Below are 72,089 nucleotides of genomic sequence, written 5' to 3'. Positions count from 1 at the left end.
CTATAATTAGGATATCAATTGCTATGGTTGAACACTAGCATGATGTTTGTGTTGTGGTATAAATGCGTAGAAACATAATTATGGGATTGTTATATTATAGAGATCATAAATCTAGATATTGCATATTAGTTCTAGCTCTTCTTGGATTGAGTCTAAAGTTGACATACAGTCATAAAGCCATTATTAGCAAATCTATCCATTTCTAGTAAAGACAATTGAGAAAGTCATTTTGATATTGAGAGTTTCTTATTTGTTTACCTATTGATCATTATTAAGCCATAATATTTAGGTCTATTTATCTCTCTTGCAAAACCTCTGTAAGTGTCCTAGATTGTCCCTACTACTCACTCTTCAATGAAATAGTGGAGTTCTAAAGATTTGTTGCACAAGATGGTGTTGAACGTATCAACAAGGCTAGCATGGAAGGCATGTTCAAGCTTCCACTTGTACAACTTACAACAAATGATTTGTTGATAGAACAAATTCTTGAAATAGGGATACAATCGAAAGACAAGTAAGTACATACAAACCTCCTCAGTTGAAAGTAAAATCTGTGTATAAAAAGAGTACATTGAATCCCAATCCATAAACACAATAGAGATATCGATGGAGACTTAATTGGATGTAGCATGTCGCACCAAAGTTGTTAGAGTATGCTAAGCTAGTACATAATGTTTCCTAAAGCCACATTAGTATTTTACCCAGATCATTATCTACGAAAACTAACTATAGTAATCCTTTTGAGGATTCATTTCATGGTGCTAGATCTTCATTTAGTTCCACTTCTTGTTGGAGAAAAGAATAGTTATTTCTTGAGGTAGATGAATATCCCATCAACAAAGGACAAGACCCTTTCTATAATATAACAAATTATACTCCAACAAAAGATCATGGGGGTTTCACTAGAGATATTGAATAAGAGATAGACTTCTACTGTTGCATTAAAAGCATTGGCATGTTCTCCATTTATTGATGTAAACTCTCTGTGATGCCACCACAACCAACAAAGGTGTAAAAAGTTGTTTGCAATGCATGGATTTTTAGGATTGTCCTTTGAGAAAACAAAATTAAAGTGTGGAAGTAGGATCTGCCAGCTCCTGAGGGAATCTTGATGAAAAATAACTGTAAAATATTTGGGCGAGCTTATATGCAAAAACTCATGCTTCCTGATGGGTTTATGTACAGAAATAAGCACGAATTAAGTGGTAAAGGGGCTTCTGGAAACAAGAGGGATAGAGAGGCAGTGGAAGTGAAAACTTCTGGTGTTGTGTCTGCTCCATCTCAGAATGGGAATGGCGAAGGTGTTGTAAGAGGAGCTGAGAAGGGTGTTGGAAGAAGCGGGGGTGTTTACATTTCCCCATTTAAGCTGGTTCAAATGATGAAAGGTGTGGAAGACAAGAGCAGTGTGGAATACCAGCGCATGACATGGGATGCCCTTTGGAAGAGTATCAATGGGTTAGTAAACAAGGTAAACGCATCTAACATCAAGAACATCATTCTAGAGTTGTTTGCAGAGAATCTCATCCGTGGGAGGGGTCTATTTTGTAGGTCTTGTATGAAATCCCAAATGGAATCCCTTGGATTTACAGATGTTTTTGCTACGTTGGTTGATGTGGTAAATATAAATTTTCCTGAAGTTGGCAATCTACTTTTGCGAAGAATTATTTTGCAGCTTAAGAGGGCGTACAAACACAATGACAAGCACATGTTGATAGCAGCAGCCAAATTCATAGCTCATTTAGTGAATCAACAAGTTGCACATGAGATCATTGCCTTGGAACTTCTCACCCTTTTACTAGAGAACCCCACAGATGACAGTGTAGAGGTTGTTGTTGGGTTCATGAAAGAATGTGGTTCTTTGTTGCAAGACCTTTCACCCAAAGGTCTCTATGGGATTTTTGAAAGATTTAGAGGTATTCTCCATGAGGGGGAAATTGACAAACGAGTACAGTTTTTAATCGAAGGCCTTTTAGCATTTTGCAAAGCTAAGTTCGAGGGTCATCCAGTTGTGCGTCCAGATCAGTTAACACATGAAGTTTTCCTAGAAGATGAACTTGATCAAGAAGCTAGTTTGGATGTTTTCAAGCCAAATCCTGATTTCTTAGAGCATGAGGCAACCTATGAAAAACTGAAGAAAGATATCCTTGGAGATGCTTCTTCAGATGAAGCAGAAGGGCAGAATGATTCAGGTGATGATGATGATGATGATGATGATGATGATGATGATGATGATGATGATGATGATGATGATGATGATGATGATGACGATGATGATGATGATGATGATGATGATGATGATGATGATGATGATGATGATGATGATGATGATGATGATGATGATGATGATGATGATGATGATGATGATGATGATGATGATGATGATGATGATGATGATGATGATGATGATGATGATGATGATGATGATGATGATGATGATGATGATGATGATGATGACGATGACGATGATGATGATGATGACGATGATGACGATGATGACGATGATGGTGATGGTGATGGTGATGATGATGATGATGATGATGATGATGATGATGATGATGATGATGATGATGATGATGATGATGATGATGATGATGATGATGATGATGATGATGATGATGAGGATGATGATGAGGATGATGATGAGGATGATGATGATGATGATGATGATGATGATGATGATGATGATGATGATGATGATGATGATGATGATGATGCACTGAGCATATAGGATGAGACAAAGACAAACTTGGTCAATTTAAGACGTACAATTTACTTGACAATCATGTCAAGTGTTGATTTTCAGGAAGCTGGTCATAAGCTACTAAAGATCAAGCTTGAACCTGGTCAAGAGAGAACATACCTTCGTTATTATGGTCTTCTTGGGCAAATATTTTGTATGATCAATAAAATTTATGAGGAATTTTTTGATAAGTGTTTTGTACAACAATATTCTATGATACACAGACTGGAAACAAATAAACTACGTAATGTTGCAAAGTTTTTTGCCCACTTACTTGGCACAGATACTCTTCCATGGTATTGTCTTGCTTATATATGTGAGACAGAGGAAGATACTACTTCCTCTTCCTGTATTTTTATAAAGATTCTCTTGCAGGAGCTGGCAGAGTAGCTTGGTATATTATTGCTTAATGAAAGGTTGAACGATCCAACAATGCAGGAGTCTTTTGATTCAATTTCTCCAAAGGACAATACCAAAAATTCATGGTTTTCTATCAATTTATTTACTTCTATTGGTCTTGGTGGTATCACTAAGAGTTTACGTGAGTATTTGAAGAATATGCCAAGGCTTGTAATGAAGCAGCAAAAGTCTATTCCTGAGTCAGATGAATCTACCTCTAATGACGATTCTTCTAGTTCATTAGGTTCGTCAGATTCTAATACATCAGACTCAAATTCTCAGAGTGAAACTGACAGTGAGAGCAGTAAGGAGTCACCAAGAAAGAAAAATAATTCAAAGCATGACAATGAGTATGAAAAAACAAGAAGAAAGAAAAGAGCGAGGGCATCTGACTCGGAGGATGGAAGTGATAGTGAAAAAATCAGAAGGAAAAAGAAAAGGAATTAAAAATCTTTCTAGTCAGTTATTCAAGGCTCCAGTACACACCATTTTCTTGGACTGTGACAAACAAAAGAATCACTCCCAAGTGCTTTGGTTTTAAAACAAATGATTATAAGATGCTACAATGTTGTCTTATGTATTTTAATAGCCACGGGTTTTAGAGTTTTGTACTTGATAGGTAATGGATAAACAGTGTTAGGAGGAGAAAATATTGAAGGCCAAGTGCAGATTGTGATAATACTAGATCAATGAATCCTGTTATTTATTGAGTATTTCTTGTTTTCCATGTTGTGTGATGTACCATAAGCAAACTAGAAATCTAAATTCAATAAGATGATTTGTTCAATGATGATAATTTCTATTTTCTTGCCTGTGAAGAAAGACCATGTCAGATAATATCAACGAACAACAAAATAAGGAGACAATTGCTAGATTGTGGTCTAAATTGAAAAGAAAAAGTGATGAAAAATGTTATTGTCCGTGCAAAATTTGTAAGGGATTAAAGACTAGAAGACTTCTAATCAAAACATCGAAGAAACATTGTAGGTTGCATGGTCACATTGAAGGTGGACATGATTATCATCCATTGGTAAGTTTCTCATTATATTGTTTTGACAATTTATATACATAATAAATCACATGATGATGAGATCATGATCCCGGATTATTTATGTTTATCAATTTTATATAGCTCGAGCACCCCGGAGCACATGGTATGGATCAACACAACCCTGAGAATATGGTTTTCAAAGTGGATGAACATGGAGGTGTGAATATCGAAGCTGAAGATAATGATCCCATGGAAGATGACGATCATGAGCCAGAAAACACAATTGAAGATGATGGTACAAATACATTGATCCATGACTCATTTAGTACTTGCACAGCTGATCATGATGATAAAGATGACCTTGATGTTGTTCATGATGTCCCTCTACTTGAGAAGGCATCTGAAGCCCTTTACGAAGGCTCGTAGGCAACTCTTCTCTCTGTTGTATTATTGTTGGTGAACTTGAAGGTTATGAGTGGTTTATCCAACATAACAATGTCACGTATGTTAAGGTATGTCAAATATGTCATAATAAATTGTGAATCATGTTGTACCATTAATATTCTTTATTATAACAAATTATATTTTTTCGTTGTAGATTGATAGGTGAGTTTTTGTTACCACCATCAAATATTCTACCTCACTCATATCGAACAGATCAAATAACAAAAAGGGTTCCTCGCAAGGTTCTTCGCTATATTCCCATTATTCCACGTATGCAACGATTATTCAAGTGCACTAGCTTGGCATAATTTATGGATTACCATGCACGCAATAGAAGTCGAGATGGCATTATTCGAATGCCTGTGGATGGTTCAGCATTTATGGACATAGAGGAAAAGTAGCCACACTTTAAAGAAGAACCTCGTAATCTCAGGCTTTCATTGGCAACGGACGGTGTCAATCCACCTTCCTAAGGGAATAAAAAGTTATCCCTGACAATTTAGTAGGCTACGAGCAGTTACAAATTGTTCATTTGTTTGATAGTATGCATATTGGAAAGAATATAACAGAGATAGTATGGAGAATATTGGATGGAAGGCGTGACAAAGAAAAAATTGTCAAAATATGTAGTGACATTCAGGATTCCAATCATGCAATGATAAATGTCATTCAATCAAATAGCCATGGAGACCAGATTAATATAAGTGAGATTCCTTGGTTATTAACGGACCAGCAAAGCAATGCTATAAAACAAGTCATACGAAAAATTTGATTTCCCACAGGATTTGCTGCGAACATAAACAATCTCATATCAAAGAAAAGTGAATTTGGGCCAGGGATGAAAATGCATGATTGGCATACCTTCATTAAGGTAATTCATGTTCTTGTGTTTTTAGTATGTATTTAAGTACTACGCGTACGTGTACTTTTCATTATGTTACAAAAAAATGAAAAGATAATTTTATAATTGTTGCAGTACGTTCTACCTCTATCTCTCCAAGACGACTTCGACAATAATGTCAAGCAAGTCATATATGATATTGGAAAATACATGAGGTAAGTAGTGATATTTTTTTAGTTCGTTGTATAGATATTATATTTGCGATTTGTTTTATTTCTTATGTAATATATTTTTTTACGTCTTGAATACCTTGTAGGTGGTTGTCATGTAAAGAAATCCATAAAGATGATATAAAATATTGGAAGAGAAAAATTCCTCATTTAATGTGTTGAATGCAAAAGTGTCTACCTCCATCTTTTTTCAATGCACAAGAACACTACCTCATACACCAAGTTGAGGAGATTGAATTGTGTGGACCTGTACACACTAGGTCAATGTGAATGGTTGAGAGGCACTTGAAATTTTTGAAGGCTTTGGTTTGACAAAGAGCACATCCTGAGGGTTCTATGGTGGAGGGATATATGGTATACCAGACTATGGTGTACATTTTTGAATATCTTCCTAAGTTTACAGCAAAGATCCACATGGATCGCATTTGGGATCCCAACACCATTAACAAATTTGAAGGGGAGTACTTGACGGGGAAAGGTAGATTGAGGAAAGTGAGAGGTAATTATAAGATGTTATTGTAGTTAATTAATTCTTAATCTTCAAAATAAATCGATTGTAAGACGTCTATTTATTTTTTGTACAGTTGGTCAAGAGTGGGATGCACTACATTTGTATATTGCAAACAATCTTGATTGGATGACGGTATGGATTGAACGTTGTCAAAATTTTGGACGCACGTTAACATGGGAAGGTGTGGCTTCATTGGTTAAAGAAGCACGTCGTAATGGAGATTCCAATGTTACGCAAAGGGAAATTGATTTAGCATATGGTTAAAGAGATAAACAAGTACATATAAATTTATTAATCACCCATATGTTTATCAACTCACAATGCAATAAATTTTACATGTTTGACATATCGCAGGTCAAACACCACAACGCTATGTGCTGCAATGGTCATAAATTTCGCATAAAAAAGTTGGATGACACAAAGAAAACTTGTGATTCTGGCATCACTGCAGTCTTTGAGGTGACAAATATTTCATCGAGAAATGACATTCATCCTCAATAGTCCCAAAATCAATACTATGGCATTTTGGATGATATACTTGAGTGTGACTTTAATTCCTTCAAATTAGTTTTGTTCGTTGTCAAATGGTACAAGCTACGATTGAATAAAAAAGATCCTAATAGAACTATTATTGAACATGATAATGGTTTTATAATGCTAAATACAAGGTCATTTGAACTAGTTGGGGATGAGCCCTATGTTCTTCCAAGCCAATGTGAGCAAGTATTTTACTCAAAGGTTCCATATAAACCGGGTTGGTCATTTGTTGTTAGACATGATCCAAGAGGAAGGCCGATAAAGTATAATGTGATGGAAGAAGAAGATACTGAAGAAGAAGATGCCGAAGAAGTAGAAGATGAAGTGGATGATGATCATGATCGACAATTTCTCAATGACGATGAAGAAGAACAAGAAGAAGAAGAAGAAGATGATGATGATGATGATGATGGTGACGGTGATGGTGATGGTGACGGTGACGGTGATGGTGATGGTGATGGTGATGGTGATGGTGATTATGGTGAAGATGATGATGATGATGATGATGACGACGACGATGACGACGAGGATGATGATGATGATGATGATGATGATGATGATGATGATGATGATGATGATGATGATGATGATGATGATGATGATGATGATGATGATGATGATGATGATGATGATGATGATGATGATGATGGCGATGATGACCTTGATGTTCATGATATGCACCTTTTAATATGGAGATGGAGATAGGGAGAGTGACTATTTATGTGACAATTTTTAAACTGTGTTTATTTATGGAAATTGGATTTTTATTAGCTATGTGATGGATGTTGATTTAAAATACATATGTGATGGATCACATGTTTATGATGATGCATGTGACATTTTTTGAACTTTGTGTTTATTTATAGAATGTGGATTGTTTATTACCTATGTGATGGATGGTGATTTATGATACATATGTGATGGATTACATGTTTATGATGACACATGATATGTGATGCTAATTGTGATGCTCAATTACATATATGATGACACATCATGTGATGCTTCTGATGCTTATGATATGTATTTATTTATTGTTTATCAACTTACAAATGTAGTAATGCTTATGATGCTCAATTGATGGTGTTGATTTCAGGTATAGTCCTTGTGTGATGTCGTCACCCTTGGTGGGAACAGGTCGTTGACTACAGACATTGTCAACCATTTAGTTGAGGATCCTGCATAGTGTACATAAAGTAAAGGTAAGAAATTAAAAAATTTACAATGATTTTGATGACAACATCTTTTTATTATTTAATACTCTTTTTGTCTACAAAGTTCATGTTGTTCATGTTGTGTACTATGTAATTTTGCTAACGTTTTTTATATTTTTTATGTCACAGGCCGACATGGATCCATCACATATCACAGACAGAGATGTAGCTTGCAACACTTCTACCGAGCAAGTAAACCTCATTGTAATTGTATAAATTAGATAGAAGCAAACTGTTACATTATTATGTTCTTTTTTTTAGTGATTTATACTAATTTTGTAATTGTTAATGATATTCTTGACACAGACGGATGTTCGGAGAAAGGGAAAGGTAGTTGTAGTACCTGAGCACCTTTCTAGGGATGTGGAATCATTAGGGTTAAGAAATGATGACTCTGAAGATCCCACAGACCTTGTGAAATTCTTTAAAATGCCTCTTATAAAAATTAGAAAAGAGATTGTTGCTTTGGCAGCCATGCATCCTACCACTGATGAGATACGACAGAGGGTGGGATTATTGTTTAAGACAACAAAAAACTTGCAAGTAAGCAGTAATGAAAGCTTTAATTATAACAAAAGTTCAATAATGGTTTATATTTTATTCTCTTTTATGTCATTAACTAAAATATGTGCGTATTGTTTTTACATCAATTTATCCGCCCTCATGAAAGTCATTCCCACGATCAGGGTGTTGCAGGATCTTCAGGTGATGACGATTTTCTTGTATTATCACTTGCTTGGCTTATCACTCTAAGTACCCAAAACACATCATACTTGATACTGTCAATTTTCAAAATAAAGGTCCATCCTTGTTTACAATTCTTGCACTTTTCATATCTTTAATGTTTGATATATTTAATGTATTATTCTTTAGGTGTTGTCAATGTTACTATACAAATGTCACCGCCGCCTCATCAGAGGTTACCCTCACCTGTATTATCGACTACAATATCGGCAACATGTAGCATGCAGACATCCTCTAGTGCATGTCATATTGGCCCGCCCACTATTGGTAGATCTCTCTTTTGCTCTATCTTTTGTCATGTGTTTATTTCCCTTCAAGCATTCTTTCTTGAATTCCAATGCCATTTCATAGTGGATTCATTTTTTGCAGGAGGAGATACACATGAGGATGTGCCAGAGGCAACTACTGCTAATAACATATCATCATTTCCTGGATCTTCTCGTATTGCTAGTATGGGAACGTTGCAGGCCACATTGGTGGTGAGCGACAAAGAAATGCTTCCCTTAAAGATACAAAAGGTTCCAAGTACTTTAAAATTATTATTATATATACTCTAATTGTAATTTACTTTATGATCACTCATTTTGGACTAATGATCCCATGAATTTTTTGCAGGCAATGATATTTTCTATAAACATCTTAGTGACATTACATTGCATATATTTGGGCCCACCATATGTAAAAGGTGGTACATCATATGTGAACTAACCCTAATCCACTTTTGATTTCATATCATTGCTAGAATAGCTTTCCTTTGATCCATTTCTTGAAGTGTAATAAATGTAGCTTCGGTTCATTTCTGAATCTAACGGGTTTGTTTTTGCTTTAAAAGGTGCAATGACCAAGAAAAAAGGTTAAAAGATGAATTGACAAACCAAATGGTTGAGTGGTTTGGAAATGACACCTTTGACAAAACCAAGCTCCTTGAAAAAGCTGGCACATATCTAAAGTATGTGAGGGACCAATACAGGACCCATTTGGAGAGGAACCTAAAGTATGAGCGTCCCCCCATGATTCCACAGAGGGAGTGGAAGGACCTGATTTTGGATGCCAAGGAGAGAATTGAAAGGAAAAAAGGAAATACACCACTAGATGCCAGAAGAAGGTACGGGATACTATTAAGAATATAATTATGTACTAATTAATTACTCTTTATATTTATATAATCTAACATATTTCAAACTTTTTATAGACTGAGTGACACGTCAAAGGAAACCAAGGCAAGGCAAGAAAAGCACGGGCAACACAAACTCAGCTCTGGTGGTTACATGAAACTTGCTGCATGAATTGTAAGTATCTCATGTAAACAAAATATTGCATCAAAATATTGATAAATTGCAAACGTTTTTTTTTATCAAACAATGCAAGCAAAATTCATGGTACCAAGAAAAAATGCAGGGCTCTGAATTCAATAAAGCGCCCACAGAAGATGACAAGAGAATTGCCTACCAGCAAGGCTATTCAGTCGCGGTTGATCGGCTATGAGAATTGAGTGGGCATACACAATGTTCGGGTGCATCTGTCACACAGGTAAATATGCTAAATGGAAGTTGTTTCAAATTGAATACTTTACCAATAATCTAATTGATGTTGAGTTCCAACATAAAGTGACTATAATTGTTTTAAATAAGAAAGCAATGATAACAATGTGCATGTCATTGGAATGCAGTCTGCTAATTGTGAAACACCACCTGCACATGAAGGTCCGGATGTGCATCCTAGTAGTGGAGGTATTCATTTACTATTCAAATTTATTTATTTAGCTATTAATATAATTAAACATATTAATTTTTAATTAGAGTAGTAATTAATGTAACCTTTTTTGTTAATATTTTAGAGTATGTAGTCGGTGGTGAGCAAGTGGAGCATGATCTGGGTACACAACCTCAAGAACGTGATGTTCCCCACTCAAGTAAAGAAGACCATTGTTATTGTGTTAAACAAATATAATTGCAATTGGTGTTCAGCATTAATGTAACCTTTAGTATTTCAACTCCATATGATCTAGAGGGTGTTTAGCATGTTGAGGTTGAGGCTACACAAAATGATGTGGCCCCATCAAGTAAAGAGCACAACAATTATGTTCTCTAAATTAATGAAATACTTGTAAAAATAATTTATTTTTTTTGAATTTAACCCATTTCTTTGTTATTGCAGAGGAGCCCCCTTCGCTTCAGTGTCCTCGTCCTCAGTATAGGACTAGGCATACATTGAGATCATGAGCAGTTGGCGGAACATCTGCGAAGGGGGGAAATGATGAAGAAACCGATGTTCCACTTAGTCTTTTCATATCTTAAAAGAAAAAACAAAGAAAGAAATGATTGTAATCTAACTTATTTGATAATGACTGATTTTATGTGTTAGTGAATGTAATTATGTGCTAATTAATGGTTATGGATGATATGTGTTAATTAATATTGATGAATGTTGCGTGTTAATTAATGTTAATCAATGTTATGTGTTAATGAACGTTATGTGATATTAATGAATGAATGCTATATTTTATTAATGGTAGAAAGAATTAATGAATGAATGTTATAAGATGTTAACGGGGAATTTAGAGTGATGTTAGGGGGGAGGGGCCAAATGAGCTTCCACCTTCACGTGGTTGGCCCTGTTAAGTAGAGAATATTAAACTATTCTTGAAACCAAGTGAAGCTCAACAAGGTAACACACTTTTCAATATTTCATTATGTTGCACAGTTAATCTATTGAATAATGTATATTGAATCTTAATTGCAGGGTCCAATAGAGCCAACATGAACAACAACACCACAAGTTGCTGGGTATAATGAACTCCCATATTGTCTTGTCTGTACATGAACAATATGAGTTGCTTCTAGTGTTGATATCCAAGGTAGGACTGCAAAAGTTATGAATATGCCTCATCCTTGTAAGTTATTTTATTACTTGTAAGTAATGAATATACCTCATCCTTGTAAGTTTTTTTATTACTTGTAAGTCATGAATATTGCTCTTTAGTTGATTAAAATTAAATGAAAATCTTTAATGAATACACAAAACTATATACATATGCAGGCGCACCATGGTTGAGATGGTCCAACTCCCTAGTCTCACTCTACAACTAAGCTCATGCCATATCTAAATCAAAGACATCTCAAATACATGGTCGGTGGAAAGCTGCAAAATGCCATTTTCATACATAAGCAAGACATACACAATTGGGCACAATCACCAAGAGAACGGTAAAAAGTGTGTTTGAGATTGTATCATGGATGCTTTTAAGGATTGTATCATGGATGCAAAAAATCTCTTCATTAATCCTTGACTCATGATTGCTATAATACTTCTTTAGACTTATCATGTCATTTGTTGCACTTATTCACTATTTTGGACTGAGTTTCAACTATGAATTTGCCTTGACTTATGATTGTACCTAGCTTTGTCCTATCTTTGTAAGCTTCCTCTTTGAATTGTGGTTGTAGCTTTGATAATACCTTTTTAATGTTGCACTATTTGTAAGGAGGACAACTCCTAATGCATGTTGCAAATTGTGTTCTAGTGACTGAGACTAACCTAATGCATCTCATAATGGCATAAATTGCCAAGATGGAGATATAGCAAATGAGTTCAAGATTGTTGTTGTAGAAATTATTCGATTTCTGTGCTTGAAATTTATGTATATACACTATTTATAGTCTACTCTATATTTCCTACTCAGCTACTCCTATTGCTTTAAAATGAAATGTGAACTGATGAATTGTATTCTATAGATGACCAGTGCCTTTCTTTGTTGTTTGGGCTATAGAGTCTTTATATTTCTTTAGGCCTTATTGTGTAAACTTATGAGACAATTTTTAAACCCACCACCTCTCGATGAGTCTATCAGTTACTGTTTCTTATGAGCTCTACTTCAATGTCTATATTGTAAACTACTTGAATGAATTTAACCCTAGCTTTTAAGAGACCATCCAAGGAAGAAATACCAGGAACAATTACAATTCGCTAGTAAATCTTTTTGATCCAAATCTACAATATGAAACACAGAATTTCACTGGAAGAACACGAATAACCTTATCTCCTTTAGATAATATCATAAGCAACTGCCTGTAGGAAATGCAATAATCCACAACATAAACATAAAGGAAAATGACTGATTCTATTATGTATATTTGCCAAAATAGTACAATGGTAAGCCTGAGGCTATAATCTATTCCTTCTCTAATTCTCTTTCATGTTACAAAAGCTCCCCCCTTTATATGAGAGTATACATTATTACCAAGCGTTGTGGCTTTTCGGCATATAACCGGTAACCAACATTTTTTGTTTAACAAATTGGAAGATAAACAAATTGAGTATTGTCGTCTCCTCGCCAATACCTATCTAGTATCCATCGGTCCCTTTTTATGTCGAAGAAACCCTGGGCTTCGGTGACTTCCTTTAGTTTTCCATCGAAATGCTTTTTCCATCGATATCACTATGCTCCTTTGATGAATGGGTTTGTTGTCTCACTGAAGCCCCTTTATCCTCTCTTTGTCATCTTCCACCAATAAAGTTGTATCGATGAAACCATGTGTATCGGAGACATGCCTTTTAGTCTCCTCGAAACTCATATTCTCATTGAAATCTTTTTTTTGTCCGTCGGGTTTCATGTCAAAGAGACTTTGGACTTCAGTGACTTCTTTTGTCCTCCCATCGAAACTCATATCGTTATCGATATCATTCATCGATGTAGTTTTCTTCTGTTTTATCGATATCACTTTTTCGATGAGAATGCTTCTTTCGGTGAATCTTCTTTATCTTGCATCGATGATATTGTTTCTTCGAAAGCCTTTTCTCATCAGTGGGGGCTAGCTCTGCTTTCTTCGATACCTTTTGTTGGTGGGACCATCTCTTTCAGTGAGTCTTTTTGCACTGATAGTGTTATATCCTCGAAGACCTTTTCTTGTCAATGAGAACCATCTCCACTTTCCTCAATATCTTTTATCGATGGAGTTACTATCTTCAATGAGTCCTTTCTGAAGTTGATCGGCGTTTGCTTTCTTCGATGCCCCTTTTATATCGATGAGACATCGCTGGGTCTCATCGATACTATTTGAATCTTAGATACTTCGATAGAATGCTTTTAGACTTGTTCGATAACTTATGGGTTATTACGGTATCAATGAAAATGATGATTTCTTCCAAAGAGAGATGGCTTCTATGATTTAATTTCTCAAATCAAGATATTTTACTTAATTTAGATTTGATGCTCAACAGAATGACTGCACTATCACCAATCTATCTTGAAGATTTGACTACTCTTTAGATTATGATTATGACTATCATGATATTTCATGAGACTGCTCTCTCCCCATATGAAACCCTTTGTTCCCACAAATCAATGCTTTGAACTTGACTACAACTTTATAGTGATCATTGTCTTTGTATAGTAAGCTTGCTACTTTCTCAACTTTTGATATATTGGAGGCTCCTAGGATGGTTTCTATCTTATAGTCACAATACCTTGCTATAATTTGTATCTTTTCTATGTTTATTTGTTTTCCACTCTTAACTCATAGTTCAACCAAATATGGTTCATCTTGGAATCAATGCACATCAGTTATAATCAGATTATAACCAGTCTCCATGGTTGCAAGACCTGAAGAAGGATTCTTATCATCAATTAGATGCATACTTTTGGGAATATAGAAAGACAAAAAAATATATTAGAACCGTATTTTTTGTTGAGTCATAATATGATGTGTTAATTTAGCTAAATAAGGGAACCAATGTTGTATTAGGTTTAATTCCATGATGATATTTGAAGCTTGTTAGAGATAGGGGATTTGTAGCAGTTGGCTTGTTAGGTTATGTCACAATCCCATGAAGGTCCTTGTAAACCATTAATGTCAGTAGACATGAGACTGTTATGTAACGAATTGGATCAGCTAAACCTAGAAGTTTTGTAACCAATGAATCAACTGACTCAAGTGTATGTTAATTATCTTATGTTGGTCATTTATGACCGTTATTCTTAGTAGACATTAAGCAGTTCGCTAGATAGTTGGTTAGTAAACCAGTGAGTTAGTTGGCTCAAGTGTATGCTATTTATCATATGATGGTCGTTAATAACCATTATTGTTAGTACACATTAAGCAAATGGCTTGTTTAGATGGTTGGTAACTAGTGAGTTTGTTGAGCTCAAGAATTGGATGTACAAGTCGAGCAAGGGAGGTGAACACTAACAATGCATTGGTGCTTGCAATGTTAAAACCTTGGCCAAGATGGTGATGCTTTATCTAAGTGATGAAACTAGCCATTTGAATTCCTTTCTCATATTGATTAGCTTAATAATATTTGTTCAATTTTTTTTATTGTTAAAAGATTACCTTCCTTTTAGATAAATTAGTTAGATTCTTATTATGTTGCAGAACATTTAGTTAGTTTTCTCCTTCAACTGAAGTAGTTATGTTTTATTTTGAAATTCTCAATTTTTTATCTTAATATAGATCACAATTTATTTTCTTTAAGTATAGAATTAATGGAATATTACATATGGTATCAGAGCAACCAAGTTCGACATTGAACCTCAAGCTTTCCACCTATAAACAAAACCATATACATATACAGGCGCACCATGGTTGAGATAATATGCAGGCGCACTATATACAAAACTATATTCGCAAGTAAATCTTTTATTCAAATCCACAATATGAAACACAGAGTTTTACTGGAAGAACACAAATAACCTTATCTCCTTTAGATAATATCACAAGCAACTGCCTATAGAAAGATGCACTAATCCACAGCATATACACAAAGGAAAGACGACTGATTATATTATGTATGTTCGCAAAATGGTACAATAGTAAGCCTGAGGCTATATTCTAATTCTTCTCTAATGATTCTTATTGTTACAAAAGTTCCCCCATTTATATGAGGGTATACATTGTCACCAAGCATCATGGCTTTTCAGCACATAACTATTAATTAGCACTTTTGTTAACAAATTGGAAGATAAACAAGTTCAGCATTCCTATGTGTTGAATGTACTTATCATCTTTATACATTAGAACGTTATTGTTTAGTGTCCTCATGTTGCTTTCTATCTGGAAATGATTGGATAGAATATGGTTAACACAAAGTGACAATTCTTTGTCCCGATCCAACTCTGCTACTGCCTGATTCTTCTCATCAATGAACTCTTGTTTCCACTGTTCGAACGATACTAACTCACCATTACTGTAAAAAGAGGGCACCCTAGGGATATTCCCATCGTCCAGCCTCTAAAGCTCTTTCCTTAATTGATTTGCCAATTCATCATGGGACTTCAAGTAAGCCTCGACTTCAATTTTCTCACCTAGATTAATCAAACTATTGTCATTCATCATGTCTTCCAACTAAGACTTGAGCCTTTCATGCTCTTTCAAAGCTCTGACTGTTCCAGTGTATGTTTTCCAATAGATTTCTGCAACTTGCATCATACTTCTGAACCTATGTTCAATGATCTCCAGAATCAACTTATCCATATTTTGTTGTACCTTTTCTACTTGTCGAGATGTCTTTTCGGCTTTGTTCCTCCAATACATAGCATCTGTCAAGGCATCCATGGCATCTCTATCAACACCATATGTCATCCCTATTTGACTGGTACCTATATCAATCTGAAGCAATCTTGCTTGCAGCCTCTGTTTTTCTTCATCGGTTTTCTCATATAGGCTTTTGTATGTAGAATTTTATTGGACCAGAAACTCTATCTAATCTTGGTTCAATTTAGCGACATCCAATTTAGTTTGGCGGTTGTTCTAGGGTCAGTCTTTCCAACCTGCTGCACCATCAAATGTCCAAAAGCTTCTTCTGTATCAACCAATATAGATCTTTTATCTTTGGGATAGATAGCCCACTATAGAAGAGCCTTCTGATCTGGATCATATCCTGATCCTCTAAAGAGTTTATCAATCTCTTTTGGCATCATTTTCTTACTTGGGTCCTGTTTCTTGAGGAATCCATCAAACAACAAGGAAGAGTTCATGTCCCATCCAAAGTATAATAGCACACCAGCTTCCTTAAGCAACTGTCTTCCCTTCTCAGGTGTCATTTCTCTCATCACAAGATCCATCTCCTCTTGTAACTTTTGAAGCTGCTTCTCTTCTTCACTATTTCTCATGTTATTCCTAATTTGAGATCTTTTATGTTGATAGAGGAATGCGGTGAACTCCTTGGAAGCAATGAAGTCACTATCAGCAATGAAATCCTCATGCTCTAGGAATCTGATGTCAGCCACTTCTCAGACATTCAGTTGTCCTATTGCCAAGTCTATCGGTGTATCATCTACATAACCAGGGGGGTAATCCTCTCGAGGAGTGAATGGAACGATGCCAGATGTGGAAGCAGGAGACATATGAGCCAAAGGCTCTATATTCCTAATAGTATCAATATAATCCCTAAAAACATGAGGCAGGACTCCCTCAAGTATTTCCAATTCATGCTCCATAAGTTTGTTGGCCAACTCCAAGGGGTCTTCAATCTTTTGTAGCACGTTCTTGTCCATTTTCCTTCTAAAAATCTTCCATTTATAAGCCTGCACTACTTTCTCAAACTTTATTCGCTTCACTCTGGCCTCTTCTCTGCCAATGTTCTTAATGAGGTCATCCGGTAGGTAAGATTTATGCTCTCCAGCCTTCAGCTTTTGTGATGACCGGGCTATCCTTATGTATCCTTCAAGATCAAAATTGGGCCTTGGATCCCCCATAGCCATGCCATAATAATCCAATTTTGTCTGCAGCAGGCCATAACTCTTTGAACTTTTCACAATAAAATCTGAAAATACTAACAACCCAGGTACAATTGATTGTTTCCCATGGCTTGTTAGATGTTTTGTACTCACTATTGATAGTTGCCTCACAATTTCCAGACAAGCCACTCTGTTAGGGACTGTAAGTGGTAGTATGTATGGTCTCCCTTCGAACCCATATACCCTAACTTGTGTGCAGTCTGAAAAAAAATACCAATCTCCCCAATTGTGTTCAATTGAGGGATCTTCAGCGAAATCTTTTGGTCTTAGGAATCTTTGAACCTCTGGTGCAAGGGCAAGATCACACGGGCATCCCAACAGTCTATATAATGGCTTGACAAAGAACTCCTCAAAATGCCAATATTGATTATTCACATACCTCTGGTCCCATGAAGAAACCCATAGTTGCACTAGTTTTCTCATCCCAACATTGTCATATGTCCTGACACATAACTCTTCTGGCCATAACCCTTCATCTTGGCCCACATACAATAGCATATGCATAAGTAAGGAATAATGCTTGAAATGAACATTGATGACATCCCCCTTTAACTTTTCTAACCCATGATTCAAAACCTCAACCAAATAAGCAGAAAAATCAAAGAAGCGGGGGTCCTTAGACTGCAAATTGGCACAAATGACCATGGCTGCAATATCCATCAAAGGATGGACTTTTATCCCTAGCACTTGGACAACACAATAATAGGTATACTTGAAATATGGATGGAAAGAGTTGACATCATAGGGAGCTTTGTCATCCTGACCTAGTGGCACTAAGGACCCTGCATTCCTAGGTCTATGTATAGGGAGTCTCCACATTTTGTAAATGTGCTCTAGGTTAAAATATTCACTTGTTAACTTCTTGAGGTCAATCAATTCTTCAAATCCCCAATCCAACTCAAACATGGTGTCAATAACCTCCTTTCTGATTGCAAGAATTGGCTCACCCATGTAGTTATATATGGTCCTAGTTTTAGGGTCATAATTGTTTTCCAATGCCTTCATGAGCTCCACATTCACGAATACATTAGCCACAACTAACCTTCCTAAGTTCAATCGCCATAAATTGTTGATAGGTTGAGGGGAAACTCTTATGTTGTACCCATATATGAATAATTCATACCCTCTCAATTTTGTCCATATGTCTCCAAGATCCTCAAACCGGTCCTCCAGGCCTTCCTCATCAGCTCTAATCTTCTTGGACCTCAAACTGGATGATGGGCACTGGTCAATCAGGTCCTAAGCCAAAGAACGCCCTTCCCTTTTCTGTCTTTTAGGTTTTTCTTCTGCAGTGATAGGTTCTTTTCCCTTTCTGGTCTTATTAGTTTTAGATGATGATTCCATTTGAATTTTAAAAAAGAGGTATGTGTGCAAACAACTTACTTGGAATTACTGAGCTTTATCTGTGAATTTGCCCAATTCCTTCTTTCAGTTTGTCGCCTGTGAATTCCTTAATGCTATGTCCTTTGATGTTGATCCACTACTTATGGCGTATTTAATCAGTTAGTAATGGCCGTTTTGGACAATGGTCACTCGGGCACATGTTCAAATTTAATGGCGATGTGACCTTTCATGGGATTTGTTTCTAATTTTTGTGGCAATCAATAATCATTTCAATGAGGATATGTCTTTCGATCATTTGTTTCTTTAGTCCATCGATCTCTTTGTTTCTATCGACAATACTTTTGTTTCGAATATTACTTCGATCAAGTATTTTTTCCCTTCATCAAAATACTGTATTCGGTCAGTATGGTTGTCTCCTCATTGAAACATATCTGATATCCATCGGGTCTTATGTCGAAGAAACCTTGGGCTTCGATGTCCTCCTTTATTGTTCCATCGAAATACTTCTTTCATCGATATCACTATGCCCCGTCGATGAATGAGTCTATTATCTCACCAAAGCTTTTCTTTATTTTCCCTTATTGTTCTTCACCGATAAAGTTACATCAGCAAAACCACGCATATCGAGAACATGCCTTTTAACCTCCTCGAAACCTATATCCTCATCGATATCTTTTATCGATGTATCTTCCTTTTGTCTGATTGATATTATTCTTTCGATGAAAACGCTCCTTTCGGTGGGTCCTTTTTATGTTGCATCAATAGTATTATTTCCTCAAGAACTTTTCCCGTCGATGAAGACCCTCTCTGCTTTCTTCGATGTCTTTTGTCGATGAAGTTATTATCTTCGGTGAGTCTTTTATGGAATTCATCAGTGTTTCCTTCCTTTGATAGCTCTTTTATATCGATGAGACATCGCTAGGTCTCATCGATACCTTTTATCGATGTAGCTTCCTTTTGTCTAATCGATATTATTCTTTCGATGAAAACGCTCCTTTCCGTGGGTCCTTTTTATGTTGCACCGATAGTATTATTTCCTCGAGAACTTTTCCCATTCATGAAGAGCCTCTCTGCTTTCTTCGATATCTTTTGTCGATGAAGTTATTATCTTCGGTGAGTCCTTTCTACAATTCATCAGTGTTTCCTTCCTTCGATGGCTCTTTTATATTGATGAGACATCATTGGGTCTCATCGATATATTTTATCGATGTAGCTTCCTTTTGTCTTATCGATATTATTCTTTCGATGAAAACGCATAATCGATGATAATAATTTTTTTTTTTTGATAAAAATTATCATCGTCAGAATTACGACAAATACCAAGCTTTCGACCGACGACTTCTTTGACCGTTGGTAGAGTCCATTAGTTTTCAAATTTCCAACGAGCATGGCATTGTCGACCAATCCGACGTCGAGTTTTCGATGGTGGATTTCGTCGACACTCCAACGAAAATTCGTCACAAATCCGACAAACTGCCGTCGAAAATCAGCTCCAAATGTACTAGTCAATGATTCTCCTAATTGCAATACAGGTTTTAGTCCATTCTATGTTGTTTATGGTATGCATCCAAGGGGGGTGTTCGAATTGAGAGATTTTGGTGGTTTTGAAAGGTGTAGTGCAGTAACTAAAGATTTTTCTTCTCATACATGATCTCCATGAAGAGGTAAAGAGGAATATTGAATCTAGAAATCCGCAATATAAATATGTTGATAAAAAGAAAAGGGACTTCATTTTCTGGTAGGAGACCTTGTCTTGGCCCATCTAAGGAAGAAAAGGTTTCCTATTGATTCCTACAACAAACTTCAGATGAAGAAAGTGGTTCCTTGTAAGGTTCTCAGAAAATTCTTTGCCAATGCATATGAAATAGCTCTACCTGTAGATTTGGGCATCTCTCCTATCTTTAATGTGGAAGATCTATATCCATATAGGGTGATGTACAAGAAGATGGCATTGAGACAGAGATAACATTCAATCTAGAACTGCAAGGAACTCCTTCCACTCCATCCATAATAGAATGCATTATTGATACACAAAAAGAAGTCGACAGTTGTTTGTCTGGTGGATGTAACCCACATTGGGTCAACAACATTAAATCTCTTTGTTATTGTGAATTTTTATTTTGTATTAAATTTAATATTATTTATTGCTCTATTCTTCCTTAAAACCCTAACAACTGGTATCAAAGCGGTGTATTTTAGTCATTTGGCAGGGGTTTTCAAATTCGAGTGGGAGCAATGGTAGAAGGCAAGCTTAAGTTTGAGAAGTTCAACGGCCAAAACTATCAACTATAGAAGATACAAATGGAATATTGTCTATATTAGAAGGATATTTATTTATTGTTGGGTGGAGTGGCAAAGAAGTCACCAACTATGACAAATCCACAATGGGAAGTTCTCGATATTAAGGCACTAGGAACAATACGGTTGTAACTAGCATTGTCAATGGCTTTCAATATAATAAAAGAAACAACAGTGGGTCTGATGTCAAAATTAGACGAATGGTATAAGAAACCCTCAACCTCTAAGAAGGTAGTTCTTATGAAACGTTTATTTAATGTGAATATGTCAAAAGGTGGGTCTATTGTTGCTCATTTGAATGAATTTAGCACAGTCATTAGTTAGCTATTTTTTGTAAAAGTAACTTTTTAAGATGAGGTTAGGGCTCTCTTGATTTTTTTCTTATTGCCAGAAAGCTAGAATAGCTTGGTCATGGCTATAAGTAATTATATCTCTAGTTCAAACACTTTAAAGTTTTATGATGTTGTTGCTGTTATCCTTAGTGAGGAAATGCGACTAGGAAGAATAGGTGAGACATCAGGTAATGCTTTGTCTGTTGAGAATAGCCAAAGATAGGGGAAAAGAGCAAAGAGTTCAACAAATTGTGAGAAATCTAGAAAAGGTAGATCCAAATCTAGGGCAAGGTTGGAGTGCTAATATTATGGGAAGAAAGGACATCTAAAGAAATATTGTTGGACTCGAAAGGGAAAACAAGGGGATGGACAACAAGAAAATAATAAGGAAGCAAATCTAGCAAGTGATGTGTCACAAGATGCTTTGATTCTTTCCTTAGATAATGTTATTGATTCTTGGTTGTTAAATTTAGGAGCTTCTTTTCATGCCACAACCCATATTGTCTACACTATGTTCAAGATGATTTTGGACGGGTTTATCTAGGTGATGAGGAACCATGCAAAATTGTTGAAAAAGTAACGTACAAACAAAATTACCAAATGAAAATTAGTTGTTGTTGAAAGAGGTGAGACATGTTCCTGATTTGAGAAGAAATATAATTTCAGCAGGACAACTGGGAAGTGAAGGTTGCATAGTTACATTTATAGACAATTCATGGAAGGTTACTAAAGGCTCATTGATAATAGAAAAAGGGGAAAAGGTGGGTACATTGTATTTATGTACTAAAAATTTTGATTGTTCTATTTTCCTAGATTCCACAAGAATAGATAAAAATTTATGACACAATAGACTTGGGCACATGAGTTAGAAGGGGAAGAAGATTCTACATTTTAGGGATTTAGAGCCAAGTTTGAAGCAAGTTGTTTTCATGAATATTGTGTTTATGGAAAGAAGAAAGACAGTTAGATGCCTTAGACCTGGAAGGGAAAAGAAGAGTGAAAACTTAGAGCTTGTACATTCATATGTATGGAGACCACCTCGAGTATCGTCTCTTAGTGGTTTTTATTATTATGTGACTTTTATTGATGATGCAACTAGAAATATTTGGGTTTATTTCATTCCCATAAAATCCGGTGTATTTGATACTTTTAAGAAATAGAAGGCTTTGGTTGAGAATGAGATAAGAAATAAGTTCAAGTGTCTTGGATCAGATAATGGAGGTGAATACTATAGAAAAGAGTCTGATAGTTATTGTTCATACCATGGGATTTGTGGATAGAAGACGGTTTTAGGAACACTACAAGAAAATGGTGTGTCTAAAAAGATGAACAAAACAATCATGGAGTGTGCAAGAAGTATGAGATTGCATGTAGGATGGCAATTATAGTTTTGGGTAAATGTTGTGGATATTGTTTACTTAAAAAAATAGAGGGCCTTCAAGTTCCATAGATGGTGGTATTCCAAAGGAATTATGGGCAGGTAAAAAGGAAAACTACTCATTTCTGAAAACTTTTGGTTGTGAAGCAATTGTCCATACTGACATAGAAAATAGAACAAAGCTTGAGACAAAATCCAAGAAGTGTACTTTTATTGGATATGAAGTTAATGATTTTGGTTATAATTTATGGGACTATAAAAATCACAAAATCATTAGGAGTAGAGATATCATACTCAATGTGAATGTCATGTATAAAGTTCAGTTACAAGGAAATAAATAAGAAAAGAAAAACATAGAAGACACGGTGCTTGATGAGATCCCAAAAAATATACTACCATCAGTGTCAAAAAATATTGAACAATCAGAATAATAAGAGGTACCTCAAGCACCTGTAATAAGATCTACCATGATAAGTAGACCCCCTGAATGATACTCCATGCCATTATATTATGTGTTATTGATTGATTTTGGTGAACCAGAAAGTTATGTCGAAGAAATGCAGGTTGAAACCAGAAAGATGTGGGAGCAAGGAATGAAAGAGGAGATGGACTCTTTGATACAAAACAAGACTTGGGATTGAGTTGAATTGTTTGAATGTAAAAGAGAATTTCCAAACAAGTGGGTTTACAAGCTAAAGGAAGAACATGGAGGCAAAAAAGATCTAAGGCCAGACTTATGGTAAAACGTTTTGCATAGAAAAAAGGTATTGATTTTGATGAAATGCTTTCTCTTGTTTTTAAGATGACTTTACTCCAAACTATTCTAATTATTGTGGCTATAGATTACTTGCATCTTGAACATTTATGTAAATATAGCCTCTCTCCATGGAGATTTGGAGCAAGAGCCTTATATGCAACAACCATAGGGAAATGAGGTTAAAGGTAAGGAGGACTTACTATGCAGGTTAAGGAAAAACTTGTATGGCATAAAGTAAGCACCTCAGCAATGGTATTTGAAATTTGATAATTTTATGGTTGAATAGGTTACAAAAAATGTTGTTCTATTCATTGTGTTTATTTTAAGAGATTGGATAATGGTAGATATATCATCTTATTATTATGTGTTGATGGCATGCTTCTTGTCGGATCAAATATGTAGCATATAAATGAGGTTAAGCATAAATTAGCAAAGTCATTTTCTATTAAGGATGTGGATGAAGAAAAAAAATCCTTGGTATGAGAATAACTAATAGGAAAAAGAATACATTAACATTGTCTCAAAGTGATTACATAGAAAAAGTGTTAAAAATATTTCAAAAGCATAATGCAAAACTAGTTAGTACACCTTTACCCAGTTATTTTGAATTGACTAAGGAGATGTGTCCCAAGACATAAGAATAAATAGACTACATTTCCAAGGTTCCATACTCTTTATCAGTTGGCAGCTTGATGTATGTCATGGTGTGTACAAGGCGAGATACTACACATGCAATGGGAGTTGTGAGTAGGTATATGAAAAATCCTGGAATAGACCATTGGAATGTAGTAAAGTGAATTCTCAGGTATTTAAGAGGTACTACTACGCAGTCATTATGTTTTAGAGGTTCTAATTCCACTCTATAGGGCTATGTTGATTCAGATCTAGTAGGAGATATTGATAACAAGAGGAGCACAACATTGTATGTGTTTACTGTAGGTGGAATAATAGTTAGTTGGATTTCACATTTGCAAAAGGTTGTTGTTGTTGGCATTTTTTATGATTATGTTGTGATTGTCATTGATGGACACACACTTGCTATGAGATCACTTTTTGAATATATGAGTTATGCTCAACCGGTATTTGTTCCAAACCAGTATTATGTTGTAGTCTTTAGACTATCGGTGTTTTGCAAAAAGTGTTTACCGATCTCAAGCGGCATGAAGACCTCAAGCGGTTCGAGGATCTCAAGCAAAACGAAGCGAAGGAACTAAAGCGGCAGTTATCATTTTCCCAGTCTTCATTTTTGTCAACCGGTAATCTGTTTAATAATTGAACCGGTATTACTCTGAGTTACCAACCGGTAATCAGTAAAGTTGTATAAACCAGTAATACTGTGTGATGAGTTACTAACCGGTATATTTTTGTGATGAGTTACCATCCACCAACACTTTGACGGTGATTTTGTGTCGTGTTACCAAATGTGTCTAGATACACTAAACCTAGGAACTTGTAATGTAATCCTATTGGACTGACATGAAATCAGATTCCTTTTAAGGACATCATGTCTAGGGTTTTAGTTGTTGTTAGGGTTTAAAGTGATTACTGAGATTGTTGTATAAGTGATCACTGAAGAAAAATAGGTATGTGTGAAGGAATAGTGTGAGAAGTGTCTAAAGACTGAAGTAATACTAAAATGCATTAATAATGAGCTATCAAGGATCTAACCAAGCATATTGTGCTAGTATTTAGATCACTCACTTGTTGATTACTCACATCTTCAACAAGTATTGAAACCCTTAACCGGGTAGGCTTGGCAGAGCCTCTGTAAATCCTCTAACAAGGTGGTTCACAACTGTGGATCTAAAATCCTCTCACAAGGTAGTCTTTGATCAGACTTGTCTCCTAACAGAGATTGAGGTTCCTAACAAGATCTGTTCTGGTAAAGAACATTGTATGACCTTAACCAGTCTGGTTACTATTCTGCAGATAGTTACTTGTGAGTTTCATCTCACCATGGTTTTTCCCATTTGGGTTTCCACGTCAAAATCTCTTGTGTTATGGTGATTGTGCTTCTGTGGGTGAATGCCTTATTTGCTATTTGGTTTGCATGTGTGTTAACTGGTTTGTTTGTAAAATTGTTTTATCAGTTTACTGCTAGACTGTTTAAGTGTTTGAGTACAGTATTGATGAATACTAATTCACCCCCCCCCTCTTAGTATACATCAATTGGTATCAGTGCCAACCTTTCTATAAGTCTAACCACTTGGAAAGAGATATGGGGGAATACATTGTGAGGGAACTTACTCATTAGCTCACTCGGACTGAGCAAGCCTATGATGAACTTAAAGTCAAATATAAGGCCTCTCAGGCAAAAAGAAGAGAGCATGTTGAAAAACTGATGGAGCTAACTGAAAATAGTTCTTTTGATGAAGTGGACATGGAAGCCCTAGTTCAAGAAGTGGAAAAACTGAATGAATCCAATACCAACCTGAGAAAGGAGTTGGAAGGACTGACTATCCGAATATGTCAAGAGCTTGAGAACCGAAGGAAAACTGAAGATTTGGTAAAAGACAAAGATCATGAGATCTCCAATCTGAAGCAAGAAATCAGTTCACTTACCGCTCATCTTCAAGAAAGTCAAGTGGAAAAAGAAGAAATGCAAGGCGAACTAAACTTGGCTATCTCTAAGAATGTAATCTTGAAGGAATCCAATGCTACTATTTCCAAAGAACTCACTGAGTCAAAGGAAATACTTGCCAAATTCAATAAGAGGACTGTTAAGCTAGAGCAAAAGCTTGAATCAGATAAACCAGTAAAGAATACTAATGGACTTGGTTTCTTTGAATATGAGGAAGGTGAGACCTTTGGAACAAAAGATGGAGCATCAAAGAAGCAACCGACACCAAAGGATAAAGGTAAGAAAAAGTTCAAACCTGTTTGCTTTAATTGTCTCAAGGAAGGACACGCTGCCAATGTATGTAGAAGTAAGGCTTACAATAATTTTCCTCATTTTCTAAACGATAAGCCTAGACCCAATAGATTCAATGGTAATTGTTATGCATGCAACAAGTTTGGGCATAGAGCATTTGAATGCAAGTCTATCATGCACAACACTGGAAGGTATCCTCAAAGGAGTCAAGGAGTTTTTCCTAAACCCTCTAGGAACCGGAATCCAAACCGGTTTAATACCTATAATCACTAGTCAGGTAGCGGTGGCTATCAAGCGGCAACCGGATGGAGAGCAACCTGTTTGATTTGTCATGGTAGTGGTCACACTGCTACAACATGCAAAAGGAAGACTGGGAACATGAATAATGGACCTTGGAGAGCACCTAGAATGATTTGCTATCATTGCAACAAATCGGGTCATACAAGAAGATTCTACAAGATGAGAAAGAATATATCGAATGATATACCGGTCACTCCAAAAGGAAAGATTGATGTTGAAACTGTTCAAGCGGATATGAAGAAAGCATGGAAAAAGAAGTCAGAAGAAGTGATTCAAGAAGAACCGGTTTCTGCACCTAGTGTGGAAGTCACTGAACCAGCAAACTAAGCATTAGAAAAGCTTAGGGGGAGCAAACAGTGAAATATTTTGAACTCCCGGTTTACACCGATAAAGGACCCTAACCGGTATGTGATACCTGTCAATTGGCAAAAGACTAGAAATGGTAAAAGGCAAATTAGGGTTTGCGCCCTAATAGTGGAGCATTTACTATGGTAGGTGGAGAATCTATTTAAAAGGAATTTTCAAGTCATTTTTCACTTATCATTTTTTGAGCGAAGAAGTTTTCAAGTGCAGAGTGACAAAAGGCGATTTGCACTACGATTAAAAGGATTTTCAAAACCTTGAAGAAGAATCTGAAGCAGATATCAGTCGGTCAAGTGTAGAACACAAAGCGGTATTTCAGCAACCGAAGGAGTGTGTGGCAAAGTGGAATTTGCAAGCCCTAAATTTTGATTTACGAAGGTATTTTTTGAATTTCTCTGTTTATCATGGCCTCCGCATCACACTCTAGCTCTAGTGCACCGGTTGATTCACTAGATTTCATCCAACAGAAGGCAAAATATAATTCCCTATCCCAAGTACCCATCGGTGTCATAGTCGAGGAAGGCATTTTCAATTATATTGATTGTAAAATTAAAGACCTAGGATCTCTAATGATCCACTCTCAGTTAAGCTTATTCTGCAGGAAGGATAAGAAGATCAAACCAGAATTCAACGTCTTGGAAAAGAAGAAGCTTCACAATGCGGTCTATTTCCTTGAAGAGTTTACAGATGATCACATTCGCATCATTCTGAGCAGAGTGCATGGTGACAAAATGTATTTAGAGCAGACGCATGACATCACATCGGAAGCGATTCATGTCATCACCAGTTTATGTAACGTCGGTGAAGTGCCAGCCCTAAGGAAGATCAGCAAGACCGAAATGACCAAGCTCACCGGTTCTGTGAGAAACCAATGGGGAATGACCATCAATCCCATCAAGGATGATCTGGTCAAGTATGCCTGCATGGTAATAGGTTACTGGACATTCTATGCTATCAGGATCAACTCTGTCTCTGCTGCAGCGGTAAATGCAGCTTACAGGATGATCAAAGAAGATGCATCATTTCATTTATGCACCTGTATGCAAAGGCAACTTCTGGTGAACCTGAAGTCGATTAAACAGGACAATGCCTTGAGATTTAAGTTTGGACAACTGTTGGTTGGGTTGTTCTTCTACTTCCAAGGTTACTTCCTAGGAGTTGGAGATATTCAGTGGTCTGTCGACCAACCGGTTACAAAGCAAATCAAGTAAAGCCTTCAAGCGGTTGGAACCGATTATCCAGAAGTTCTGAACAAATACTTTGATGAGTTCAGATGCAAAATGAGCCAAAGGGTGAGAATATCGGGTGATATTGTCAAGAAATATGAAGATGACATCTGCTTCACCATCAAAGTTGATGAGTGCATAATGGAGGCGGTTGAGCCTAGACAGGAAGAAGTGGAACCCATGGGATATGAGGTAATGTATGACATGTTGGATGGGTATGCCTCTACTCTACTCACCTCGCCCCTTGACCCAAAGGCAAAAAGAACCGACACCTATTTGGAAAGGGTTACACTGGTTGAAGAACCTTCAGTAAAGAAGGGAAAGGCAGTGCCTTCAGTATCGGCACCGATTACTACAGCAAGTCCCAAAGTGACCAAGCAATCACCAGCAAAGAAGAAACCGGAAGCTGCACCTGCCAAAGCATTTGAAAGAAACTGAAAGGCAAAAGGCAACACACCAGACTCAGAGGACATTGTGTCTGAAGAACAGCCTAAGAAGACTAGGCAAACAAGGAAAAAGACAAAGACAACCAGCAATGAACCGGCAACATCTGTACCAGTAAATATTGATATTTCCTCCTACAAACCTTTCACACATTGTCAAAGAACTATTAAGAATATTAGAAGAAAAGTGCTTGGTGATTTGAAAGAGTGCTTTTATAATTTTAATGATGATGAGAAGGAAGAGGTTGAACAGGAAGTCATTAAATATTTATGTATTAATGACCAATGGCCATCAGAAATTAAATCTGAGATACCTGATTCTTTATATAATTCTTTAGATAACAAATGGCGCATTGCCATAGAGAAGGAACAGGAAATAAGAGAGGAATTATTTGCACAATACTTTCCTGATGTGCCTAATTCTGAACTTTATATAGTTGTGGAAAAATATAAGGGCCTCTTCTTCATGAGAAGAAGGAGACTCATGTTGCTAGAAGGAAAAGTCCCGGAAGTGGTAAAAGATACCCACTCCCTTGCTCAATCCGCTCTAAAGTTGCATCAAGTGGCTGAAGCCAATAGGAAAGCTGAGCAAGAACTGGAAATCAATAAACCGGATGAGGTATATGACAGTGAATAGGAACCGATCACTAATCAAATGGAACCCATTGATGTTGATGCCTTGAAGAGTGAAGATGTTACTCTGGGTACACCAACAGAAGCTGCAAGATAGGAGAAATAGGCAGAGAAAGAGAAGAAGCAACAGGAAGAAGAAAAGAAGAAACAGGCAAATAAAGAGGAAAAGAGAAAAGAAGAAGAAAAGAGGAAACGGGAAGAGGAAAAGAGAAAAGAAGAGGAGAATAAGAGACAAGAAGAAGAGAAGAAGAAGAAGAAGGAAGCGGAAAAGAAAGAAGAAGAGAAACGGAAGGAAGAAGAAAAGAAACATGAAGAGGAGAAGAAAAAGGAAGAGGACAAGAGAAAGGAAGAGGAGAAGAGGAAGCAGGAAGAGGAGAAGAAGAAGAAGAAGAAGAAGGATGAAGATGAAGAGAAGTGGAAAGAAGAGGAGAAGAAGAAAGAAGAGAAAATAAAGACAGAGGAAGAGGAGAAAAAGAAGGCAGAAGATGACAAGCTAAGGGCTAAAGAGAAGGAGGGAGCGGCACAAAGCACTCAAGTGGAGACCCCAAAGGCAACCGGTAGTCAAGCCAAACCGGCTGACATTACCAGTCCCATTGACCTCCAATCAGCAAATGAATCGGAGCTTCTACAAAGCATTAAGCTTTTTCAAGAATGCCTTGAGGTGATAAGGAGGAAGAAGGAGCAAGACGTGATCCAAGCTACAGTGGACACTCTTACCGGTTTGATACCTGGTACCAACCTCCCTAGTACCGATTCCTCTCTGGCCCAACTGAAACTCTTATGCACAGTTGTGGAAGACCATGTACAAAACCTGGAATAAGTTGTTGAAGCTAGTGCACAAAAGAAGCATAAAAAGGTTCCGAACACTGCCTTGGTGAAGAAGTTGAATGAGCTTCGGACAGAACTTCAGAAAGCACAGAAAGACATCAGGGATGCTCTAGATGAGGGGAATCTGCTACTCAATAAGATAAGCCAACCCCATTTATTATGTGATGATGTGCTTGCTCAAAAAGAAAAACTACAATCTGACCTGCAGTCATTCATAAGCACCTTCAAGCCGTCGTATGATTCCTTCACCACTTATGGGAAAACCGTGTTAATGTATTAATCTTTAGGTTAAAACTTAGTAATTTTAGGTTAATTTTAGTTTTGTTTGATTTTATTAGTTTTTGTACAGTTATAACTTATTTGTTCCATCCGACAGTTTTTGTGTAACTGTGCAAACTATTCGCTGCCTTTATTATGCAGCAAGTACTTCATGAATTTGAATGGAAATGTGTTTCATTTTATTTTTGTCATTTCATTTACATTTCTGCCCTAACAGTGGTATCAGAGCGGAGAAATAAGAGTAGAGAATTCTACAGAAACAATAAATTGATTCAGGTGATATCAATTTATTTATTCTCTATTTTTAAAGGATTGAGAAGTTATTTTAAAGTTGCAGGCCTTGCAAATTGTGTTTATTTATTTTAAATTCAGAATGCAGTCTATTGTTTCATTGATTGGAGAAACTTTAACAGGCAAAGATAATTGGATGGAATGGCATAGAAAAATTGAAAACACTCTCATTTTTAATGATTTATGGTCTAAAATTTGTGATGGAAATGCCCAACCTACAACACCAATTGATGCTAAAGAAAAAGAAATTTGGCAATATAAAAATTCCAAAGCTTTGGCTTTGATAAGAGCTTCTGTTACTGGAGATGTGTATCGACATATACAAGGATGCACATTTGCATGGGAAGCCCTTCACAAATTAAAAGATTTATTTGATTCTCATTCAGAATTAGAGTTTATTCAGTTACAATTAAAATTGTTTAATCTTGAATTGAAAAATGGTGATGTTATGAGTTTGGCTTCTGAAATCAGAGCTATAAAACATGATGTTGATGCTGCGGGTGGAAAAGTTGATATCTATCTCACTGCTTTCATCAAGGCACTTCTTCCAACACATTCCACTTATCTAGAGTCTCTTCAAGCAAGTAATCAATTGAAAACCATTTCATTTGATACATTGGTTGAAAAGTTAGCAGAACGTGAAAAAGCTTTTGGAAGGAAAATAGATAATACTACTGAAAATGTTTGTTTTGCTCATCAAAAAGAAAAATCTATCAATAAAATCTCTTCAAAGTATAGTTATAATGATAAAGGAAAAACTAGAGCTCAATGGAGGCAACATGATAATCAAAATGATAGGCAGTATTTATATTGTAAAAGATGTGGTAGAAAAGGTAGTCATGAAGCGCATGAATGTAAGCTCTCATGGGACAAGATAGAAAGTTTTAGAGAAAATTCATTTAAACAGAAAGATAAAACAAAAATGCACAGTGATGATAAAATTTCAGAGGATAAAATTTCAGGAGCAGCCCAATTTGCTTGTGACAGTGATAGTGATCAATATGTGCTTTCTGTTTCAGATTTTACATCTAATTCCTCATGGTATGATTCTTGGATCTTAGATACTGGAGCCACACAACATATGACATTTCGGCGTGATTGTTTTGAAGAATTTCATGAAGGTGCCTATGGTCCAATTTATTTAGCAGATAAATCTAGTCTGAAACCTCTTGGAAAAGGAACTATTCGATTTAAGTTGCCTTATCTTCAAGACCTTGTGCTTCATGATGTATTATTTATTCCAGAATTACAATGAAATTTGCTATCATTAGTATTGATTCGACAAAAAGGCTATTCTATTTTCTTAAAAGATGGGCAGGTTGTTGTAAGAAAAACATCTAACAATCAAATTGTTTTCACTGGGTGTGAAGATGGAAGATTATTAAAACTAAATGGTGCAACTACTTCTAAAAATTTTGCATATCTTACTGAAGAAGAGAGTCTATCACCAAGCCTTTTATGGCATGCAAGATTGGGGCATATTAGTTATGATAGCATTCATACCATGCAAAAGAATGGTGTTGATGGTTTGCCATTTTTTTCTAAATCAATTGAAAAATGTGAAGCATGTATTCTTGCCAAACAACATAAAAATTCTTTTCCTCATTCCACCTGGAGAGCACATAGAAAATTGCAACTCATTCATTCAGATTTGTGTGGGCCTTTACCAGTAACTTCTATTGGAGGATCTAAGTACTTTATGTTGTTTATTGATGATTATAGTCGCATGACTTGGATTTATTTTTTGCAGCAAAAATCAAAGGCTTTTGACACTTTTAAAAGATTTCGTGTTATGATTGAAAATCAGGCTCAATCTCAAATTGGTACTCTTCGAACAGATAATGGTGGAGAATTTACTTCTCTAATTTTTGAGGATTATCTTTGTCAAAATGGTATTCAGCATCATCTCACTATTCCAGGCACTCCTCAACAAAACGGTGTTGTTGAAAGAATGAATAGAACTATCATGAACATGGTTCGAGCAATGTTATATTTCAAAGGCATCAAGTTATATTTTTGGGCTGAAGCAGCAAGAATAGCAGTCTATCTTCGTAATAGATCTCCATCATCTGCTCTTCACCAAACAACTCCATATGAGGTTTGGTTTGGTTATCCTCCAACTATTCGACACCTTCGAATTTTTGGTTCTATTTGCTATGCTTTGATTCCTAAAGAAAAAAGGAATAAGTTGCATCATCATAGTTATAAGTGCATTTTTTGGGGCTATTCTGAAACTTCAAAAACCTATAGATTATATGATGAAGTTCATAAAAAGTTTTTTATTGCTCGTGATGTTGTATTTTGTGAATCTTTCAAAAGTGATACACATATTGAAAATGAGTTAAAACAACTTGATAAATTTGCCACATCTTCTCCTTGGATAGAAAATTCTTCTGAGATTTTACACTCTGGAGGAATGAATACATGTGTAGAACCTGCATCTCAAGCTACCTCAACTCATGATGCTCCACCTCTTCATGTACCAGAAGAAGCCCCTTCTCATAGTGATGTTCTCACTAATGATGAGCCTGACTCATTACCTCCCAATGAAGATTCTAATCTACAAATAGAAACATCTATTGTCCCACAAAAATCCTCTCATAGGTGGACCAAACAAGTTCAACAAACTTTGAAAGATTTGCGACCTGATGAAATAGGTAAAACAGGTACAAGAAGTTCTTATAAAGCAAGGCTACAAGCTCAATCTAATATTTTAGATAACCTTGAGTCTATTGATGAGCTCAATCTCACAATCGACTCAACACCAAATTCCTATAAAGAAGCTCATCATATTTCATTTTGGAGGCAAGCTATGCAACATGAGTATAATGCACTTTTGAATAATGGCACATGGGAGTTGGTTGATCCTCCTCTTTATTGTAAACCTATCGGTTGTAAGTGGATTTTTAGAAATAAATATAACGCTGATGGTTCACTTGATAAACACAAAGGACGCCTTGTTGCCAAAGGTTATGCTCAAAAAGAGGGCATAGACTATGATGAAACATTTGCCCCTACAGCAAAATGGACTACAATTCGTGTTTTGTTGGCTTTAGCAGCCCAAAATGGTTGGAACATCCATCACATGGATGTTAAAACTGCATTCTTGAATGGTGATCTTAAAGAAATAGTATATATGACTCAACCTGAAGGCTTTGAAGTTCCTGGTAAAGAGGACAAGGTATGCAAGCTTATAAAATCATTGTATGGTTTAAAACAAGCCCCACGAGCCTGGTATGAAAAACTCACTGAGCATCTCTTGCAGTTGAATTTTCATCACTTTGAATTTGATGATGCAACTCTTTTTGTTAAACAGATTGATGGTACTATTGTCTATCTTATTGTTTATGTGGATGATTTATTTATCGCTGGAACTAGTGAGGCTAATATTCAAAATGTAAAAGAAGGATTGCAGCAAGGTTTTGATATGACTGATTTGGGTCATCTTCATTACTATTTGGGAATTGAGGTGATTCAAAACCCCCAATCTATCTTCATCAGTCAACAAAAATATATTGGTGATCTTCTCAAAAAGTTTGGTATGGCTGATTGCAAGCCTCTCAGCACTCCTATGGAGCAAAATCTCAAACTTTCATCTAATGATTCCTCTGATTTGGTTGATGCAACTTCTTATAGGCAACTAGTTGGCAGTTTGATTTATGCTACAACTACTCGACCTGATATTTCTTTTTCTGTTGGAGTTCTGTCACGATTTATGCAACAACCTAGAGAAACTCATTGGTTAGTAGCCAAACGGGTTCTTCGATATCTACAGGGCACTCAAAACTATGGGCTTAAATACTCCAAGATATCAAAATTTTCTTTGCTTAGTTATTTAGATTCAGATTATGCAGGTGATATGGATGATGGAAAATCTACATCTGGTTACTTAATGTCTCTTGGTTCTGCTGTAATCTCTTGGAAATCTAAAAAGCAACTAGTCCCAACTCTCTCTTCTGCAGAAGCAGAATATATAGCAGCATCTGAGGCAACTAGAGAAATCTTATGGCTTTGAAGAGTTCTTGCAGATTTGCAGGCACCACAAGCTTCTTCCACACCACTCTTTATTGACAATCAATCTACTATAAAAATGGCTAAGAACCCAGTGTTTCATGATTGTACCAAACATATCAACACCAAGTTTCATTTTATTCGGCACTATGTGAAAGATGGCAGTATCTCCCCTCAATATTGTGCTACTACAGACCAACCTGCAGATATACTTACCAAAGCATTGGGTCGTGTTAAGTTTGAAAAATTTCGTGAAATGATTGGTTTAACTCCTTCAGATTAAGGGGGAGATGTTAATGTATTAATCTTTAGGTTAAAACTTAGTAATTTTAGGTTAATTTTAGTTTTGTTTGATTTTATTAGTTTTTGTACAGTTATAACTTATTTGTTCCATCCGACAGTTTTTGTGTAACTGTGCAAACTGTTCGCTGCCTTTATTATGCAGCAAGTACTTCATGAATTTGAATGGAAATGTGTTTCATTTTATTTTTGTCATTTCATTTACATTTCTGCCCTAACAAAACCGTTCACCGGTTTCAAATCCAGTCTGCAAGAATAGAGCAAGAGATCAACAACCGGACACGAGATTTGTAGGAACTTCAACTAGTTTTATTACCAAGACTGCAAATACTCCAGAAATGTTATCTCAATCTAGATGCCCTAACGGTCACTCAAGAGATGAGTACCTTGGATGCCATGGAAGAACAGGTCTATCAAATGCAAACAGAGAATGAGGTTGCTACCTCATTGCTTGAGTCATGGACCTTATCCATGAAACAACTTATGCAGGACTTTAAATCTGTTTTTGACAAGTTTCACTCTTTATTGTCATAAACACTTTTTTTTTCATGCTAATTGAAACAGGGGTTATTCAGCTATATTTTGTCATCGTTGGCAAAGGGGGAGAAGTATTCTGGATTTAAAATTTTGATGCATGCTATGTATACTTTCATGTTTATCTCTGTAAGGGAGTAGTATACATTGTATTTTCTGCAAAGGGATAGTGTATATGCTTAGGGGGAGTAATTTTGATTATGGCATTTTTTTTGTAAAACACTTAGATGTCAAAAAATTTCATAAGTGTTGTCATCAATGCCAAAGGGGGAGATTGTTGGCATTTTTGATGATTATGTTGTGATTGTCATTGATGGACACACACTTGCTATGAGATCACTTTTTGAATATATGAGTTATGCTCAACCGGTATTTGTTCCAAACCGGTATTATGTTGTAGTCTTTAGACTATCGGTGTTTTGCAGAAAGTGTTTACCGATCTCAAGCGGCATGAAGACCTCAAGCGGTTCGAGGATCTCAAGCGGAACGGAGCAAAGGAACTAAAGCAGCAATTATCATTTTCTCAGTCTTCATTTTTGTCAACCGGTAATCTGTTTAATAATTGAACTGGTATTACTCTGAGTTACCAACCGGTAATCGGTAAAGTTGTATAAACCGGTAATACTCTGTGATGAGTTACCAACCGGTATATTTTTGTGATGAGTTACCATCCACCGACACTTTGACGATGATTTTGTGTCGTGTTACCAAATGTGTCTAGATACACTAAACCTAGGAACTTGTAATGTAATCCTATTGGACCGACATGAAATCAGATTCCTTTTAAGGACATCATGTCTAGGGTTTTAGTTGTTGTTAGGGTTTAAAGTGATTATTGAGATTGTTGTATAAGTGATCACTGAAGAAAAATAGGTCTGTGTGAAGGAATAGTGTGAGAAGTGTCTGAAGACTGAAGTAATGCTAAAATGCATTAATAATGAGCTATCAAGGATCTAACCAAGCATATTGTGCTAGTATTTAGATCACTCACTTGTTGATTACTCACATCTTCAACAAGTATTGAAACCCTTAACCGGGTAGGCTTGGCAGAGCCTTTGTAAATCCTCTAACAAGGTGGTTCACAACTGTGGATCTGAAATCCTCTCACAAGGTAGTCTTTAATCAGACTTATCTCCTAACAGAGATTGAGGTTCCTAACAAGATCTATTTTGGTAAAGAACATTGTATGACCTTAACCGGTCTGGTTACTATTCTGCAAATAGTTACTTGTGAGTTTCATCTCACCGTGGTTTTTCCCATTTGGGTTTCCACGTCAAAATCTCTTGTGTTATGGTGATTGTTCTTTTGTGGGTGAATGCCTTATTTTCTATTTGGTTTGCATGTGTGTTAACCGGTTTGTTTGTAAAACTGTTTTACCGGTTTACTACTAGACTGTTTGAGTACAGTATTTTTTGGAATACTAATTCACCCCCCCCCCCCCCTTCTCTTAGTATTCATCAGTTGTACTCTCCACCACATAAGTAGAGTATGTTGTTGCTACAAAGCCTAGTAAGGAGATGATTTGGTTACAACGGTTTATGGAGGAATTAAGCAAGTAGAAGGAGAATAGCAAGTTGTATAGTGATAGTCAAAGTCTCGTTCATCTTGCAAAGAACTCATCCTTTCACTCCAAGATAAAATACATACAACTTGGATACCATTTCATATGCTTAGTTTTAAGAGGATGGACAGTTAAAGCTAAAGAAGATACACACTAGCTAGAATCCTACAAATATATTGACCAAGGTAGTCGTTCGAGAGAAATTGGCTTCCTGTTTAGTTTTACTTAGCCTTCACACTTGATCACAGTGGAAATGAGAAACAATCCAAGTCTAGGTACATCAATCTGATGGGAGCTACAAGCACAATGGTGTTCGTATAGGATCAATCTCCAAGTGGGAGATTGTTTGGTGTGGAGCCTAATCAGTCTCCAAGTGGGAGATTGTTGGTATGTGGCAACTACTCATGTTGTTGGGCTTAAATTTTGGTAAATTTTTCAATTGCATTTTTCTCCTAGATCACTTTTTATTGACACGTGAGCGCGAGAGGTTGCAAGGGGGGTACATGGGGTAGGGCGCCCCAACAGGGGTTTTCAAGGGCAGTGCCCTCAAAACAAAATTTTATTTATAATTTATTATTGTGAATCCTGACCATTTATTGTTAGGTTGTAGATCTAACTGTGGATATTTTGTATGCTCTTATTTGCCCTAGAAAAAAATCCTATTTTATGAGGGCCTTGTATTTCAGTTGGATATCATATTGTAATTTGTTCTTCACTAGACAATAGAAAAGAAGTGGACGGTTTTCTCTCTAGTGGATGTAGCCCACATTTGGTGAACCATGTTAAATCTTTGTGTTATTGTGATCTTTTCATTTCCTCTCTTATTATACATTATATTTAATATTTTTTATTGCTCTATTCTACCTTAAAACCCTAACAAAACCTACCAACCTCACTACCTCTATCTTGCCACCTAAGCATGATTATACACCAATAGTTGAGAATTTTATGTCACTCCATTCCTTCCCAAACAATAATAATATTTTCCAAGTTGAATCTAGATTTAATGAAGTCAATTTTCTCATGATAAACTAGTTAAAGAAGCATTAGTTGGAGCATAAGAGATATTTCCTAAACAATAATTTTGTAGATCTTCATATTTAAGTATGATTTTAATGTTTCCCTTGTCAATTAAATTTTAAAAGATTTGGAATGAAAAGATTCAAGATGAACATTGTGAAGGTTATTGTCCATGTTATCCCAAAAACCTTTGTAAGATTAATAAGGTAACTCATAAAGTGTAGGCATAAATAAAGCAACCTACCAAACAATTTTCTTGAGAATTTGATCATAAATAATGCAATAGGAATTTCAAACTTGAAAAGGAACCACCTTAAAGCATTGTTTGTAAATAAGTAGATTGAGCTATAGTGTACTCTTGAGCAGCAAATTTGTTCATAGTGTCATAAAAATGACTATAGAACGTCAACAAGCTCCTTGAGAACCTATTACCCCTTGATTTCTTAAAGGTTTGAGAAGAATGTGGACTACATGAAACCTCAAAAAAAAAAATTATAGGCCTTTTTTCCTAGCTTAAACTAATGAATTTGACCTTTGATTTGATCTCTCATTGCATGATCATCTACAAGCTATTTCTAGTGATGAAGCTAAACCACTCAAAGTTGAGAAATAGAATTACATGGTTGTACTTCCATTGAAGTGGTGGTTTGGTGGAGCTTCGAGGTGGTATCATTGTGGGGTAGGTAATGAAAGAATGCCAACTAATGCACATAAATATAGAAGAACGAGTTATGCATGTCATGGCATCATTCCACCAAGATAAATAGCCAACACTATGCATGTGGCATGGTTCTAAATTCAAGACATGTTGAATGCATGCTAATGTAGATTTACGATTGGGCAATAAAAAAATCATATTATAAAGTGATCAAAAAGGATAATATTAGATAGAGGCTCCACCAAAAAGGAATAACAACTAGAGAAATAAAAGAACAATTAAGCTCACAACATGGCATGATCTAGATGTTTAATTATTTTGTTGGGCCCAACTCTTAACTTGTTCCAAGTGTACCATGTCAAATGATCCTAGTTGTAGCCAAGATTGGGATCAAAAAGTCCCAATTTATTTACCATGAAACACCAAGCGATTCTATCACCAATTTTCTAGTGCATAGGCAAAGGCTTGCATTTATGATAGGTCATCTCTATTGTATTAAATTCCTCACACATAACCCAAGTGGTGACTAGAAATAGATTGAAAATTCATCTCCAAAGGCTAGATCTCTCAACAACATAATTGAAAGCATAAGCATTAATAACTACAAAGGAATTATTATTAATGTTAAAAGGGCCCATAATATGTGGTTGGTGGGATCGCATCCCTAGGAAACAAGGTATTGACATCACGTAGGAGAGACAAACGTAACGATACCACCTCAACGTACTTCATGAATGCAACAAAAAATAACTACAAGATCAATTAACATGGAAAGCTATAGAAAGCAAGAGACTAGAAACCTTAACCTCTTGTGAGTAGAGAATGTCCAAACGTAGAAATTAGAGTGTAGCATCATAAACATAATACTTCCTTGATAGGTCTATCCAACCTCAAACATTCTGGGACATGTGATTTGTAAATGAGTTGCAATATTCATTTTTTTTGCTATCCAACTCACTAAGAGAGGAATAAACATTTTAAAGAATAACCTTGCTTGAATCATAACTTCCTATTTAGAAGTTATGTTGGCCTAGATGTCATTTTTTTGGAACAAATTGTCCTCCTTTCAAATGCATCGATTGGCTTGGCACATCTAATGTGCAACCAAAGGAGGGGAAGCATGTTGGACAAAAGGGTTTGTTAGCTAAGACAATGAAGAAGCTACTATTAGAGCTCAAACGTATTTCTCCTTAGCAAAAATCTCCCTGGTGTGGGAAGGAACAATATTCTTTGGTTTAGAAAGTTTCATAACCACCTTAGTACCATGTCCCAAAGAGCTAAAGGAAGTCTTAGGGTATAATTTTTATTTCTAGAACTCATGGCTTTTACAAATTACAATTGAAGACAAACCTTCATCCTTTTTTGTATGAGGCATCAACCCAAAAGTTGTTTGTGTGGAATTTTTTGATGAGGAGAAACAAAAATACAATCTAAAACCTTATGTTTGGAGGATTGAGAATAATAACAAATATTTGGTCAATTCAAGTAAAGATCACATTGAGCATATCTCATTTTCCCAATCCCAATATTTAACTCCTTTTTAAAGTATTATCACACATGGATGTAAAATTTAGTCAAAAAATCTTAGTAGAGCTCTCTTTAATCCAACTCCATTATAATAACTTATATTTGATCTTCTTATATTTATTCAATATCACAAATTTTACAAATTCAGTTGCATATAAATACATTCATATATATCATTCAAATGCATATATTACAATAATATATACTATCATTTACATATTTTTTCTTTGACCTTAAATGCTAAGAAAATCACAGTTTACCTAATAAGAAAGTTTTAAATACTTAAACCATAAATTTCAAACCTTAAAATCCTTACATATCACATGTAATGCTCCAAGCCACACACCTGGGACATTAACAGAAAAAAAACATGGACCAACAATTTTTTTAAATAAAAGTGGCATTATGAAAACCACTCAACATTAGACTTAAAAATATCATGAGATAGAACACCATGGGTGGCACCAAAACTAAGCCATGCACAAGTGTCAAGTTTCCCCAAAACCATTGGAACATCTTCAAATCCTCTCTAGTCAACCATTCTCCAAATTCTAATGGGCAAAAAGTTTATCCTTTTTACCAAAGGTCATGCAAAGCCTTAATCCCCAAAAGGCATTACGATGCCCACAAATCTAATGCCTCATCAAGCTTCTCCTAGCTTAATACCTTAGCATCAAGCTTCCCATGGTGCAATGCACCAGCATTAAACTTCATGAAAGTATGACACCCCAAGGTCAAACTTTAAGAAAGTTCAATACCTAGCTATAGATATTGAACTTCATGAAAATCCACCATCTCGATATCAAACTTCATGAAAATCCACCACCTCGATACCGAACTTCACAATTATTAGACACTCCAATATCAGAATACACAAAAATCTAACACCTTGGTATATACAAAAGTCAAATCCCTGACAGCTAGTATTAGAACTAGCCCACAACATTTCCTTCACCAAGGAGCTTGATTGACAACCATCTCTCATTCATAGATATTTTGATCATAAAGGAGTCGGATATCTCTCTTGGTCAATGATTTTATCGCAAAGCTACCCACACCAACCTCTACCTTCACTCCTCTTCTCATCACTACCCTAGCCAAAAAAATGGCATTCTAAAAAGCCTTGCCATGAGAGCATATCGCATTTGTCATGAGGAAATCCTTAGCCAAGAGTTGCTAGATCCTTTAACAATGTCAAGTCTTGTTTTTACTCCATAAACAAACCCACCCAACCTCAAGTCCTCCCTTGTGCTTCCATCACTTACATTGAAGGCATTTCCAATAAAATTGCAAAGATTCTTTCTAAGAAAGGTTTTCAATGTTCTTTCAAACCCTTTTCTTTGTTGAAGAATTGTATCCCCCTCTCAAAATCATAGAGACATCTTTCTTGACTCCGATATCTACAAGATTGATTTCTCTTCCGACACTCCTTATATAGGTGAAACTAGACACTCATTTTGTACTCAAATCAAAGAACATAGTGCAGATTTCAAACATGAGCAAACTCTGAAATTAGCTCTTGTTGATCACTCCTTGACCAAACACCATATTTGCCTTGAAAGCACCCAAGTCTTATTCAAAGAAGACAACTTCTTCAAAAGAAAACTCAAGGAAGCCATTGAAATATACAATCACCCTACCAACCTCAACCGTGATGATGGTTGGAGTCTTTGTGCTTCTTAGATACCACTTCTTTCCAACCTCAATTTAGCCTTCACTTGTTTTTGTTCATTCTTCTCTCCTCCCCAACCCTTGGCTTGTTTGTTTCTTCTCCTCACCTTGATGCTATTTGTGCTAGGCCCTTCTCTCTTTTGGTTCTCCCTTATCTACTTTTGTACTTTTTCCTCGTTCCTTCTCTCTTGTTTAGGTGTTTATTTCTTTTATTTTTCTTGTTGTGTTGCCTTCTTTGTGGCTTCTTCCTTTTTTGTTTCTTTCTCTTTCTTTGCTTGTTCCTCTTTTCCCCTTGGCCTTCATGTTTTCTCTTTCTTTCTCTTCCGGCTTTCTCTCATTTTTCACCTTTCCCCTCTTCCTTGTCTTTCCTTGTTCCTTCCTTGATTTTCATTTTTGTTTGTAGTATTTGTTTTGTGTGGTTTTGCTTAGTTATAGACTTTCGTGTAAGGGTATGTATAGGGATATGTATATATCTACATGTGTACACATATTTCTCTGTGTTATTATTATTATTATACTCTTTCTTTTGCTAATATATATGTTTTGCATATATATATATATATATATATATATATATATATATATATATATATATATATATATATATTTTCAATCATATGTTCTTTTTTTTTGTCTTTATTTCCAATCATATGTTCTTTTTTTTTGTCTCCACTTTGCTCGAGTGATTTAATATTTATTCATCTTTATTTATTTTGAGGTATTGCCTTTATATTTATTCTAATTTGTATACATTTATATATTTTATGCTTATTTTCTAAACCTACTTATTGCATTCTTATATGTAGCATTTAAATATATAAATATGATATTATTATTTTCATTTTATAGTTGTTATTTTATCAAATGTTTGCATTTATTATTTAATCTCTTATATATATTTGTACTTCTGTTTTATTTTATTTGTTTTTCTTTTTATTTTTCCATTTTTTTTCTGTGATTTTCTCCTCTTTAGTGTTTTATTGTTTTTCATATATTTTCTCTTTTTTTTATTTTTTGGTCTTACTTTCATATTATTTGCCTTCTTGTTCCCTCAATCTATGTGCTTCCTTTCTTATCCCCTTTCTTTTTTATACTGTGGGTCTGCAACTTCACACCTATTATGATTCTTTTGGCTCTCATTATCCTAATTATGATGGATCACGGAGTGTGATCCAAAACATTGATACAAAAATATTGTACACAATTTAATCCAGAAACAGCTATCTATCAGAACTAATGAAATTATAACACTCCAATATTAGAGCACAAAATTCCAATACCTGAAACTAATATCAAACTTTATGAAAATCTAATGCCCCGGTTTCAAACTTCATGAAAGTCTAATCCTATCAATTGTTATCGAGCTTCATGAAAGCCCAACACCCCAATATTGAACTTCACAGAAGGATGATAACTAACAATGGGTTTCGAACTTCATGAAAGTTTGATACCGTGTTGATACCACGGTATTAGACTTCACTAACTCTGGTACACAACTTGTTATCGAGCTTCATGAAAGCACCACACCCCAATATTGGACTTCACAAAAATATGATAACTAACAATTGGATTCGAACCTCATGAAAGTTTGATACCATGGTATTAGACTTCGCTAACTCTGATACACAACTTCGTGGTATTGGACTTATCTAAAGTCGGAAAAGACCACGTTTTCTATTGGGTAAAAGTATTAAGTGGTTAACCCACTCAAAAAGTCGTAAAGTCCATGTTTTCTATCGGGTAAAAGTATTAGTGGTTTAACCCACTCAAAAAGTCGTATAAGTCCATGTTTTCTATCGGGTAAAAGTATTTAGTGGTTTAACCCACTCAAAAAGTGTGCCCAAGGTTACCGCTTCTACACCCTCGCAAAGACTTATTCACAACCTACCATGTTTCATAGGCAACTTGACTTTTTATGGATGGAACTCTCGACTATCCCTACCAACTTTCGCAAATGTAGGTGGCGATTCTCGGGACTTGCGCAAAAAATAATCTTAAGGTGAAGCTTCTCAAGGCATTTGCTAGGCAGAGAACAAGATTCACTTTTATTACCACTGCATGGTGGAACTATGTAAAACTTTAATCAAAAGCAAAACTTTTAGTGGAGTTTGTCCTTGACGCCCACTTGTATCGTCAACGAAAATCTCAATTGGGACATTATAAAAGTGCACTTAGGTGGAAAAATAAGTTAACCTTTGCCATCTTTCATAGCTAAAGAAAAATTCTAAGACTTGACCATTAAGTGGAACATTGAGCCAAACAGACCAATCTCCATCCCACCTAGAGAATTCATATGGTTCACCCTCACAGTTGAGTGCACAAAGTTGTGTGAAGTGGATATGCTACAGTTGAATCATTAGCCATATTTTAGTTATTTCCCCTTGGCTATGCCTTTGACGTTATCTCAAACATCCTCATTATTCTTTGTTAAGACTTAGACAATCACCGTCAGCCTACAAAAGTTGTAGTCAAAGAATACAGACCATGTGACATGACTAACTTTGCAAACGGACCACAAGAACACAAATTGAATTGACCAAAAAGTGACAATCAATTTGCCAATATATCAGTATGAGGTAAATACAAATTTGAGTTCCATAGGGGAGCAATAAACCAGCCCTTTTGATGGAGAATGGTGTGTGACCCAAGATGCTCAAGTCATACCTACCTTATTATAATAATGGCCCTTGTGTGAGCCTACCTCGGGTAACATTCCTTGGAGAAACCTATACTATAGTCTCTATTAATTCTCTAGCCTTGCATCTAGTTGTTACTTCTACCATATGCTGGTATGACAACATGACCAGAATGGAAATTGAGTTTTTCAGTTTAAGCTGCAAAACAAGGTCACAAGTTATTTATAGATGTAAATGCAATGGTCTTGGGAGAACAGGAAGCAAAACCCCGTGAAAGTGACAATAGAGTTAAATATTATGTGGCTTTGTGAGGAAACGTTTTGGCGCTGGTTAATTGTTCATGGATACTTGCAGTCCAATAAATATCATACCTGGAACACATCTACTGTGCAAGTTATGTGTAATGCAAAAGAGGATTTTGTCTGCGGGTGTGATTGTCATGCTCTACCCTTAATAGTCACTTATTTCTCTGAAAACTAATTCTGTTACTTGAAATTCAGATATTAAAAATGACAAGCTCATCAAAACCAAACCCTAAATTATTAATTTCTGCTGTAGCATTGACCCCATGGGGTTACAAGCTTTCTCAAATTTAAGGTAGAAATTGTTAAATTGTTCTCAATGTTGGTATATTACTTCAGATATTATGTGATTTCAACAATTCTCCACACCTTGCCAAATAAACAGAACCCTATATTATCAATGACTAGATTGTAACATAGCTTACATAGAATTGACAGGCTTAACAAATTCACTGTCTCTTTCCACTAATCTCATACAATCTGACATTCCTATTAAATTTTGGGAGTCTATTGTTAACACATCTCCCAATGTTAAGATGTTTGAAAGTAGGTTGGGAACCTTTATATATGCTAGAATACCAGGCTTAAATTTGAATTTAAACGAATCTCAGAAGTTTTCAGTATATATCAAACAGAAAGCTGACTTGTATAGAAGACTAAAAAAGGCTTGGAGGATTGGTCAATCAGCCAATTTTGATTAGTGTGATGAAACATTTTAGAATTCCATACACTGCTTCCTCAGAATAGAAATTAACACTTCACAGCATTTAGCAAAGACTTGAATGCAAAAAAAGTTAAAACTCTCCTCACACATAAAGCAGACCATTAATTATAGAGAATTTCCCCAGGTTTCAATCCTCGCCTCCTAGCAAATGAACATGGACAATGTTTCAAGAAAGAACTACAAATATACAAAAAAAGGTAAATTAAAAAACTCTATACAAATGATGGTAGAAAAAGACTTCCAAGCATCCAAAACAGACTTCAATACCACAATGTCCAAACAGAACCATATCCTCTCGTGTACAGCAGCCTGTCAGTCAGATAGAATGAGCCAAACATTGTTTCAAAAAAGGAAGACAAACATGCAATACAAAAAATGTAAATTATGAAATAATAGAATACAGATTATAAGAGATCAAAGCTGACGCTTAAGAGAATTCAAAAAACATAAATGATGATGTTCAATCAATATAATGTCCTCGCATGTAGGGTAACCTCAGTTAGCTTGAATAACCAATGGTTTGAATCCTGGACTACTAACAAAATAAACATGAATACTAGTTAAAAAACAAAAGATATTCAATACAAAAATGTTAATTAGTAAAAATAAACTACATAAATGTAGAAAAGTCAAATGTGATCATTTTCATGCATTCAGTAGAGTTAAAAGCAAAAAATCAAATGAAATGACATCCTTGCATGTCCATGTTCTAGAACTGGATAACGTAATCAAACACAAGAAACGTTGTTGAAGAATAGTTAGAAAAAAGTTAAAAACAAAACACATGGGTTTCATCTACATCAAATGGCTAAAGCATCACAAGTGCACAACAAATTCAAACTTCGGCCTAGCATTCAAGAACAGGTTCTAAGAAATGGGTATCTGAAAGTTGAAACCATCAAAAAGATTACAATAATAAAGATACGCAAAAATGCAATGATTGATAGAATTTATATTTAGCAAAAAAATAGCATAACAATACCATTTCTATAAATAAGTTCCAGAAATAAATAACCACTTGGGAGAACACTAGAAACCCAAAAAAAAATGACTCCCTTAGTCATAGACTTATTTGAAGAGTAAATTTGTCATTATCAGACAAGAATTTAGTGACTGTTTGTTTCTGCAAGTGATGGGAGTTGCTATACCAGCCCAGAAATCACTTCAGACTTCAGAAATCACTCTCAAGTCTTTACCAACTAAATAACTTAATAAAGTAAGCACACAAAAAGGACTTGAATATATGAGGATGCTTTTCAAACAGTCAAATATTTACTGTGTTACACAGGCACGTGTCCCTAGGATTTTCCAGGCATTACTGTTCTAAAATGTTTTGAGGATGCAGAATCACCTTAGATGTCCCCAGAGCTGTACCAGAACCACTGGCCTGACTGGAAACATTCTGAAAACAATGGACACAGGCAGACAGCAAGGGACATCTGGCTGTCATTTCACTTCAATATTGTAAATTGTAAGGCTCATAATAAGCACAATGTGAATCAATTTAATTAGCGGTAGACATGGACAACTGCCATCAGATTAGGAATCTTCCTTCAATCTGAGATATGTCATATTCAATAATATTCATTATACTGAAGTACTTAGATAATTTAATATACTATTCTTGATTAATGAGGGAAATCCTACTTAAGGGAATTCAAGGATTTGTGGGTATACCACAGCAATTTAATGACGGTTTGAATCCATAGAGAAGTAATACTATGTTGTAAGGTACAATCACTCATATATCCACTCAGTGCTGATAGGATGGCTTAAATGGCCATTTCACATTCCCATTTAATGGTCCAATCAACACAGTCTAACATACAAGCATGTGCTTCATCAAGAAATTGAGAAGTAACTGCAATGATATACTAGACTGAAGGATGTGAAATTAAATGGGATTGACTTTGGAATTGTATAGGCAATACCTCTGCGTACTTTTGCTGCTTGTTTGATCTTGCAGCCTGGCTGCAGTTGTGACTTGCACTCTTTTGGAAAGTCGGTTGTCTTTATCTCTGCTACCTTCGAGCTTTGTAAGGGTAAGGGCCCTTGTTTAGCTTCCCTTTATCTAATCAAAAATGAATTCCTTGCATTTTCTTGTATTCATATATTATTCTCACTCAATCCCCCACAGAATTTAATACACTTCTAGAATATTGGAAGTTAAAGTATGGAAATTTAATGGACAAAAAATTAAAACTCATATCCAAATTAATTTTGCAGACATTGAATTATTAATTTATTTAGATTTGCAATTTTTGCAATAAATATAGCAAGCACCAAAATATTACATATATGATGCAAGATACCATATATTGAAATATACAGTACACTAGTATCTCTGGAACATATTGAATGATCATAATGATACATATCCAACTCAAGGTTTTACATAATCACAGAATCTGCTTTTACCCAACGTCTCAAAATATTGCTTAATTTAAAAAAAATTAACCTGTACCTTTTACAAAATTTCCATACTTGGACTCCAATTTTGATGCAGAATTTCTAGACGACAATCAGGTGTAGCAAAATAGATCTAGTTGCCATGTTTTTCTACATTTCTGTCATTTTGTGATGTAGTTTTTTGGGCCTTCTATTATACTTGTTATATATGCACATTGACAATGAATACATTGAATAGTAATACAATCAACTTTTGTTGCATCGCGTCTCAAGACTCTCAACTCTGATATGAATTCTCACTTCAACTTTATTACTTTGTAATGTGTTTCTATAATGAATATGATTAATGCCTTACAATACGAGTATTTAAATTTCCTATATTTTTTAGATTGTCATCCCAAAAAAAAGGCCTCCCATCCCCATCCCAGAAACACCATGGAATGTCGTATTTATACTGACTTAGAAAGTACTCCAGAGAAAAGCATCAATACTATTCAGTACTTTCCACAACCCAAAATTTCTGTAGAAGATAGCTTTTGCCAATCTCCATGAGAAAAGTATCGAGTTAGAACTTCTCTGGCTCAAGCATCTCACCAATACTATTAGCCTTAGCAGCCGTTACCCTATTTGATGAAATATTGACCATATGCAAAAATATTCAACTTCAAAACAAATTTTCTTTATTCTGCTAGTAATTAAAAATATCTATGAATACACATTCCTGCTTCCATGTTCACCATTACCTCTTGAAACCCTCAGATAACAGCATTGATGGCATTTGCTACCCAGTTTGCCTAGAACTTTTGCATCAAACAAGCTCAACTGAATGACGAATGCATGGAGCCTTTTTATAAACACAATAAATGACCTTTTACCACGTAAAATTTGTCTAAAACATCCTCAAGCCCATTTTTCATGGTATAAAAACCAAAATTGAAATCCAGAATTCTAAAACATTTACTTGATGATGTCACAAGTACATAAGTATATGTTACCTAATCTGGTCCAATGAAAATAGAACCAGCCTTGTGTCATGTGGGTTTAAGAGAACTTCAAATTAACAAATTGTGCTGCCAACAAATATTCAACCGCCTGTAGTCAATGAGCCTGATCTTCAACCATCAAGGAATTTGAATCACAAGGCAAGTTATCATATGAGAGTTTTTTTAACACAAAACTTGCTTGCACACAAGCAGATTCTCTCAAAATTTAAACAGACTGCAGGTCAGATTTTTGAGGTAAGATTGCGTCTTCTTCCGACTCTTGAGGTTCAGGCTGCAGCAAGACAATGCCACACGAACCTCAAGAATAAGTAAACTCCAAATCATACAAAATTACACATTAACAAGTTAGCATAAGTATAATGCAATAGCAGAACAAAACCAATTTGCTTATTTTGAAAATGCCAGAACACAAATACATAGAGACTAGACACCCAAGCTATTAATCATGCTTCCCATATAAAATCATTCAGAATGCAAGTGCCAAATTTACATCCAGTGATCAGACTAAGGCACTTAGACAGCAGTACCAAACAACCTTAAATGACAATCAATCTCGAGAAAGGCTTGCCTTCTCTGCTGTTGGTTTCTTGCCCGCATATCGCTGAAAAGACAAATAATAAATAACTACTGTTAAATTAGAATGACGACCCCAAAAGTACACAAAGAATGCCTTTCATGTATTAAATTACATATGTTAATGAACTTATCTCTAAGTTATTGGAGTTCAAAAACACTACCTGTTTGCCTACTGAAAATGGCACATATTTGTACTTCATCATGTGCAGTATCTGCCGCTTCATCGTTAATACAAAAAGTACAACCCAGTAGAATAATAATATTGGCCAAAAAACTGGGACATCAAATATTGAGGAGAACGTCATTGCAAATGCAATAACAAACGCCTTTGTTATAGAGTACCTGTACGATGTACCAATAAAACTAGTATTCAATGTAGTTTCAACCTTCTAGTAGGTCATACATTATCAACTTCAATATCATAAGTTGTGAGAAAGCTAACATAAATCTGGAAAAGGTATGCATATACATAAGTTAGCATGCATCTGCATATAAATAACATCACTAAGGACCTTGCATGGAACACCACTTACACACTACCAATGTGATTAATAGTACTCAAAGAATGTCAACATTCATGGTAGTTTGTAGACATCTATAAAGCAGAGGAAAAAAGATTTAAGAAAAATGCTTTTAGAGAGTTGATTCATCATAAACATGTTTGTATTAACCAGTCTTCTAAAAACTGAAATTCATTGAAAAAACTACCCTATCAGCTGAAAACAATCACACAAAGCCAGACTCATAATGCTCAAATAATGTCAACATTCATAGTATTTTGTAGACCTCTAAAAATTTGAGGAAAAGAAAGCTTTTGGATTGTTGATTCATTATAAACATGATTATAGTAACTGGTCTTCTAGTAATTTAAATCAGTTGAAAACACTAAATCATCAGCTGAAAACAATTGCACAAAGCCAGGTGGCGTGATACTGGCCTTCAACTACTTTTATGTTTTCAAAGTTCAAACTTGAGCCTAGAGGCTAGAAGACATCAGCAACAAAGGAAACATAGAGTATGCCAGCAACAAAAGACATAAAGCCCACCATTTCCCCCTTCAGTTCCATTAAGCAGGTGCATTTTGTTCAGTGAATGTGTTACATGAGCCTAACCTGCGATACCCCAATCCATTTTATAAATGCCAACAGAGATGTGTTGCCCTTGGATTAGCTTTGGTTAGCTATTGGAATGAATCTTTCAACCAGTAATTTAAAAATCAGCAAATAACTCACAAGTCAGTTGAATCAGGCATGTACTTGCCAAGTAGCCATGAGTTACATGTCAGAATATGGCAGGTTATGGCCTGGAAATAGAAAAAACTGTATTTTTTCTTCATTTTCTGATTTATGCTCTTATACCCTCCAGTCTGATTTCATTGCATAAAGTTTTAGGTAATTTTGACCACATTTTAAATGATCTTGGAAGCATATTTATCAATCAGTTTTGAAAGGTATGAAATATTGTTTTCCATTTTGATTTATATTTTTTTTTCATTCTTCTCGTGTTCCAGCATTTAAAGGTTTTAATTTTTCATGTTTTGTTTACTTTTTCTTTTCTGTCCTCCTTTCAAAGCCTAGGGTTTGCAATTTTTAGAGATTTTCTTTTCTTCTTTTGCTAGGGTTTTCACTTTGCATATTTGCAGATAGAGATGGCATCTTGCAAGTAGCTGTAGTAGTGGCAAGACCACAGACAAAACATGGAGACAGCAATATCGGATACAAAGGAAGGAATGGTGGTGTACAATTACTGTTGCCTGAGGATGAGAAGAGGCATCAATTTCCTAAAACATCACATTGCACAAAATTCTAGCCAAGATGTGTGGTTTTGTAATTCAGAGGGATCCAAGATTACATGAGAGAGGAAAGCTGTTTTTGCTTTGTGCAAGGAAAGAAATTAGAAAATATGAGGTAATTGCAGCTGTGATAAATTCTCCTCTAGACTCGATGAATAATTTAGTGAACTCTTGTTTTGGCCCATAGATATAGGGGTCATACACTGCAGCTATGTTCTCAGGTCCCTCTGGAACCCCCTATTGGTAGGGAAAAGACAGAGCCAGCATAGCAACGCAAATCGTACCACAAACCACCGCAAGGAGGTTGCAGAACTCTTAATTTCAAAGGCATCATCCACATTAGTAGTAGCATGTAAGGGACACATCCCACTGGCTAGATATTTGTATAAGAAAAGATACAATGAAACAGAGTATGAGAATATATGAGAAGGCAATACGGAGAAGAATGTACAAAAAGATATAGGCAATGGAAAAGATAGATGAATATTGTAAGAAGGGGAAATCCCTGAGCATATGTAAACGGATGACAAACAATAATATATATATATATATATATATATATAGAGAGAGAGAGAGAGAGAGAGAGAGAGAGAGAGTTATATATATTGTATGTTATGGTTTATGGCAATCTATTTTGTTTATTTAATTCTATTAAGTAGCTATTGCACAATCCAAACTAACTCTTTACTCCTCTCACATGATTGAGTCTGGGGTATGAATACAACACAGAAATTACTAGGGGCTCCATGTCTGTGTTCCCCCATATCCTAGCTAACAATGGTTCCGTTGTAGGGGAACCAATTAAGTTGTGCAATGGAAGTAAAACGAACCAAAATTCAAAACTTAATCCAAACAAACAAATTGGAAGAAGAGATGAATTGTTTCTCATAATTTGCAACGCTACCTCCTTGTTGTCAACCTCGTGAGAGAGGTGTAGGCACCAAGGGGGTGGAGAATGGAAAGTGGGAGAGGGGATCTCCGAAAGGGATCCCTAGAAAGATGTAACCAATAGAAAGAAGATACCAAATAACTACCATGGGAGGAGATAAAGGAGTAATGTAACACAAAATCAAAAACATCCATGGAAAAAGGAGATAAGAAGAAATCAAGTGATTGAGCAAATTAAATTGACGAGGAAAGTTACCATGGCAAGCCCAAACAGTAAGGAAAGAAGACTAAGACAGAACACTGAAAGGAAAAAAAGACATTGCTGAAGAATGGAAAATAGGGAGAAGAGAAATGAGTGTGCCAATGAGGGTTTCTACCAAGTGTGCCATGGTGGGTGTTGCCAAGAAAGAGAAAGAGAAAGAGAAAGAAATTCACATTGGGAAAAAGCAAGTCCTAACAGAATTGGAGAAGAGCATTGAAGAGTATAGAAAATCAGAAGGGTTGTTGGTAGAGGATTGTTGAAGCATAAAGGCTCCAACACTACCACAATTCTCCAAATTTCCTATAATCAAAGCGAATCTAGCAAACATCACCATCAAGTTGGATGATACGTTTCTTGAATCCCTGAAAATCCTAGGGAAAATTCTATCCATTAAAGAAGAATATTTAGACGAATTAGTTTAGAGAAAAATAAAGAAATTAATAAAAGAAGATATAGGACAAAAAAATAATACCATATTTAACTTAGGAAAAGAATTATCAACAATAAATAGTGAAATGTCACTTACAAATAAAAAGACGTCACCAAAAATGAAGAGATGCTATGAAGAGTCACAACACTCGAACTAGGACCCATCCCGTGTTGTATATAAAAAGAAGGATAACAATACAAGAGATACCGCATAAAGAAGAGAGGAGTCAACAAGAGGACAGAGCAGTTTGGAAAATGGTTTTGGGAAAAAAGTATTTTGAGATAAAACCTAGCAAGAGATAAGGGCAAAGAACATAAGCCCACCATAAAAGTGTAAAAAGGGAGGAAATACACCTTAGATTTGTTGGAAGAAGTAATTTCTCCCACATTCCACGTCAGAGAAGTTGAAACTGAACTACAGTGTGTTGTAGTTGCTGAATCTATTTTCCTATGTTTACTCCTCATAAACAGTCAGTTCTAACTAAACTGCATGTTAGCCATTTCTATTTGTTAAATCTGTTAGTCACGTTTGCCAATAAAACGGGCAGTTTTCTCCATCCTCTCTAACCGATGTCCATGCATATAAAAGCTGTTAAGTTTGACAGTCAGTTTTGTATTTGATCTCCACCATCTGTGGTGTCAAGTCTTCTATAAATAAAGGCAATGTAATATGTTTATTGGAATCAATAAAATCTATTTTATTTCTGTTCTTTCACTTTGGTATCAGAGCTAGTGCATATTATAACATCAGATCAAGGGTTATCAAAGCTGGCCCTGGATTATGAGATGAAGTTTGTTTTGTGGTCACCGCAATAAGAAGAGACTGGTATTTAGGTAGTTCTCAGACTGGATCCATCATACTGGAGTCTGCAAGCTGTGACATGAAAAGGAGCAGCTGTTCTCTATGCCTTAAGAAGAGAGCTGCTAGAAATATCTACTGCTATTCATCGCCCAGCCAGAAGAATCATTGGTGAAGAAAAGTTGAAAACTGTTGTAAGAAAAAGCTGTAGCTGTTAAGAGTGGAGAATTTGGGCATGATAATTAGTGAAAGAGGCCCATTGAAGTAATCAGTTTGCAGCCATGGCAACAAACAACAGTTGATAAAGGTATTGTAATTGATATTCACGAGTCCAAGTTTGAAGGTTGAAAAATTGCACGTCACAAGAAATAGATAAGGGTCATAAGTTTGTTTGTGAGAACTGTAGTTGTTTGAGGAGTGGATTAAGGTAGAGGAGCTCAGTTGTAGCGACGTCTATTATCTTAGAAGCGTTGTTTTTGGTAATGTTTGTATTTGGTACATATTTTGTGTCTTTGGAAGAAATTAGTGATAATCAGAAAGTGTGTGCGTCAAAATTTGGTTTCCCCATCATGATAGTTTGTGGTCAACTCATGTGTGAAATTTGTGGTCATGTGAAACCACTTGTATGTGAGATTTGTGCAAAGTTTGTGGTCATCTGAAACCACTTAGTGTAATGGTTTGTGGTAAGCCAAAACCACTTCAGATTGTATTGATTAGAGATAAGCCGCAAAATCCCAAGGTAATCCAAAGAAGAGAAGTCACCCAATGTAGCCAAAGCTACAATTGCAGAAGTATAAGACATATTGTCAAAAGTTGAAGAGATCATTAGCAAACGATTGAAGAAATGAAGGGGAGAACAACAATACTGTCACACTGCAAACTACAGTTAACTGAGGCAAAAAGAAAATTTTGAACATAATAAATGCTGAAGCATATGCGGTTGAAATTAAAGGGGAGTATTGGAAGAAGTAATTTCTCCAACGTTCCACGTTAGAGAAGTTGAAACTCAACTACAGTGTGCTGTAGTTGCTGTATCTATTTTCCTATGTTTAACTTTCTCCAACTCTTTTTCAAGAATATCATTTTCAAATGATTGCTCATAGATATCTTTTCCTAACTGCCTTATCTTTTCTATCAAACCTGAATTACACTTTTCAATTTCCGTCAATTCTTCTTTTAATAGATCTTTCTCACAAATTAAATTTGTAGTTTCTTTCTTAACTCTTTTACCTGTTTTCCCCATTGAAACAAATTGAGAATTACCTGATTCTTCAATTAACTATGACTTCACAATCTTCCTTGACCTCGAGAACTTCTTCAGATTGGGCTCCTACCTGATACACAACAACGGTTTTTTTTTTTATCTACAAAGATACTCGAAATTTCCTTTGACATTTTGTCCTCGATCTCCACCATCCGTGGTGTCAAGTCTTCTATAAATAAAGGCAATGTAATATGTTTATTGGAATCGATAAATCTATTTTATTTCTGTTCTTTCAAGATTAGTACAAGAAAACCTACCCAAAGCATGACAAGGATTGGGAAGAAGTGAAAAAGGATTGCTTAGCAAACTTTGACAATACGAAGGTACCAACCGAGGGTGAATAAAATGAGAGATCTAGTATAGAACATAAGAGAATTAATAAAAGATTACAATAAAAAATTAAAAGAGATCTCTCGTAAGTTGGATGAACCACTAACAAAAATGCTAAAAGTAGAATGGTTTATATCTGGACTTCAAAAAGATATGAGAGCAACATTGGATGGCACAATATTTGACACATAACTAGATGTGGCAACCATGGCTTACCACATCAAGACACAACCTTGGAGAAAGGAAGATGAAGGAGGAAGGGAAGCCATCAAGAAGTTACAACTTGCCATTGAGCAATTGACTTTGCGCCCAGACTTGATGGCTAGAGAAGATGCAAATAAGATTAAACAGAACATTTGGTCCGCATACTATTTAAGAGAGAGACATCTAAGAAACAACTACCTAGAGACACATGGAGAGAAGAAGGCAGCAGCAATCACAAGTAGAACTCCAAACGATACCACCAAAGCAGAATTCAGTATATAGAGGATTACGTAGAGAATGGGACAACCATGAGACAGAACATTGTTTATCTCAAGCCTTCCATATCAGAAATACAGAAGATCATTCGAACCTTAGATGTCCGCTACACAAAGGATATGACAGAGATATAGACAAGAACATGGCCTACGTCAAGGGACTTGCAGAGCAACCCTTGTACAAAAATGATGCAGGATATAGACATTCCCCATGGAGGAACGATAGAAACACAAATACATTGCAAAACACCCCTCCGCAAAACTATTAGGGCAATAGACAGTTTTATTGCAGAGGAGGCAGGAGACACAGAAGGGGAAATCGAAGGAGAGATGATGCTACCTACTACAAATACAATAAAACTGGCAATTATCCCACAGGATGTTGTTCCAAAAAGAGAAAGAATTGCACATTTTACGGTAGTGAAAATCATGAGTTGTACATTTGCGAAAGGGCACAACAGTATTTTTAAAATGCCCCACCACAATCTAGGAGTGATAAACTTCAGGAACTTAATAGTGGCGCAAGGGTGATTAGGAGAATACCTCTGCAAGGAGCTAGAAGATGTCAAAGGGCTGACATATGGTCATCAAACACATATAATGGGGAATATTAGGGAGAAAACTATCAACAGGAGATAAGACCCAAGAAAAACAAAAAATCAACTAATCAAAAAGATAAAGCTGTGATACTCACTGTGGTCCCTTGCTGGTTCAATCCTTCAAACTGCTGTAATTTATTATTCTTTTTGTTGTGTTTTAAATATTAGAGATGGTCTTTCAGAAATAGACAGAAGTTGCAGAAGGGTTTATTTAATTCTCAACACATATTGAAAGAATACATGAAATTAATCAATTGAAGCAATAAACTAGAGAATTTAAAAGCATACCCGTAGGTCCTTAGCCAATTTATTGAATTAAAATAATTCAATCAGCAACTTACAAAGTTCTGATTTTTTATTCCGAAACAATTCAGATCTGCTCTTATTTAATACTAAGGCACCCAAACAGTGGAAGATGGCGCCAATAAATGAGCAAGCTGTGTGTTCGGGAAAAGAAACCTCCAAACCACAGAAAAATTAACAGCAAAACAGTAAATAGGAAACCTACAACAAATCTGCCTTGTAAGAAGCCAAATCTGCCCCAATTTAATTCAATTTGACTTCTGAATGAAGCCAACCAAGCTGCAACAATTCGATTGATCTTTCACAATCTCAAAGCTACTGAATTCTGAAGAATGCACACTCTCCAAAACAGGTCCAAACCCTAGCCGCCATAGCCAAGTGCTCAGAAGAAATGTCAAATGCTCAATATCAATGAATGAGGTTTAATTTCATCTTGACTGCCTAAATACCCAAAAAGTACGATTTTTGGCAGTTAGGTTTTTACAAATCATAACTTGCTTTTAGGGTTCCCAACTTAACCCTAAATGCAATGCCCAACTTAGGAGATATTAAATTTTCACTTAAATAAATTTAAGTGATGCACTTTGTGGTTTTATTTTAATATTTCATTAAAACATTAATTGCCTGTGGGAATCACTTAAAAATTCATATCTCCCTCATTATTGCTTAGAAATTGAATCTGTCAGAAGCTGGGGCCATAGTTCGCCATGCCAATGAAAATAGGACCATGTCTATTTTTAGCAGTTTTTTCCTGAAAATTAGGAAATCCTCATATAATGACAGAAACTGATAAAAAGAAGACCAAAACTGAACTCAACACTGAACTAGAACAAATAGACAGACCACTCCTCAAGATACTACATCACTGACCCCCTTATCCATACCCTGTTAGCCTACAAGGGTCCAAAAATAGGCTAACTCCTCAAACCACTGTCCCTGACTAGGATGGGGACATTACACTCACCCACCAAGGGACTAATACCAACAAGATTAAGAAGAAAAAATAATAAACTGATTGAAGAATTAGAGTCAAGGGAGGATGATTATGGTTACTTCTGACCTACCAAGCAGCAAATGATAAGGTGGTTGAGAATGCAAAGCAAACTATCATACAACAGCAGAATGAAGAAATAGCATGTTTCTCAAAAGAGGAGGTACTCATGCTGAAGTAATTAGCCTCCATAGCACAACAAAACGATCTGCTTGTAAAATTGAAGCAATTAGGTAAGTACTGGAATAAACAAATTCTCAAGCAACCACAAGTGCATAGAATAACTCAAGACCGGGACTAGAAGAATGAGCCACTCCTTAATAATTTCATGGTTGAGCAATCATAAGGTCAGGCATGTCATGATGGATTTGGGTGCAGACATAAAACATCATATTGACAACTACTTGGGCGCAGGTAGGAAGACCTAAATTAATAAAAAACCCATTTGAAATCAGTCAAGTAAATGGGTTTGGGATGCAAACAATGGGGGCATGGAAGAATGTGGCAGTTAATGTCCAAGGCCTGAAACAAATCGCAGATTTTAAAGTGATAGAAATGAAAGAGTTGTTTAATAAATTCAAGCCACTGATAGGTTTAAAATGGTTTGTAAACGCAAATGGCACTGTAGATTCCAAGAATGAGGAAATTTCATTTGTGGATGATAATAAGGTGGTACGCTAGGTGATGATGAGGATAGCTCCTATGTAGAAGAAACTTCCCAAAAAAGAGAGGAAGGGGAACTCAAGACTAATCTATTCAATCTCTAAAGTGCTTGCGCAAGTCAAATAGAAGAGCTACAACAGCCCACCGTTAAGGTGTATGGGTTTAGATGGATTTTCAAGAGTTGGTAATTAGAACAAATATCATATCCAGAAAGGCATCTCCCATATCAAACTTTCCAGATTTTCAAGAGTTGGTAATTAGAAATTTAGAACAAATAAATAATAAATATGGAATTAACTTTCTAAGGCAAACAAATGCAGATATCAGCTCTACAACATACATTGGTTTGCAATGCCACGTGATGGTGGCAAACACAAAAAGATAATATTCCTCATTGGTATGTCTTCAAAATTTTGATCAAAACAAGGCACCTGCAAGAAGGATAATATACTATCATCCCAAAATTTAACAGTTCCATCACCCAGAGGATAACCTACAAAGCTGTGCAACGGCATGGCAAGGATATAAGGTAACATAATCACTGCTTGTACACACAACTATTCTATTGGATTTTAATACAATAGTCTAAACATGGTATATAGAACTAGGTGAGAAAGGCCAAAACAAATGATTGTCAAGTGCCTAAACAAGACTTCATCCACAATTCTCTTTTAGGGATCAAAACGAACACCCCTGCATTGCATTGAGAAAAGTGAAAGAAATCATCTAAAACCTATTCTAGAACCTAATACACAACCACTACACCAGACTTGTCTGCCTCATAATCAAGGCATATGGAAACTGGTAGAGTGGATGGTTCAGCAAACACATCATGCAAAAAACCAATGCTACACGATACATCAAGAAGAAGACCCGAACCCTAAGATTGAAAACAAGGTGGTCGAAGATGGACAAGAATTGCAACTACACAGACTCAAAAGATACAACCAACCTCTTAAATTGAGGGGAGAAAACATAGCTTCCACCACCGATCCAAAACTTCCTAAAATTAGGGACTATTGGGATGAATAAGTCCTTGCAGAAGTAATCAAGCTTTTCTGAGTATGAAGACCTATTTCATTGGACATTCACTGAAATGAAAGGAATTAAAGTAGGGGTGATATAGATACAATTGAAGAAAGGTGCAAAACCGCAGAACAAAAGACCTTGTATACTGAATTGTAACATGAAAAAGAAAGTAAAAGGAAAAACTAGATAAAATGCTAACAATCGAAATAATAAAACCAGTCGAAGATTCGGAATGGATCAGCCCCATGGTAGTCCAAAATAAGAAGACCAGAGAGATTAGGATATGTGCGGACTTCTAAGAATTAACAAAGCCTACATTCAACATCCTTTCCCAACCTCATTTACTGATGGATTCTTCAGATACCATCAAGTTTGGATAAGAGAAAAGGACCAGCCAAATACTACATTTGAAAAAGAATGGGGATCCTTCGTGTACACAGTCATGCCATTCAGTCTAAAGAATGCCCCTGAAGCATTCAGTTCAATAATGGCGAACACATTTAAAGATTTTATCCACAACTTATTGGAGGTGTACTTGGATGATTTTAAACATTTATCATTTTATAAATTATTACTAATATTATATACATAAGATAGAATTTACTTTTAAGATTTTTTTAAATTTCAATCATTTTAAATTTATCTTTTAACGTGAGTATTTTTTTAAATTTATTTTTTCATATTTTAAAACTTAAATTTGATATATTATATTTAAATAAAATATAAAATTGTAGATTTATATTTCTTTGAATTCAATAGCATATTTTTTATCAAATTTTATAGGCTGACAAACTTGCTCCATATTTTTACGTCATCAAACACGCACAAACCTTGTGACATAGCTTCTAAATGAAATATACAAGACGACAATGCCACCAGCTCCTCCTGCATGGGAGAATACTGCTCCACCTTCCCCTACAAAAGCTGAGTAATGTAGAAATAAGTGTTGTCACTTGTATGTGGTTTTGGTGCTGAAGTTGCTGTGAATGTTTAGCTTTTTATTTAAGTCTTGTACAACTCAGCTAGTCTTTGCCTTGACAGCACCTTCATGTGACAACAGCAACTGGAGGCAGTTAAGGGTGAATCTGTCAACAATTTTTGGTTAGGTTATATTTGAAAAAGTTTTAAGTTTTTTTACTTCTCCTTTACATTAGAGGGAATGAAGGTACAACTGTAATCATGTCAAAAGCAAGCTACATGTGAAAGCTTGTTCAGACAGAAGAAGGCGGAGAGATTCCATTAAGATGTACTTTATACAGTGTGTAATTACCAGCATTTGGGAATTTATAGCATCGCTTCTTTTTATTCCAGATTCATTCCTGCCTATCAGTGCATTTTCAATATTAGAACAAGTTTAGAGTCCACTTGAGCATTACAGCATTTGCTTCCTGTTTTTATTCCAGATTCATTCCTGTCTTTCAGTGAATTTTCAATGCTAGAACAAGTTTAGAGTCCACGTGAGCATTTATAGCATTCGCTTCTTGTTTTTACTCCAGATTCATTCCTGTCTTTCAGTGCATCTTCAATATTAGAACAAGTTTATTGGCCCTAATTTATTGCAGTCACCTTAAGAGTTACACTAAAGATGACTCTAATTACTGATTGCTGCTTGCATTATTTCAATATTGAACAATGGATATCTAATCGTGATATTCGAGTTGGACAAGTTGATATCGAATTAGTGTACAGTATTTCAAATTTGTAATAGTTATGGTAGTCTTGCTTAGCAAATGCATGATATGCAGTATTTCAAACTTAATTTCTGTTTTGTAGGCTGCAAATATGTATAAATTTATGATTTTTATACTTTTTAGTACAGATGTACGAAGAACATACCACAACCCCAAAAAATTGCCATAAAAGTGTATTGTACACATATACCTGCACCAGTCCCCAATTCCAATTCAGCAACTTAGTTCAATTCATATAAATTCCTATATTCTACAACATTTCCAAGACAGTCAGTAGCATGCATTTCAGAGTGGGCAATCTTGAAGGCTATTTTTGGAGAGGAAGTATAAAACACACACACGCGGGCACACGCACGCATGCACACACATATGGAAATTCAAATTTTTACAAGTTCAGCTTTACATGATACCAAGATTCAAATTTAGACATGCACAAAATGCAACAAATTCAAGATTCAATATTCGATGTTCCTTGATTCAAGTATGGCAGCAGCAAAAAGAATTGAGATTATTTTATTACAACAAAAGGCCCCAATGCTACAAAATGTTCAACAACTAGACCTCCAACATCCTGCCTCATCTGGTCTATCAACATAAAAGTTGGCCTTTGACTCAAAGTCACTCCTCATCCTTTCTCTTCTTTCATTCTTCTCACAACTGCAACTGCAAAATGGAAATTGATTGTGCTAATTGTACAATGCAAATGGATCAGTATTAATATTAGTTCATGAGGTTTTAATCTTTAATAAGGGCAAGGAGGGCCACAAATGAATCAGTAGGCTAGTTATAACGAGGGCTTAATCATTAAAAAGGGCATGGAAAGCCTTGTGATTCTCCATTCCCATTTTTTATTTTTTTATTTAACTTTTTATAAGGCAAAAATGGGGCATCATGTCACACACTTGCATAGGACATAGGGCCTCATCAAAAAGCATTTCAAGGATGCATCCCCAAAAAATATTGGAGGTAGGGAAAATCCCCTACAATCACGATGTCCCATGGACCCCACAAAGGATGAGGGCATGGGGTTGAAGTGTGGGCCAAAGACATGTCCTCATGTAACATTGATGTATTCTCAATTTAGATCAACCAAAGCTTATTTGCGGTTTGCCACTAAGTAAGAACTTTCAAATGAGCCAAATTCATTGAACCAACAAGCCTACAAAGTAGGGAGGTAGAGCATAGGTTGATACTAGCATTGTGATCTATGACCGCCCAAATGAACAAAAAGGAGATATCTTGTTCAACATGCAGTTATTCCCAATCGCTCTCCCATCACTTATATCTACACTCAATTTCTTTTGCTGAATCTGATTATCTGATAATTCAAACCTACCATGTTCAAGAGAGTTACTGATAACTATTGAGAAATAGGTGAGCTTTATAGAATAATGACATATCTTCGACATTATCATGTGTAGCCTAATTGAAAGCACAAGACTCTTAGGTCAAATAATGTCATATTCTGCCTAAGCATATCTTTCCAGCATGTTAGTTGCTTCATCTTAACTTAACTTAAGTATACATGTTGGAAGCTAGCAATTGCCATCTTTCCAACTAAGTAGCAATGCATGCCCCAAACAGCCAACCTAAGTAGTCAACCACAGCTACTTGACAACTTGATCCACACTGTATCATGAAAAAAGGATTAAGTATTCTTGATTTCCCTTTTAGAAGGCAATGAAAGGGAGAACATGCAAATTCAACTATGACCAAAAACACTAGCACCTTCTGATTCCCACATTTATAAACTAAATTATATGCTTCGTGCTTTACCCATTAATACATTATTTCAAGAGAACGAGACCTATTTCTCTATGATGGGGGCAATTCTCTCATGACTTAATGTAACTCCACCTCACTTACTAAGACCACTATGGCATAAGTAAGACTAACCGCTATTCAACATCATCACCATGAATGTCTAGAAGCCCAAACCTTCGAGTGGAAATAGAGAACACTAAATTTTTAGCAATCAACAGGTCTCGTTGCAATAAAACATTCATTCAAGATCCAAGCTATCAAAATGGATGAGTCGGAGAAAACAAGCCCCTACGATGGCATTCAAAGTTATACTCTATGATAGTTATAGTAGGGGCCTAGACTTCCCAAATCCCCTACAATAATATGTCACATAAAATTTATATGTCACTGGAAAGAGTATTGGACTGTCCTTTTTCATTGGGTAATTCTCATACCAAAGCCCAAGACATCTATCTTCTTCTTTGAGAAAATAGTCACAGTCCCTCTCACCCTCCACAGTAGATTGGGCCTATCATGTCCATATACTCAAGGTATAATTCTTATCAATGGTTGTAAGCTTCCACAACATAGATCAGTCTTGCCACATCTAGCCTATTACTCACAATTAAATAGTCTGACTAAGGATCATGGGACAAGCAAGGCACTGACAACCATATACCACTACGGGTTTCTGCTCACCGTAGATAGTAGTACCCCTTGGAAATGCAAATATCAATTGTACCGACTAGACATGTATAAACGTTAAAATAGGCGACATGTATAAACATCAGAATAGGCCCAACAAGTACTTGAGAGGCACTAATCAGGTTGTTGAACAGTCCAATTCCACCAAGTTTGATTGTTCCTCCCAAGGAAACCCTTCTGAAAAATACAAATGCTTGAAGTAAGGCGGAATCTAAAAGAACTAGAAGAAACCATCCTCAGCAAAAAGTATTCAAGTCGACAACCAGAGGATCCTACGTCCTCATGTAAAGGGTTAGACTCTTCTAGTAAATTTCAAGGATATCTATGCAGTTAAGTAGATTGCGACCGTGTATAATTTTCTAGCTCACCGATCCACGGGTCTGAAGCATGATATCCCCTGTTTAGAGGTAATAAATATTGTCACGATATAATTATTTTGTGAGAGAGGGCCCTAACCCCTCAGTTGACTCATTAAATTAAAAAATTAAAAAATTAAAAACTCGAAGCAATTTTACTAAATGCACATTTTCTTCTCCATGCATTGTCCCAAGCTGAAAATAAGTTTAAAAAATCAATACGAATTGCGAAATCTTCTTAACATACCAGAATTTAAACTCGGGGAGGCGTCGAATGAAGGGCTTGAACTCATCAGAGCCCTTGGTGGGGAGGGCAGGGCCCTCCATCTCGGGATCGGCCTGCGGCGACAGAAACCCTATCAATAAATTCAATATATATATCCCCAGGCCATATGAGACAATGTAAAACCCCTGCAAGTAATACACCCTCACAACATAGATGGCCGCCAGAAGAAGCAGCGCCAGCCATCTGCCTGTGTAATGAGGAGTCGATTTGTCAAGATAATGCTGAAACCTTTGAGAAACAGTACTGCTCCATCTCGCTATGGCCGGCGAAGGGCCCTCGGTGAAATCTGCGTCCATACGACCGGGGCCTTGGGGACGGCCTTATTGCATATATGAGTGCAATATATCTTGTGTGTGTATATCAGATCCAGCCTTGTTTAGTTTAAATTACTTCATACGCTGCAGAAACTTTCCGGCAACTCCTGCCGTCGGAGAAAACGTTTTCGGCGTGGGATTGTTGTTGCAGTGGCGCCGGAATCATGTGAGTAAAGAGAACATAGCGTGTAGGTTTTTGTATCAGGAGATCCTGGAAATCCGGTTATGAAGAAGGCGGTTTTGCAAATAGCGGTTTTAGAATATCTCCAATTGATTCCTTTTAATAAGTAGAAAATTGCACGTGAAATACAAATGAAGGTGTACAAAGTTCGATGGTGTCATAAGTATTTGGCTGGTTTTGTCTACTACCCAAATAATATGTGGATAGAAAATTTGATGTTATAGAGGAAAGCAAGAGATTTATAATGTTTATTTTAAGATATGTATTTTGTATCTATTTGGGAAGAAATTTCTGGGAATATTTTTATGTTGGTTGAAGGTATAAGTTTTACATAGTCTATGAATTGTAGATGCAAACTTTTGGATAAAAATTGTGTTAATTTTTCATTGATGTGTTAGATGATGTTGGTTGGAGGTATAAGTTTTCCACGGTCTATGAATTGTACATGCAAACTTTTGGATAAAAATTGTGTGTTAATTTTTCATTGATGTTTTAGGTGATGTTGGTTGGAGGTATAAGTTTTCCACGGTCTATGAATTTTAGATGCAAACTTTTGGATAAAAATTGTGTGTTATTTTTTCATTGATGTTTTAGGTGATGTTGGTTGGAGGTATAAGTTTTCCACGGTCTATGAATTGTAGATGCAAACTTTTGGATAAAAATTGTGTGTTAATTTTTCATTGATGTTTTAGGTGATGTTGGTTGGAGGTATAAGTTTTCCACGGTCTATGAATTTTAGATGTAAACTTTTGGATAAAAATTGTGTGTTTATTTTCCATTCGACATTTTAGGTGATGATGATTCACTAAGTGTGACCCAAACTCTTGAATGAAAATAAACACGCAGTTTCTATTCAAAAGTTTGCAGCTACAATTGATGTTGTTATGATTCACTAAGTGTGACCTGAAATCTCGAATGAAAAATAAACACACGGTTTTTATCCAAAAGTTTGCATCTACAACTGATGTTGGTAATTGTTCACTAAGTGTGACTAAAACATCGAATGATAAATAAACACCAAACTCTTGAACGAAAATAAACATGCAATTTTTATCCAAAAGTTTGCATCTACAATTGATGTTGTTATGATTCACTAAGTGTGACCTGAAATCTTGAATGAAAAATAAACATAGTTTTTATCCAAAAGTTTATATCTACAATTGATGTTGGTAATGGTTCACTAAGTGTGACCAAAACATCGAATGATAAATAAACACACGGGTTTTATCAAAAAATTTGCATCTACAATTGTCGGTTTTTAGTTCAACCATCATTGATTTTTTTATTTTATTTTTTTGGAAGTGGGGTGGGGGTGTGGGTGGGGGAGTGGGGTGATGATTCTTTACTATTAGGTGTTGTTGGGTGCTTTTCATTTTAATTAGTCGATAGGCTATTTTATTGTGGGGAACTCCCCACTGGAATTCAGGAGTCTTGCGCCTAAGACACTTTGTCATTGTCAGAAATTGCTTCAATTGTCGATAAAAAAAAATAGCGTACCTAGCTTAAGTTATAATGATAAATGGCTCCCTCTATTGTGAAAGATCCACTGTGGCACATTTTGCCTTTCAATTTTGCCATTTATTAATCAGTCGTGGGGTATGTAGGTTGGTTGGAAACTCTGAGTGCCCAAATCTTCAAAGGCAATGCTCCTGGTAATTTTATTTTTACATATTTTTTGTTATTCTGCAATTTTGCTCATTTAACTTGCACCAAATTAATAGCTCTAGAGGAGGGTATGGACATCAATGAAAGCATATAAGATAGTATATTTTTTGTCACATGTTGTTGATGTAAATGCCCCGGTAGATACATATGCAAAATGTGGAAGCATGCAGACAAGGCACAGGAATTGTTTAACAAAATGCCTCTGAAAAATATGATATCATGGACTACAATGGTTGCAAAATATGCACAAAATGGTGTTCTTGGGGATGCTTTAAATCTCTTAAATAAAATGTCTCAAAGAAATGTTGTGTCATTGTAGTGTTTCCTCAAAAATTGCATTGAAGTGATAAAATGGTAGGTACATTAAAATGACATCGTTGTAGCTGGTTTTATGGGTAATTATATCATGTGGTCACTTCAATTAAAAAAATTCTCGTATCGGCATAAATAGTATCTACTTAGTTGTGCGACGGCAATAAAATTTAAAGTCATCCACTATGCCATCATCACAGATCCTACATAATCTTAGCATTCTCCACCGAGATATTTGCCTTCGTCCAATCTGATTTAAGTCAAATGTATTAGTTATAAATACTTAATAGACATGCATGTGAAATATGGATGCATACACAAGGCACGTGCATTGTTTGATACAATACCTAAAATAGATATTGTCTCATGGGATGCAATGATTACAAGATACGCACAAAATGAATAGTTGAAAATGCCTTAGAAATTTTTAAGTGAATGCAATTGGTAGGTGTAAGACCAATCTCCAAAAACTTTTTCCAATATCCTTCAACCTTGTGCAAAAATGGGTGCTTCAGAACTAGGTATGGATATCAATAAAACCAAAATGCAATGTGGACTTCCGTCATATGTCATCGTTGCAAATGCCTTGGTAAACATGTACACAAAATTTGGAAGCATACAAAAGGCGCTTGAACCATTTGACAAAATGCCTCAAATGTTATGGTCTCATTAAATGTGATGTTTTCATGATATACATAAAACAGATTCTTTGGAAATGCCTTAGCATCTCATAAGCAAATTCACTGGGTTATTCAACTTTTGTCATTGTGCTCCTATCCTATGCCAAAATGGGAACTTTAGAACAGGGCATAGACATCCATCAAAGCATTAATGAAAGTTGATTTTCCTCGGATGTTGTAGTTGCAAGTGTCCTAGTAGACATGTATACAAAATGAGGAAGCATAGAAGGCATGTGAATTGTTTGACCAAATGCATCAAAAAAAATCGGTTTCATAGACTGGCAATGATTATAGGTGTATACACATAAAAATGGCTATGAGCGATTAAATAAATATTTTATAGTTATTTAATGTTTATTCTTCTATTAAAAAGTTAATTTGAAAAGATTAATTTATTTAATTCATTTCGTGTCTTTCTATTAATTAATTTAATTGAAATATTTTATTAATTAATTCATCTATCCCATTCCTCTAATTAATTAAATATCTAATATTTGTCCAAGGGGTTGTGTTCTATTGGTTAAAGCATTGAGTTCTCATTGTGGAGATCAAAGTTCAAATCCCAAAGGGACATCTAATATGGAATTCAAAGTTGTGACTCTTAGTCTTTCACAATTGGCTTCTAGGTGGTTTCTAATAAGTGGATTCTAATTTGTGACTCTTGGTCTTCCATAGGTTGATTCTAGTGTGGTTGCTCGAAAAGAGCTAGTATTAGTGTCATGGTTGTGGTTGCTCGATATGAGAAAATATTAGTGTCATGTAATGGTCTCAAGTTGATGCTCGTATGAGCAAAATATTTGTAAATGATCTGGAATATAAAAAAATATATCTAATATTTAATTATTCTTCTAATCAAGTTAATTAAATATCTAATATTTAATTATTTCCTCCAATCATTTGAATATCTAATATCTAATGGTTATTCTTCTATCATATAGTCTCAAATATTAAATAATTTTTAATTATTTAATCTCTTTTCCAACTCATCCTTCCATCTCCACTTCATCTTTCCTTTGCCAACTCATCAATCATGTGGCTAAAGATATTAATATTTCTTAAATATTAATTCATCATTTATCTCCAACCTCCGAATTTAATGAAATATTGTGTACGTATACATATTTCTTAAATTTTCTTCTATATTCCCTCCAACATCCCTACATCTTAGGAAGGACTTGAGTCCACTTGTCCTCTCATTCCTAAATCTTCTCCAACCATCCCTAGATTCCTTCAGTCAGCAACCCAGTCAAGGTGAGATGAGTGACACTTGTCTTCTCTTTCCCCCTTTCTCTCAACCTTCACCTTTGCTCATAGCCATCCAAATCTGCAGATCTGATCATGACCGTTGATTCAAGCCACATCATCTTATCCTCTCAAAGTCTATGAAATCAAGAGTTTGAGTTGAGAAAGAGTTAGTCTTCAAGTGAGTTTTCAAGCTAACCATTTATGAAAACTTATGCATCTGTGAGTTTTAATCTTTAAGCAAATTAGCATTTCTCATTTAGCATAATCATTTAGTATAGCATAATCATTTAGTATTGCATATCATAGTATCAGTTAACTATCAGTTATCAGTCCCTTCTTCATATGCCATCTTGGAAGCTATCAGTGCTTGTCTGAGAGCATACCATCTACAACCAGGAACAGTGGAGTTAGGACACAATGAGACTTAAATCATGAAGGTAAAAAATAAAGTTTTTATTTTAATATCAATTTCATGTAGTTTCATTGGTTGAGTTTGGATTTCCTGTAGCATTTCCTTTGTATTTTGTGAAACTAACATATTGCAGGTAGTATTTTGATGATGAAATTCAAGTCGACACATTTTGGCGCCCACCGTGGGGCTCAGAGCCTCACATATTCTTTCTAATATCCTATATAATTCTCGCAAAAGCAAATTTAACTCATTTGTAATACAAATTCATGCCTGTGTGAGTTCTGACAGCGCCTTTATTTGATAGGTTAGTGCTTTTGTCCTGCAAGTTAGTGCATTTGTCATTTAGGTTAGCGCTTTTGTTTGTAAATCAATCCATTTAATCTTCAGAACAACACTTTTGTCCTTCAGGTTAACGCATTTGTCAGTTTGGTTAACGCTTTTGTCAGTGAATTCTCGCTTCTTAGTCCGCAAAGTAGCGCTTTTGTATTCCAGGTTAGCGCTTTTGTCCTTTAGGTTAGCGCTTTAGAGGTAAACGACAACGCATTTGTTAGGATAGCGCTTTTATTTGCAACTGACAAAATTTTCTTGTAGGTCTGAATGTCCAAGAACTGAAATTTTCAAACCACTAACATGTCTATGTGCAGGATTCTTTTTAAGCAAATTTCAGGCATTTCCTCACCTAGTTAATTAAGAGCTCTATTTTGGAAAGTAACACATCATATCTTGCTCATTTAGCTTAACTAAGGGGATAAATTGACAGAATGCAACTTGCATTTTGAGTGACTTCTTTAAAGTAGTTATACATAGATTTTAGAAGCCTAAAATAAACTTGTGTTTTCCGTGCTTGATGAAGTAGTAGGTAAGTATGCTCTCACCCTCATAGGGTGATCAGATAACCATACCTACTTTCTTTTATGTATAACCTTTAGAGGGCCTGCCTTCCCGATCTACCTTGAGGGGGTCAGTGAGAAGGGAATGACCCAAGTGGAAACGGGCTAATACCGAGTCCTTCCAATCCACTCTAAATAAATCGTGTTTGTGATGAAAGTCATAAGCAACATGTGTAGATAAGTTCATACCGACACTATGTTTCCCCATAAACCCTATGGAGCGTAACCTCTATAGGCTGGGAACCTTCTGTATTTACAGAGCTGAAAGTGTCGCATGTATGGCCACATGACCAGAAGCCTTTACTAAAAAACACTTGTACTAGTTGCCAAAATCCTTCTAATTGTTGGTGTAGGAGGTCAAACCTCTGAAGTGGCTCACACACATATGGTTCTTAGTAGAGATATAAATTTTTCTATGGGGAGTTTTCATGGAAACTGGTGCTTGGTTGCCCCGGAGAAGTGAGTGTCGAGGGTGGAGCCAGTGGGGTCAAGCATCTAAATATCCGCTTTCAATAGCGTAGCCTCAGGGGAAACCCCATGTGAGATTCAACAATTATTGTCTCATCCTGCCATAGGATTTGTACTTGCTTATGCATTTTGTTTTTCAAAACATTGTGTCTTCTATGTCTGTGACATGTTCAAAATGGTCAAAAATTGAAGAAAATCATCATCTAAAAATGAACAAAAATCCAACAACTTGCTAAAAGATTTGAAAAGAATCCTTGAAACATAGTCAGAATAGCGCTTGCAAGCAACAAATTATTAGTTTGTATCCCATAAGTTAACACTCTTTACCACAAGAGTTAGCACAAAGGCTTTTTCACATATAAAAAGCATATCAAACCAAAATTTCAGCATCAGTATCAAAACACTTCTTGAGTAGATTTGTCTCTAAACTATCACACATTTTCAATCTAGTTCACTAACTGGGTCACTAATCCAACATACTATTTCCGAAAGGTTTCCATAAGCATAAACATTCAACAAGCTATTGATTCAAACATTTTAAGTGCAAAAATCAACATCATTGTCAAGTTTCTCATCAAGATATATCAAATCCTCTATCACGAAACTTGATCAATTCATCTTGTGTTCATTATCTTGGATACATCTTTCCTATTTTGAACCTAGGTCATATCAAAATCAAAATTGCACCAACATTGGAATCAAACAAACTTGTAAACTATTAGATGCTTATATGACTTTTAAGTATCGCCTTAAGAAAAGAAAACCCAGTTATAAAGCTACTCAGAAAAGAATAAGATTCTTGTATATCAATCACAAGATCTTATTAAAACATAGGACATTCCTACACCGTTTTCGTCATTATTTACGTGGTTGTAGGATAGAATTTGACGGAGAAATTTTGCAAGGACGTGCTTTTCAACAAAGACACGCTTTATCACAATGAACAAACAATAGTGGTAAAATCAACAAAGCATGTCTTCCTAAACCAATAATCACCTATTGAGTTATCTTTTGGAAACTTCAAAATTTTTGAAACAATCACATGCCAGTTTGGACTAGAGCTCAATACGAACAACTTAGAAAACAACAAAAACAAATGGAGAAAGAAGATAATCCAATGTTCCAAACTTTTGGGTATACGGCTATTGACGAAGAAGCGGTCAATAACACCATTAGAGACCTTGAGAAAGATTTCAAATTTGATAGACTAATGGAAAAATTATTGGCAAAGCAAAAAGAGAAATATCTTTTGATGTTGGCAAAATCAGGAGCTAAATTGCCACAAGACTTTAACATAGAAAGCTTGAAACAAGATGCAGAGGCAAGTAACACCCAAAACACAGATGATCCAAATAATGAAGATGTAAACAAAAAAAGTCATGAAGAGACAAGAAAATAACATGATGACACAAAAAGAGAGCGTAGTGATAAAAGAACTTATGAAGAAATAAGGAAAAACCGTATGGATAATCCATTGTTAAATCTCACTCAACAAATGCAAACTCTACAACAACAGATACAAGATATACAGAATGGAGCAAGCTCCAAGAAGTATTCATTAGAAGATATATGTCTGTATCCTTTCGATAAAAATTTGAATATGATACCATTTCTACAGCATTGTGAGATCCCTAAATATGACAAGTAC

At 35.7% G+C, this 72,089-nt stretch overlaps 1 protein-coding gene across 2 annotated transcripts; it reads right to left on the bottom strand.

The window, feature by feature from the left end:
- Positions 1–48,908: 48,908 nt before the first annotated feature.
- Positions 48,909–64,874, bottom strand: LOC131076273 (protein RER1A). 2 transcript variants are annotated; one of them, XM_058013383.2, is made up of 4 exons: positions 64,236–64,874; positions 49,827–50,007; positions 49,658–49,690; positions 48,909–49,360 (listed from the first exon to the last, which is right to left on the bottom strand). In XM_058013383.2, exons 1-4 carry the CDS (start codon positions 64,568–64,570, stop codon positions 49,295–49,297), a joined length of 615 nt encoding a protein of 204 aa, XP_057869366.1. In that variant the 5' UTR covers positions 64,571–64,874; the 3' UTR covers positions 48,909–49,294. The 2 variants fall into 2 exon arrangements, with proteins under 2 accessions (XP_057869366.1, XP_057869367.1); XM_058013384.2 differs by having other exon boundaries at positions 49,122–49,360; positions 49,625–49,690; positions 64,236–64,873.
- Between the last annotated feature and the right edge of the window lie 7,215 nt (positions 64,875–72,089).

The sequence above is a fragment of the Cryptomeria japonica genome, chromosome 5 (genome assembly GCF_030272615.1).
Source record: "Cryptomeria japonica chromosome 5, Sugi_1.0, whole genome shotgun sequence".
In the NCBI taxonomy this organism is placed as follows: domain Eukaryota; kingdom Viridiplantae; phylum Streptophyta; class Pinopsida; order Cupressales; family Cupressaceae; genus Cryptomeria; species Cryptomeria japonica.
Note: the sequence above shows the minus strand (reverse complement) of the source record. Positions and strands in the feature narration are given on the sequence as shown.

What these genes read in the sequence shown, in the direction of transcription:
- LOC131076273 (XM_058013383.2), bottom strand. Translation starts at nt 64,570, where the DNA reads ATGGACGCAGATTTCACCGAGGGCCCTTCGCCGGCCATAGCGAGATGG. An exon ending in CTCCCCGAGTTTAAATTCTG is followed by an intron (nt 50,008 to 64,235) that starts GTATGTTAAGAA and finishes TACATCGTACAG; the next exon opens with GTACTCTATAACAAAGGCGT. An exon ending in CATTTTCAGTAGGCAAACAG is followed by an intron (nt 49,691 to 49,826) that starts GTAGTGTTTTTG and finishes TTGTCTTTTCAG; the next exon opens with CGATATGCGGGCAAGAAACC.